This window comes from Onychomys torridus, chromosome 4 (assembly GCF_903995425.1).
Source record: "Onychomys torridus chromosome 4, mOncTor1.1, whole genome shotgun sequence".
Taxonomy (NCBI): Eukaryota; Metazoa; Chordata; class Mammalia; order Rodentia; family Cricetidae; genus Onychomys; species Onychomys torridus.
Window position 1 is genome coordinate 84,254,460 of NC_050446.1, and position 72,089 is coordinate 84,326,548.

The 72,089-nt window shown below is 40.7% G+C and overlaps 1 protein-coding gene across 1 annotated transcript; it reads left to right on the forward strand.

Annotated features, from left to right (window-relative positions):
* Window positions 1-24,605: 24,605 nt before the first annotated feature.
* Bdnf (brain derived neurotrophic factor) lies at window positions 24,606-53,425 on the forward strand. Its single transcript, XM_036184983.1, is given in 2 exon segments — window positions 24,606-24,956; window positions 52,164-53,425. Coding segments are annotated over 2 exon segments (1,086 nt in total). The 5' UTR covers window positions 24,606-24,638; the 3' UTR covers window positions 52,932-53,425.
* Window positions 53,426-72,089: the final 18,664 nt, after the last annotated feature.

Below are 72,089 nucleotides of genomic sequence, written 5' to 3' on the forward strand. Positions count from 1 at the left end.
GAGACTGTTTTCCAGGATACACATGGAAGAAAAAGTCAGAGAAATGTGGCTACTCACATTTCTGTGCTGAACTGAAGAGAAATAAGTGCCATTTTGAGATGAGGCAGAAATGTGATGTGTTATAGAAACAGAGTCCTTGAGCCTGGGGAACACTGGTAAAGTTCACCATATGCTCAAGTTAGGGTTCCCATAGAATTAATAAATGGCCATTTGAAAATTTCTTCAGTGAACAAAAAGCTAATTCCTCATTCTGTGTCTTTCTCCTACTTCCTGATCTCTGAGCAGTGGAGTTTTGCCAACAGGAACACTACTTGCTGAGGCCCTTTAGAAAAGCAACAGCCATTCTCTGGTCTTCATTTCTTTCCAGAATCCTTCTATCCTTGCTTCCATAAGACACTCTTGTCTTACCCTATTACTTCCACTGTTTTCAGGATGGTATCACCTCAGTGAGACACTGTCTTTCCTCTCCTTTCAAAGGAAAACAGACCTAGTTTCTTTAACCTTTCAGCAAATTCCCCAAGTCCCTCTGTCATTCTAGTTGGCTTCTGCTCTGCCTTCTCTAGTTCCAGAATATCCTATTTATAGAAGGAAACCCAGAATGAGCTCAGGACTCATCATATGACCTAACCAATTCTCTTTACATGACTAGAATAGCTTGCTCCAACTTCTCTTCCCTTCTGCAGTTTATTCAGTGTATCTCAAACAGAGCAGATCATTCTTCTTTCATTCCAATACATATTAAATGAAAACATTCAAATTCAAAGCCAGTGCTATTTATTACAAGAGATTGATGTTCACAACAATCAAGACAATTCTAGAATTAATAGGTTCAGGGAGGGGTTAGAGACTATAGTTTTTACAGAATTAAGGTTTAAAAATCCAAGATTTTTTCCCCTTGATTTTTTTTTTTAACTGTATGACATTCACTCCAGTTACTTAAGAGATTTCTTAGCTGTCAATCACACCATAATGTGAGTGAAACCATTGCCTGGAAGAACATGCTTTAGCACTCAGCTGGGCAAAACAATGCAACCCTGTCACTGGGAAATTTGTTGAAAATGCCAAATCTTGGTTCCCATCCCAGACTCAGAATCTGCTTTCTAACAAGCCACCAAGGAGATTTGTATGTATATTAAGTTATGAGAACCGCAGTTCAGCAGCTGTGAGATCTTCCCTCCAGGTACTACAGGCAGAAGAGAGCTCAAGTGTCTCTCTTGCTAGGCCCACCACATTCCATTCAGTCTATTTTCCTCACTGATTTTCATTTGCCTTTCCATGATCTTAACTCTGGTGATCCATCTCTTTATATTTCTTTTTATTCATCTTTGCCTGTAAGGTGGTTTAAGAAGAGTCACTGAGCTCAAGCTCCAAATTCCATGGTGGTCTTATTTCAGCTTCACTGTGAGGTTGTCTGGTTTTCTGAAACTGAGTTAAGTCATATTTAAATCTTCTATCTCAAGCTTAGTTGTCAAGCTGAGGAATACACCAGAGCTATTGAAGACTAAATCATGAGTTTCCAAAAGAGTCCCCCCCACCGTGTGTGTGTGTGTGTGTGTGTGTGTGTGTGTGTGTGTGTGTGTGTCCTCCCCCCCCCCACTTTGATGCTCTGATGGTTTCCTTTCCAGCTAAACTAGGTTTGGTAGATGGAAGATTTTGTGAGTTCTTTTTAAATATGAGCTCAACACCAGGTTCTTGGCAATCATTACCCATTCTTGTTTTCAGAAAGCTTTCCAAATTGTGCATCGTGATTCTCTGCCTCTCCTTCTATTGCCTGTGGAGAACCATTAGGGATCAGGAAGTGACTAAGAGAGCCAATCTTTCTTCCTACCTGGACAGAATCACTTCTTATGTCATAAACAGAAAATTTTTGTTACCTGTTTTCTTAGACTACAAGTCAGCAACTCTGCTACTTTCGAAAGCCTCTCTGTGGCCACTATCCAGCATTGATTATAACTAGCAATCTTGAAGTAATGAATAAGAAAAGGGAACATTGAAGGAAGGAAAGGGACACTATTAATATCTTACAGTAATTAACAAAGTGCTCAACTCTGAGATTCAAGAATGCTTTATGGAATTATTAATATATGGTTCAGTATCCCTCATCACTCTGCCTGCCACAGAGTATGTACAAGAGAAAGGATTAAAAGTAGAAGCAAGAGAGAAAGAAGAAAGTAAGACCTCAAATACAGGGTAAAATAGAGACCTCATCAACAACAACAACAAACTGATTTGGTGAAAATACTTGTGAGGAAAGAACATGAGCTCTATTCATCCACACCTACATCAACACTCTAGAGGAGTTCCTAGCCCATCACTTCATTGTAATGTTGTAAATTTCCATTTCAAATCTAACATATTTCAAAAGATATCCAAGCATCTCTTAATTTGCCAAGGAAAAAATATTTCTTTCTCACTCTGTTTTGTGTTACCCTTTCCCACTAATTCTAAGATGCCTCAACCATCTATTCAATTGTATTCTTGAACTGTCTACTTCTGTGGAGGGAGCCCTTATTCATTTTTGTGCCTATCTTTACAAAGGGACAAACATATGTAAGACAAGCTCTTTAACTTTGGCATTGATGGAAGACCCATGTGAATATAAACTCATGTGAATATAAACAAAGCAAAAAATCCTCCCTGCTAGGTTATTTTGCTTTAAATTTGGCTGCATTTTCAGATTGTGATAGTTCAGACACATTTGTTTAGCATTTACTTTGAAATGGTCCTATCATGGCTAAAAATGAATGGGGTCAGATGAACTTGGAGATGTGTGATATTCATATCACAGCTGACTAGATTTGTGTGGGAAAAATGACATGACCACAGGAACAAGTGCTCCCAAGATTAAAACTGTAGCAGGTACACTGGTTGGCATCTATTTTAACAGATAAAATGACTGCAGTCTTTGCTTGTATTACGTACTGGATTTCTACAGATAGAAAACAAGAAGGAATTATATAAGTGAGTTTGAGCAGATAAAAACCTGGAGAGCTGATAATAAACCAAGAGAAGAGAATTCTCCCCAGGTCACTGGAAAATCAAGAAAAAAAAATACACACATGTGTAGTCATTATACATAGACATATCACATATTTATGTAGGTCAAATATTTCTTCACTCTTCTCAACAACTCACTACAATAAATCTCATTATATAGCAATTTTTATAACTCATCTTGGTCTATAAGTTGTATTACTTTTAAATAATATATAAAAACAAGGAAGGTAGAAAAATACTCCTTTGGAAATATTTTCAATACAATCCTGTGCTGTCTAAATAATTCAAATCTAATCACTCATTCATATTTTGAATCCAGAAATACCTAAGCCATCATTTTAGGGTACCTCTAAAACATAGCATTAATTTTCAAAATAAACATCCGTTAGAGAAGGCTATTCCCTACAGAAGCCAGAAACCGTTGACAAAGTCAGACAGATGACAATAAGAAATAAGTATGTTCATATATAGCTCATCTTCCCACGTCATTCTAAGATTTCAGACCAGTCTGAATTCATCAATAGGCAAGAGTCCTTACTAACACCTTTGTGGATTGCATTCTCAGTAAACTGGCTTTGCCCATAGACTTGTACCCCAAGACCTCTGAGGATGGTTTGTGCCAGCTGTCCTAGTCTTAGGGCAGCATCTGCTGGTTAATTCATGGATGGACAAAAAGTGACAATTTGTGAACAATATGAACAGTTCTTTTAGTTGGAGGTAACTGTTGCCTTGGTGACTGTGATGGGTGAAAGGTCATCTCTTAATGATGATCACCCCAAGTCTCCAGGAGTCTGGCAAGTCTATGAGGTGAAGAAAATCTTTGTACAAGCATATGTTTGCTGGAGCCGAGGATGGGCTGGGTGGATTTTGGAAACATCTCTCTAGAGGTGCATATGAATACTCAACACTGGACTTATATTAATAATCCAGTACCAACGGAGGTTCCAAGAACAGAAACCCTTAGGAGTTACGAAGTAAAGCTTAGTTTCCCTAAAGAGAACATTCTTGGTGGGGCAGGGGTAGCTGAACCTTGAACCAGCCACTGCAATGCTAATCTTCTAACTCATCTTATGTTTAACTCTGATTTTATACACTAGGAAGTACGGATTCCATTCGAACACAGCACATCTGACTGGAATAAAGAAACTGGAAATTGAAAAGGACTGGGTGGTCTAAAACTTCAGAACTCCTCTCCACCATCTTCTGCAACACCCCCACCCCCTGCCCCCGGGCGCGCGCGCGCGCGCCTCTGTCTCATCCCTGCAGTCAATAGCGCCACAGCCAGGGCCAGTTACGCCGCTGGTGGGCTCCACTGGTGGGAACTCCGGAGGAAGAGTAAAATCCTGGTGTCGGTGCCAAAACGGCGAAACCTGAAAAGCGTCTGGGGACTTCCCAGTGCACTCGCGCTCCTCGGAGCTACCGGCATCTCCATAACAACTGGGTTACATTCATCCTCGGTTCCTATGCTCCGCTACGCAGGGGAAGCCGAGGCTAGGCAAAGGACTGCTCTAGGGAAAAAATAAATACCTGGAGCTAGCGCCTCCCTACGTTGGGGGATGCGGCCAACTCTGGACCTACAGCTCATTTCTAGTGATTTCCGGAGTTTTCCCAGAACCTCAGCCCAGCGCCTCGCCCTTCCTCCACACTGTGCCCCTCCCCCACCACATCCGCCTTTCTCTATTTTATCCGCGCACACTCACTGTGGGGGTGGGGGTGGGGGGGGGTGGGGGGTGGGGGGGTGTTTTATTGTGCCTCCTTCTTGAAGTTCATCTCTTTCCTTTCAACTTACTTTCCGCCAACACGTGACCTCTCTACTTCCCAGCCTGCGCAGTCACTGGTGGAAGTGTGGTGGCCAGCGCGGGGGGTTCCTGGGAGAGCCCCCCTCCTGGTACTCGCTTCCGAAGCCCACCTCCTTGAGCACGGGGCACTGGTTCTCAACCTGGCTACCGGGAAGTACCCGTGTTAAGTCAGCACCAAGCGGGGCTGGGGGGAAACACCGAGCCGACGTGCAGCCCAGAGTCTGGCACGGATCTCCCCCCCCCCCCCCCCCCCCCAGCCTATACCCTCACCCCTGGGCTCGGTGCTCCAGAGCTCGCGAGGCAGACCTAGCCGCACACAGGGGTTGTTAACTCGCATTTGAGAAGCCGTAAGCCATTAGAGCAAACGCAGTCATAACTTCATTCAACTCAAGCCGCTTGAGAGCTGGGCTTACAACACAGGTTCCTGTGGGCAACTAGTGGCTCGCCCGGGTGCCTCTCGCCTAGTCATCAGTCCCTAAGAGGAAAAGGGAAAGTTACGGAGCTGATACGCTCTTCGATGCACGCAGTTGTTCCTCAGGACAAGTCACTCCCGCTACACCACCACCCTCCCCCAATTTGATCGTCACTCACGACCACGTCCGCTGGAGACCCTTAGTCATGGTGGGGGAGGGGGAAGGGCACGAACTTTTCTAAGAAGTTTCCTTTTTACCAAGGGAGTCACAGTGTGTTGGTCACGTAACCGACTCAGAGCGGCTGCTGTTGCCCCCTCCCCTAACCCCCTCCCCGCTGCGCTTTTTTGGTATTCTTATTAAAGCGGTAGCCGGCTGGTGCAGAAAAGCAACAAGTTCCCCAGCGGTCTTCCCGCCCTAGCCTGACAAGGCGAAGGCTTTCTTACCTGGCGACTGGGAAATCTCTTGAGCCGAGCTAATCTTTGCCAGAGCCCCACGTGTGACCTGAGCAGTGGGCAAAGGAGCGGTGTGCAGACTGAATATTTTTATGGGGGTACTCTGAAACTCCCTCACTTTCTCTGGGAACTTTTTGTGCCAGGACGCAGTGACAGGCGGTGAGAAGGATGCTTCAAGAAACATCCGCTGTATAGCAGAGCGGTTGGACAGTCATTGGTAACCTCGCTCATTCATTAGAATCACGTATGAACTCAAAGGGAAACGTGTCTCTCAAAATGAGGGCGTTTGCGTAAATCTATAGGTTTTCAACATCGATGCCAATTGCTTTGTCTTCTGTAGTCGTCAAGGTGGTTGAGAGTTTAAGCTTGCGGATATTGCAAAGGGTTATTAGATTCATAAGTCACACCAAGTGGTGGGCGATCCACTGAGCAAAGCCGAACTTCTCACATGATGACTTCAAACAAGACACATTACCTTCCAGCATCTGTTGGGGAGACGAGATTTTAAGACACTGAATCTCCAGGACAGCAAAGCCACAATGGTGAGTAGCAATAAGCCCTGCATTATAATTGAAAATCTTGACATGTTGCCTAACAACAGGAATATCACGGCTCTTCCTAGCACTTCACACGCCAAAGAACAGCAGCTATTCAGGCCAGGGGAATCGGGTTTTACCCACTGCAACTTTAATTGGAATCATTTGAGATTTAACACAGCAGTGTGGAACTGCGTGGAACAAACTTGGAACTGGAGGGGGTTGTTATACTGGCTGTTCAAAGCTGATGCTTGTCTGCCAGCCGTCTTGTATTCCATTCTTTGCTTTACTGTATGGTGCATGAGCATATTGTATGATTTATATGTGGGCATGTAATTGACATCCGCAAAGGGGTTAATTTCCATCTCAAAACAATAATGTTGTTAGAGGTTGGGGTTGGGAGTGGAGGGGATAAGAATAGGGTAGAGACTAAGAGTTAAGGCGAGGATAGGGGTGGAGTTGGGGGAGAGAGGAATAAGTCAGTGCCTATCATCGATAATGAAATGGGTAATGCTCTCTCATACATGAAAAGGGTCTCATCAACATGTGATCAACTATTAACAGGATGGCTTTGGCAAAGCCATCTGCACGTGACAAAACGTAAGGAAGTGGAAGAAACCGACTAGAGCAATATCAAGTACCACTTAATTAGAGATTTTTTTAGCCTTTTCCTCCTGCTGCGCCGGGTGTGTGATCCGGGCTAGCAGAGTCCATTCAGCACCTTGGACAGAGCCAGCGGATTTGTCCGAGGTGGTAGTACTTCATCCAGGTATTCTTTTCCTCGCTGTCAAGCCAACCCAGTGTCGCCCTTAAAAAGCGTCTTTTCCGAGGTTCGGCTCACACTGAGATCGGGGCTGGAGACAGAGTCAGATTTTGGAGCGGAGCGTTTGGAGAGCGAGCCCCAGTTTGGTCCCCTCATTGAGCTCGCTGAAGTTGGCTTCCTAGCGGTGTAGGCTGGAATAGACTCTTGGCAAGCTCCGGGTTGGTATACTGGGTTAACTTTGGGAAATGCAAGTGTTTATCTCCAGGATCTAGCCACCGGGGTGGTGTAAGCCGCAAAGAAGGTAAGCACCGGGGCGGGGACCCTGCATCCCCAATTCTTGAGCTATTTTGATACTCGATCTTCCGGAAAGGACGCGTAGTGGAGCGGAGGAAGTGGAGGGAGAGCATGAGAAAGGGCTGTTTCTTGGTATTTGCCCAGTTGAAATTGCCCTAGGTGAGAACCTGAGGCAAATCGAGGAGGGGGAAGCTCAACCTTCCTGCGGATATAATGAGTTTAGTTAACTTGGAACCGCAAATATCTGATTCAAATGTAAGATCTCTCTCATTCCCCCCTTCCCCTCCCTCTTTTCCGTTCTTTTTGCTTGTGTGTGGTGTGTGTGCGTGTACAGTAGATTCATTACTAATTATGAAGCTTTTACACAACATTTGATTTCCTAAAATTTGACTTTGTACCATTTAGAATCAGACGATGGAGGGAGTGTGCAGTGGGAAAGAGGAGGTGGAGGTTGGGAAGAGGGAAGGAGGCTAGCTAAATACCCACAAAATGAATCAAGGTAATTTCAGCTCCTCTAGTGAGGAGGATTCATTCTCTCAGTATCCCTGCCTCCCTCTCTTTCCCCCTCCCTCCCTCCCTCCTTCCCGCCCCCCTTCTTCCACCCCGCCCCCTCCTCCTGCCTCCATCCCTCCCTCATTTTCTCTCTACCTCTCCTTAGCCCTCGCAATCCTCGCTGGATAGTTCTTTATGTTTTGGGTGATTTTTTTTTTTTTTTTAATTTTTACCCCTTTCTATCTCCCCTCCCCGAGAGTTCCCGGCACTGGCTTGGAGGGCTCCCGCTTTCTCAAGGGAAGGGGAGCCGCTGAGACTGCGCTCCACTCCCTGCCGGGCCGGATGCCTCACTGAGCCCAGGTCCGAGTCAGTCAGGGTAACTCAGGGAAAGGGGGGGCCTCCGCTCGGGAAGTGGAAGGTCCTTTCTGGATCCAAGAGCTCGGGAGCGGCCCGGGGAGGGGGCCTGGGCGGCTGGTGGAGGTGCAGAACACTCGTAGCTCTGTGCGGCCGCTGGACAGAGCCACCAATCAGCGGGGCGCGCAGACCTCCTAGCCTGGAGAGGTTGTGTCCACTGGCGCGGGTGGAGGGCCTGGGCTCTCCGCCGAGCTGCCGCCACCACCTGGGTGGGCTGGTAGCCTAGCAGGGAGTGGAGATGGAGGGAATGGGGGTAAGCTAGACTCGGGCTGGGAGCCGCCCAGCCTTCTCCTCCAACTCCCCTGCCCCCGCCTGCGCCCCCGGGAGACCTAGAGCGCCCAGAGCGTGCCGCTGCGCTGTCCTCCAGCTTCTCTTCCGGGAGTTCAGGGACTTGCGCGCCCCTGGGGGAGGGGGGAGGGCACCTATCCACACTCCTACAACCCTCATTCCCACCGCTTCCATGGCCCTTTGTTCAGGCCAGGAGCTTTGCCCTGCCGCAGCTTTCTATCCAGGGCTTGGTGCCTCCGGACCCCTCCCCAGATAAGGCTTGGGATGAGGGTGAGGGGCGTTATGGGGGAGAAAAACAATTTCTCAAACTCAAGACTCAAGATTATTTTAAATGAAGGAAAGAATCCCAACTCTGCGCAGGTGGAAATGAATTCATAGGCGATGCGAGGATATTGTGGAAATTGGGGGGGCGGGGGGGGACAGGCAGTTGGATCAGATGACTGCCCATAGGCTGTTCGCCACACAAAGGGAGCGTAGGGCAGGGTTTACGGATCAAGCCTGCAGCGAATGGGGCACAGACAGTTCCGGGATCCAGGCGTTTTCTCAGTCAGATCTACGTGAAGGGAGCGGAGGGGAGGGGCCGGGAGGGAAGCGTGGCGGGAGGGGCCCGGCTTGGGGGCGGGGGGATTTCGGATCAGTCTGATGCAATTCCAAGCGTGCTGCAAAGGAACTCCAAGGCGCCCGCATCACCATCGCCACCCACCCTTCCCAGATGGTGCTGTTTTAAATACGGATCTGCAGGGCTGAACGCAGAACTGGGAGATTTATTGCAAAATCCTGAGAAGGGGGGCCGGGGACAGGGAACCAAGGGACAGAATTTAAAGGTGCAAGGCCTGCTTTTTCCCCAACCCAGCGGCAACCGGTTGGAGGTTTTTGTGGTTTTTTTTTTTTTTTTTCCTTTTTCTTTCTTTCTTTTTTTCTTTATGTCTGCCTGTCTTTGAATCTAATTCACTAAGGACAAGGTGTAAATATTGTGACATTTAGAGAAGGCTTAATGGAGAGGGAAAAAATAATCATCTGTCATTCTAAATTGCAGTTCCCCTCCCGCGCCATGCCTTGCTTGCGATACTTGGGGCTGCCTAATACAGTAGCGAGGGCTTTAGACGAGCGCTTCGTTAAGGGAATAGTGTGCTTTTAGTCCACTTGCCAATTTGTCTGACAGTTGAACCGAGAAAATTGTAGGTATCATGTCTGTGGGCGGCAAGGAGGGAAAATATTACCAGTCTAATTATTTTAACCTCGATATTTTTCTTAACAACTTAAGCCTCAAAAGTGTCTCGTCATCCTCTTACACCCAAGCATCCTGGATTTGTAAGGGAGGATGATTTCGACTGTCACTTTAAGAATGGTGCCCCTGGTATTCACTATTTTTATATATTAACACAGATATCAGATATCTTTAGCATAAAAGCAAAGAATTTCAATTGCCCTTTTTGGAGTCAGAAGATTGAAGATAATAGTAAGTGGAGAGGGAGGGAGGAAAGGCAGGGAGAAAGAGAGGGAGAGAGGTTTTAACCTTATAATTTTAATAGTATCTAGGCTACTTTTGTAGCCTGGTCTTGCATATGAATATTTCTGTAGGTGAGACTTTTACCTTGGTCTGACTCCCTCAGTGGGATAAATAAATACTGAATCAGATGAAAATACATGCATCTTGCCAATATTTTTTCCAGTAACATTGATAGTAAGACCCACAGCACAGCAAAGACGACAGGAAAAAAAAAAGTCTGAATAAGCTTTGCAAACTGCCACTCCAGAAATGGACGACGTCACTATGCATGCAAAGTTTGTACTTGATTGAACCAGAGTCCTTGCTAATTAAGAAGATCGTCTCATCTGTATGGTCAAGGCAGCAACTGGAGGTTTTTAAAAGCAAGTGATTAAATGGCTTGCTAAATATTGTCAGTTATCTATCAGTGTAAATTGGAAAGAAGCTTTGAAAAGATGTTGGATCAACCTGTGTAAACAGCTGATTTCATTTGCACTTTCCCTACCAAGTCTTTAAATTCTTAATAAGAAAAGCTGGTGGATTTAGCAACTTTCCTTTTCCTGGCCTGTCCTCTAGAGGAAACTTTAATAAGAAACAATGTATCAGCACCAGAACTGGGAGAAAGAATGCAAGACACTGGGTGACCACAGAGCAGAAAATCAGCCACAAAAGTCAGCAAGTTAAATTGAGACAGTTCAAACTAAAACGTGACTTACAAAAGGTGTTTGGTTTGGGGTTTTTTTTTTCCCCCATTTATTTCTGTGATCTTGAGACCATGGTCCAAATTGCTCAGATAGCATTCATTTGGTCATATTGCTTACAATCTGTCAGTTAAAATGAAAGAGTTTTTCTTACTGAATACATCCTTCTACGTAATTTTTGCTTTTAATTAGAGCAAACTTGTCCAACCATGCAAGTGATTCTAACGAATATGAACTTATATCATATGATATAAAAACTCTGCTGAAGACTAAATTTGTTCAGAACAGCACTGACTTGCCAGAAAAATATCTATTTTTGTAGCTTTCTTTTCACTCTATGGATAATTTAATGAGTTGCCTATTTTAATTTTACAACTGCTACCTCAGAAGTATCTCAAATTATCTTTCTTTTGCTAGTGTTTTTCTCTGCTGATCTGTCAGTGGTGTGTGTGTGTGTGTGTGTGTGTGTGTGTGTGTGTATGTGTTTCTAGTGGGTTTAACAAGCAGCTAGTCTCTTAAAATTACATACCGTAATCCCCATAAAGAACACTGTGTAGTAGTTAATAATAAAATAAACATTAGCATTCAGTGAACGTTTACCACGACTGAGTGCTGTGGAAGTAGAGGGGTTGCCTTAAGTGGAGAAGATTAAATTTTTAAACAATAAAATGTTCTCTGTCCTTCTGACTTCAGAGTGAATATAATTTTCAAGGCTATAAAGTCTTACATCTTTTATTTGGAAATGTAGAGCTGTTGCTTTCACAAACGCCTCTTGAGAAAAGACACATGTTCTATACACAGTAATCACCCCCCCCCATTTGACACCATGGGTCAAAATATTGAGTTATTATTCTGCTTCCATTTCTACTTGGTGAGTTTTCTGTTTGTTTGTTTTTAATTTAGGCAAATCTTCATCTTTTCCCCTCCCTTCCCTTTTCTCTTTCATTGAAACACTGTAAAAGAATCCTGTAAGTTCTTTTCACTACTGTGCAGTACTACAAATATGTATTTCCTAGTAAGAGCAGTTCTGGGAGTATTTTGACAACTCATTACCATTTTCTTCATTTAATTTCTGTTGAGCTATATGAGGTGGGGATCAGCATGGCCTTTTACAGAGGAAACTGCAGTGCCAAGGATACTTGTTTAGTGTCCGCCATGCCCCCTCAGACACAACTAAGGCCTCTGAGGGAATTTTAGGTATCATTTCCTCCTATTTTTATTTATTTAATTTTAGAAAGAGGATCTACAAATATTCCCAAAACTTGGTCAAGCTAATGGAAACTTTTAACCAGCCCATGGCCTTGCCTTCCTAAATTCTTTCCCTCTCTGTAAGTTGGAGGCTCAAAGTAGGCAGGAATCTTCCCTTGGCTGACACACTAGCTAAGTCACAGGTCACTAATTCCCCGGAAAAACAAACACAGGAGTTAGGCCAAGCCAAGAAGTACATTACTTTTACTCATGAGTCATAGAATCTAATGGCCAGACATTTGTCAGAGGTCACTTAGCCCAGTCCATATCTGATGCATGAGTTCATGCTGGCTTGCTTTCTTTCAACCCTCTGGAATTTCATCCTGATCTTGAATTCCTGGATACTTGTTTACCTTGGTAGATAGTGTTTGCATATCTTAAGTGGATCATGATGACATTTGCTTCCAAAGTATGCCTTCTGCAGAAAATTAACAGTCGTAATTTTATTCCATACATATTAAATATCAATTAATTATGAGTCCCAAACTGTGTCAGAATTTGAAGATTCAGCCATGACCAAGACTGAATGATCCTTATCTTGCTGGAACCTGCAGGCTGGTGACAAAGACTGGTCCCTTGAAGAGTATAGACATCTAGATTTGTACCTTCTTCAAGAAAACACAGTGACTCAGATTCAAAGCCATAGTTCAAGCTTTGTCCTCAACTCATTATTAGTAGCTAAAAGGTCAATCAACTCGGTTTCTGTTTCCTTACACATAGAACAGAAAATATGTTCTCAGGATAAATTCTAAAGTACATTTCAGTACCATGTTTGATTGATATACCAGATAACAACCAGGGTTGGGTATATGGACACTCAGGAGGCTGAGGTAGAAGGATCACAAGTTCAAGGCCTGCCTGGCCTACAGAGTAAATTCAAAGTCTGTTCATGCAACTTAGTGGAACCCTGTCTCAAAACAGAAAGTAGAAAGATAGCTTTGGAAGTTAAAAGGTAGAACATTTCCCTGGTATACATGAGATCCTGGGAGTCCTTGCCATTATTATAGGAGATATGCACCATATGATTTCCCATTTCTTCATGGGAAATAGAGTTTAAGTTACCCTAACCTTTGATGATTTCTAATTTTAGGGACCATCTATTTTTTACTTTCTAAATACAGTTTTAAAAGCTTAAATGCAACTTATTTGAGACCCACAAAGGAGGAATCTGGATATTGAGTTTACCATTTTTCTCAAAAATGATGATTATGATAGAACAATGACCTTAAATTTCTTCAGATTTGTTTTTAAAGGAGTGATGTGGTAGAATCCTTACTATCAAATTTTATGAGGTTTTCTTTGTGACATTAGTGTTCTATTTTTTATGTAACTTCTTTTTAAAATTAAAGATATTGCATGCTGGAAGTGTCTTGTTCTTATAAATAATGCATTATATGTACATGATAATCGATAATTAGATGGACCAACCAGGAGAAACATGAAAGAGAACTGGTAGCTCAAGGCCTGCAGAAGGTGTGTGGGCATTTGGACATCCAGGAAATGCTATAGATATGTCCTTAGCTAACTCAGCCTGGTGGAGATAATTAAGAAAAAATGTGGGTGTAGAAAGACTGCAAGCCATTCCCTGGGATGGGCTAGATTGCTACAGTAGTTCAAAAACAATTGGCACAGCCACCCACACTGGACATGATTGCCCTTTGATGAGGCAGCTATTGACTTTTATAAAGATGCCATATTTAAAATAACTTCTGATGCACTAGGGATGACAGACATCACTCTTGAATTCTATTTTAGACAAATGGCAAAATATATTTCAAAGTACTAACTAAAAAAATAAACCTTAAGGAAAGTTTCTATAAGCTAGCCATTTAGCAATTTGTAATCCCCAAAATTAACAATTCAATCTGAAGCTGGTAGAAACATGCAACTTATATGAGATATTTTAAACCAATAAGGGCATTTCTCTGGATTGCTATGAGAAAGAGAAATGACTTTTCTAATGTTGTTAACCTCTGAGTGAAGGCATACTCTGAAAACTAGGAAGTAGGATCCAACAGCGGAAGAAAACATGTTAAGGTCTTGGTGCCAGAATATGTGGTAAGTGCTGTGATACCTAGAAATCCTCTCAGAATCTGTATCAGTACCAGTAGTTAGAGCTATGATCTCTGCAGGTTCAAGGAAACGTATTGAATACCCACAATCTTTAAGTATTAAGACCTCTGTAAAACAAAATATGCAAATTAAATGAATGTTCTCCCAAATGTGAAGCCAGTAGAGTGTGGTATGGCTAGATAGATGAATAGGGAAGAGAGAGGAAATATATAGCAAAGTGAGTAGAGAAATAATCCAGGGGCTCTCTGTGGGTATTCCTCCAGGCCATTTGCTCCCAGGGACTGATCTCTGGCTTCCATGTTCATTATTGTTCTAATTACTTTAACAGGAAACAATGATTTCCTTGACTTTCACCTTCATCCTCCTCTGAGAATGTCTTCCTCTCCAACAACTTCCATAATCAATATTCAAGAATTAAGCTCTTATTCTTTACGACATACTGGACATGAGATTTGTAGCCATTTTTATTGCATAAACTCTTGGCAGTCTGATAAACCCTTTGTAGACTCATCTCAGAATATTACTTCTAAATGAATATAATAAAAAGTCTACAGTTACAAAGGAAACCAATTGCATTTTATACAGCAATAATAATACAAAAAGTAATATTTTATATGATATAGAAATATATGTACTCATATATTGAGTAAGATCTAACAGCAAACTGATTACTATAATTTTGACACTTAGGCACTGTTACATTTTGAAATAACTAACAATTGGCAGTCAATATGAAAATGTCTAACTTCTGCTTGTAATGAAGTTTACAAATATTACTGGATAACATCCCTTGCACATGCTGGACAACAGAACATGGGGAAGGAACTTATTAACATAGCATTGATTCAGAAATGTGAATTTAGCCAATGTCAACATTAGCAATTTGGTTTTCCTTTCTGACAAAGAAAATTGGCATTAGAAGAAAAATTTTTAAGTTCACTTTTGCTCTTAGGCAAGCTACCTAGCAGGTAGAAGACCAAATGATGAGATAGCCATGGCATGGTAAGGGGCTTTTTCATTGAGCTCCCTATCACCCTAACATGGATTCTTAGTATTGGCATCACAACTCCACAGCCCTAGAAGTTGGTCTCTCCTGTGGAAAGGATAGGAAGTTCAGGAGGGTGGGTTATAGCTCAGTGATAGAGTGCTTGCTTCACATACATGAAGTCCTGGGTTTGATCACCAACACAGCCACCCCCTGAAAACAGATCATGAATGTTTAAGGCCTGGCCATTAACTTCAGGGCATATTGTCCCCAGAAAGCTAGTACAACCTCCCCAAACTCAAACAGTCTGAAATCTCTTCCATTTTTGTCATTACTACATTGTAGGAACATTTACACAAATGGTGAGGTGAGGGGACATTTGTTTCGCATTTAGCCTGCACTAAGCTCTTTGCTTTGTATTTGACATATATTATTTAACCCTCAAAGTAACTCTTGGAGACAGATTATATTCTAATTATATAAACAAGGAAACTAGAGCTCGGGGAGTTGAAGTAATTTGCCCAAACAAACACAGTAAATCTTAAGTGGAGAAGCTGAACTTCAGACTCAAAGTTTTCTGACGTATGGGTTCATTTTTGAAACCTGCCTTCTAAACTTGGTCTGGTGGTACAGGCCTTTCTGTACAACTTTTTCTGGTGGTTGAGGTTGGTTGGAGGTTGAAGTTCAAGGCCTGCCTGAGCAACATGTGGAGATTCCATATTAAAATATAAAATAAATATATAAATAAAGCTGAGGACATGACTCAGTGCTAGAATACTTGCCAAGCAAGTGTGAGGCCCTAGGTTCAATTCCCAATACAAAAGAAGGGTGAAGGGAAGGAAGGGAGGGATGGGGGGAGGAAGGTAGGGAGGGAGGGAGTGCAGATGGGAGGGAAGGAGATCCTGTATTCCAACATACTTGCTGCCATGAAAGCCTTCCTTTCATTTACAGATGTTTTGTACATGTGTTTCTTTCTTTTCTTTTCTTTCTTTCTTTTTCTCTGTTTTGATTTTTGTTTTTTGCTTTTTAAGACAGTTTTTCTGTGTAGCCTTGGCTGTCCTGAAACTAGCTCTGTAGACCAGGCTGGCCTTGAACTCACAGAGATCCACCTGCCTCTGCCTTCCCAGTGCTAGGATTAAAGGGGTGTGCCACCACCACAAGTAATAACAGTATTTGATTAAGTAGTCCTTGCCATACCTCTTTACAATAGATGATAGTCCCAATATTAGTGGCCAAAAACACAACTTTAGGATGATTTTTAATATTTGCTAACTAATGGAAGACTTTCAAGTGACTGGCTGTTACTTCTCATTTTAGAGCAATGTGGAAAAGCTGGGCTCCAACCTGTGTCTTTCTAAAGCCAAAGCTTTCTTTTAATTATTAACCTAACCTGCAAATCTTTATGCAGTTTTAGCTGTTGTAATTGTTGTCATGTCTTAGACACTATCAATACAGAATTTTTCAGAAATAAGTATCAGGACCGGCTAGAGAGCTGCAGCTCTTTACCTGCACATTCTTGCACTCACTGTGGCTTATTACCCAATGGGGGATGTCTCACTCCTTTCTTGTTTAGAACAGTTCCAAATGAGTCGACTTCTAAGAGTTATTGAGTAAGAAACGTTATAAATTGTTTAGATTGGGATTTAGTGTGTTTAGAAGCCGTTTCATAAGTTTGCCTTTTCTAACTGTTACTGGCTGTGGTACTGCAGATGCTCAGATGAGGAACACCCTCTCCAAAGACACACAGTCGATGACAAACCTCCAAAACTTACATGTTGTTTACAGATATGGAGAAGAAGAAAATGGACAAGCACAGCCTGAATCGTAATTGCAGGCTTATGGTTCCTGCTGGGGACTGAGATGTTTACTGGCTTTCCTTGTGCAATTCAGTGTTCTTCCTCTAAGGGCTCCACTCCAAACTTGAAACCTCTCTGGAACTACATCTCATTTGGGAGAATGCCAAGAACGGTATCTGGGTCCTTTGTGTCTTGTACCAACTCAGAAGTGAAAATGCCAGCCCTAGAAGGGTAGCTGCACAATAAGACAACATAGAAAAGGGAGTCATACGTCTACTTGGATGTCTTGATAAACTACATCCATCCTTCTCCTAGAAAGCAACTTACAAACATGGCGGGGTTTAAAATGGTTGATTGAAGGCATGTTGATAAATCTTAGCACAAGTCAGTGGTCTTCCCAGAGATGCTAAAGTCACATGAGGGATTAAAGATGCTGAAGTCTATAAAAAGAACTTATTCCAATTCTACCCCAATTTTGGCAAGGAAGGAGACTAAATTCATTATACATTTGGTGTGGACTGTGAAATCATGATAGAAGTATATCTGATGGATGAAATAGGCAGGAAAGTTTGATTCTAGGTATCGGAATGGTTAGTGTAATTCTTATGTGATTGCATTTATTTTATTAATGCCATTCTAATCAGGTTTTATGTCTTAACAAAATGGAAGAAAAAAAACAATGGTTTTCAAAAGTAGTGCAATATTTCATAAATCCTATTTTTTAAGATAGTGTACAAAAGTAGTAACACAAACTTGAAAATAGTATTACAATTTAATAGTTAAAAATCTACAACTTGAGATATTAACTAGAGTACAGAACATCATTTACACTTAGACAATATTGTGTACGGCTGGGTTGGGGGTGGGGGACAACATATCCTGTTCAGGATCTGTTTCTTTTGAAAAAACGCAGCATGTTTATACTAAGGATAAAGATTCAGCTTTGATACAAAGGCTTGTCCTTTTATAAACCAACCACGTCTGTCTCCAACTCACAAGGGATGATTTGTCAATCTGATTGAATCTTCTCCCTTAGTTTCCCCCCAACAGCTGTGTTCAGATAACTCAAGATTCCCATGTTTCCTGAGTCCTGGATAATTTCACACACATGTTGAGTGCAGGACTCAACATTTTCAGAAGAATATGGAGACCTTGGAGGAGGTCCAGAGTAGAGCAAGGGAAGTGATGAATGGACTGGAATTTGGAGTTTATGAAGAAGGTTGTGAGATTTGATCTGCTATAAGAAAAGTGTGAGTGGTGACTTAGCAACGCCAGGAAGTGAATACGCAGCTGTTCTTCATCTGCGGTAAGGTTGGATGAAATGAAATAAGATATTAATTGTAACAACAATGAAAATAGGCTACAAAAAGGAGGAGCTTCCAAGTGCTAGCAATGCTAGATTCTAAAAGTTCTGAGAGAGAGGCTTAATCTACTTCGCTGCTTTACAATGATAGGCCTATAAGTAGGGGGGAAAACAAGGTCACCCCATAACAGCCCTTCCAGGAGCTGTGGGATAGCTCAGTCTGTTAAGTATTTGCCAAACTTTAAGAAGACCTGAGTTTGGCCTCCAGAACTCACTTAAAATGCCAGGTATGGTGGCTTGTAGAGTTCAGACATGTAGATCTCTGGAGTTTGCTAGACAGGCATCATAGCCTACCCAGAGACCTCCAGGCCAGTGAGAGACCCTTTCTCTAAAACAACAAGGTGCATGGCACTTTAGGAAGGAAAGGTGCCTGAGGAACAACAGCCAAGGTTGACATCTGACTTCCTCATACATATACATATGTCTTTAAGCCCACATGAACACACAAACACATGTGCAAGCACACACACTCACACACACACCACTTCCAGACACCATTTTAAAAAAATCCACCTAGGAGCTGGAGTGATGGTTCTACAGTTAAGAGCACATACTGCTCTTGCAGAGGACCAGGTTTCCTTCCTAGTACCCACATCAGATAGTTCACAACTACCTAAAATTCCAGTCCCAGGCACCTGCACACATGTGGTGCACATAACCTCATGCAGGTACACATACATACAGATAAAAAGAACAAAGAATATTTTAAGAAAAAAAAATGTTACCTAATCATTTGCCAGAAAATGATTTACCTCCAATAAACATCACTGGCTCCATCTCTTTTCAAGCACTCTTTCCACTCTTGTTTGCTTGTTTCACGAAAACACAGCTAGCCATGAATAGCAGTAACTGAGGTGCCACTTAACTGTGGTGTGCCCTCCCAAACTCTTATGTACCCCTCAGCCTCAGAGGGACATTTCTCATCATCACCAATACATGGGGCATGCAGATAATCATCAGTATTACACCGTAAAACAAGCCTAAGGCAAGCAAAACAACGTAAGTTTTCATCTTTGGCAAATTCACAAATGGCCCTTGAACTACACTATAACTCATGGCCAAGATTATAGACTAAAGCATGGAGATGTGTTTTATTTGCCTGTTTGTATCATAACACACAGAATAATCACCGGTACATAGTTGATGCCCAACAAGTTATAACTAAGTGAAGGAATTTAATCATGAAGTGATGGGAACCTGAAATTGATGGAGTGGTGGCTTTTGGATGCTTCCAGATGATGTTATATGCTAGCCAGACCCAAAACTTAACCTGGCTGCATGAATGTGCTGTGGAGCCCCCAACCCCACCATGTGCCTATGTAGCACCAGGTCAAGAGAAAGATGTACAACCTGGCCAGATCTTTCAATACAAAGCTCACTTAACAAAGGTACACATGTCCAAGTTACAGGAAAAATAGATCAGGTTCTTGATGCATGCTCTTTAATATGACTTTGGGAAGCACCACAATGATTTTGTTTCTAGACTTTTCTTTCTTCATTTGTCCATGAAAAAATATGAAGTTTAATAGTAGAAAATAGCTCGCCCCAAACCATCAATCACACATTAAAAATTTATTTATCTCAAAAATAAGGTGACCTACTCTAGATAACTGATTCATTGTCGTGAAACCCAGTGATTTAAGTTTATTCTTGCTTCCCATGTCTCTACTCCCAGCACAACCAACATACACTCTGGTTAGTAACTCCAGCTTTTATTTCCCAAACCAACAGTTCCGTACCTTGGCACTATTCTCATAACCATCTTACAATGAGTAAAAAACCAATGTCTCTTTCAGTGTTAATCTCCCCACACTGTCAAGGAAGGTCTGGTGACTTAGAGGAGGGCTTACAAGTAAGAAGACCATTCTTGAATGCTTACGGGTTAGCCTTAGCAATTTTGTAATTTTTTTTTTTTTTTTTTTTAACTAGACAAGTATTTCCAGATGGGATTTTTTTTTTTCATCCTCCTTTTCAACACTCAATACTTAGGCCTTTGGAATCTTTTTTGCTGTGTCCTCTTGCTTTTATCTATCAATACCAGGATGACCAGGATACATAATTCCTGCCACAGGTGTTGGCCAATTTGGCCACATCTAAGTATGATGTAGTTATTTCTATTCTTTATAAGAATCTTACAGAGAAGTTCTACCCAATGAATCAGGAAGCTATTTTTCCCTTAAGGTGTTTTTCTCAGAAGAGGGCCTTATTCGATGATTTCAAAGACTGTGAATGACACAGTTCAAGGCCAAACTAGACCTTGGAAGTCACGCAGCATGGATCTGAGGACATCTTTGTCACTCTACTCATCAGGGAAGCTCTCTGTTTACATACTATTTTCCCTATGTTAATTACGTTCTCTAATTTTCAGCAGTGCTTGGGGTCAATTCATTTGATGCTAGACACTGTTTTCAAAGAAGAGTGGAGACAGGAGTAACCAAGAAACTTCAATAAACACAATTAAACATAAAATGCTTATGGAGAAGTAGAATTGACCTCAGCCAATTAAAATTATTAATAGAAAAATATGTCAGTATCAAATCTGATCCTGCCGCCTCTGTTCCCACTTGGGTAATGAGGATTAGTTTGTATTTCCTGACAAGAAGAAATGGGAAGTCACATTTCTGCCTCACTTCTGTCCTCTTGACACATCAACTTAGGACAGTATTAGGCAATAAGCCAAAGGAATTAAGACTTGGCCTCACCCAAAAGTAATGTTTAAACCCCAAAGCAATGGTATTTCATTTCTTCATAGTTTGTTTTTCTTCCTTTTAGTAGTAGAGAAAATGTTGGCATCAAAAACTTAGAAGGAACTTTTGCTCCCAATAACAATCTTTTATGTCAGAAGCCAATCTTTAAGAAAAATAAAAAAATACATGCTTAATTTTATTAAATATCATCTTTGAACATAATATGAAAGCACTGTTAGTGCTTTAGTACCTGTAGTACAGGGCACTCAGGAATCCATGTCCAAAGGCAGCTTGAGCTGAATAATGAGACCTGCCAAAAATAAAGAAAATGCTTTCTGTACAAAGTTTGATCTTAGGCTTCCAAAACTAGTTGAATCTACTACCAGAATACATTTTCTGAGAATGCATAATTCCCTGCAGAGTCCTGGCACTTCACCCATCTTGGCTTTGTTGTCCTTCAGTGTGAGGGGAACTTAAGGTGAATAGAGAAATGTCTGAAGTCCAGTCTCTTACTGTTCAGCTACTGCCATAATCACAAATCAGAAAACTTGAAAATACTCGAAAGTGGGAAGAAGTCTACTTTATCCAGCTTATCTGAATTGGCACTCGATCTCTCGTCCAAAATACTCCTGCCTTTCTGACTCATATGTCTTTTTCTCAGTAAAAATGCACCACCCACTGGAAAGGGAAGACACAAACATTTATTTCTATAATGTCAAGGAAGAATGGGCATAACAAGATCAGCCATGCAGTCAGAGTCTCGGAATGAGAGCATGGTTCCTTCAGCAGAAGGGCTAACAGGACAATGTGAGTTCTACAGAAGAGAGATTAGCTGTGATATCTGCAGGAGCAGCAAGGACAACGCTTGCAAGGTGTTTTTCAGAAAAGAAAGAAATCACAACAGGCTTCAGAACCTAAGGTCCGGACTCATTCCTGATAAGTGTAAAGTTGGAAAGTAGGCGTCTGTTTGAAGCTGACTTAAAGTTATTTTCCTTTTAAAATTGAGTGTATGGGCTGGAGAGATGGCTCAGCTGTTACAGGCTAGGTTCGCAACCAAAAATATAAAATTGGAGGCAGGACTACTCTAGTCTTTTCTAAAGATATACAGGTATTTTTAAAGATTATAATATAGCCACTTAAGTTATAGCAATTGAAAAAATAGTGGTTGTGTTCAGCCTATACCCTAGGAAGAAATACAGAGGATCTTGGAGGTGGCCCCAGCACAGATTCATGTTCTCTGTTGCTCTCTGTTTCTCCTGCACATTTCATATACATTAGATAGTTCACAATAAACTCTACCATCTGTGCTGTAGGATCCTTTATATTGATCATGTGCTCCATCAAATTGACAGAGGGGCAAAGCTAATAGTGAGTGACACTCTGAGGATGTGCATATATTTGAATAACTTGACTATTCAGACCAACAGTGTGCAAAGGGATTCTGAAGGACCTGGAATTCTGATGACTTTCCTTTCCTGAAGGGCAGAGAGTAGAGACCGGGGGCATTTCTAACAGTTCTTGAGGCCTTCAAGGTGTATGTCTGATATGTGCACTCGAGTAAATTGCTATGTACTTAGCTAAACTACTATGTGGTGTTGAATGTCTGGTTATTCACTTATAAAACAGAAACAGTGTCTTTCAAGAGTTTTTGGAAGCTCTCAAATAGCAAATGTTAGTAAGTTCACTTTATTAACTATCAGCCGTTGGGTAAATGAATCTCAGTATATAATAATATCTTATATTCCGTTCAGCAGCTCATTCTTGATAAGCATGAGGCATCTGGGAAAGGGAACTGTTCATATACCTCTTTTCCTCTGGCAAATTTAATGCTCAAGTGTTTAAAGACATTCATACAGCAATGTCTTAGCAATGATTAAGTCATTAAGATTCAAACAAAAATGCACATTCACACACAAGGGCCCACAGAAGTTGGGGTGCCAGAGTTTCTGATATTCATTTTTGCCTCCTCTATGAGTCACATATGAGTCTTCCATGGTATGACTTGAGATTGTCTGTAAAGAAATTGCTTATTAATATGCTAATCTCTGGGCCGTGCTTTTACCATACTAAAGGCCAACCTCAGAAGAAGGAACCTCTCTTTTAATGCACGCAGGTGATTATGTTAACCAGAGGTGGAGACTCCACACTCAGTACTGCCCTCTTGTTCTTTTTTTTTAATTAAGATCTGCCCTAGCTTTTACTAACTGGTTGGATTAAAGGAGGAACGGTTAACAAAGCAGGATTCCAGGTAGACACTTGGCAGAGTTTATCATACATCTAAATGAAAATAGTCCTTCTCAACTACAGGCAGAAGAGAAGCCCAAAGACCACTACTCCAGAGGAAGTGGGGCTTAGTGAGCCATTCAGCCCACCCCACCCATCCCTCACCCTAAACTCTGGTTAAAGATTTTTTTTTTTTTAATGTGTTGTTGCCCAGATAATGAAAGGCTTGTGTGTGTGTGTGTGTGTGTGTGTGTGTGTGTGTGTGTGTGTGTGTGAGTTCGCTAGGACTGGAAGTGAAAACATCTACAAAGCATGCAATACCCTGGAACGGAATTCTTCTAATAAAAGATGTATCATTTTAAATGCGCGGAATTCTGATTCTGGTAATTCGTGCACTAGAGTGTCTATTTCGAGGCAGAGGAGGTATCATATGACAGCTCACGTCAAGGCAGCGTGGAGCCCTCTCGTGGACTCCCACCCACTTTCCCATTCACCGAGGAGAGGACTGCTCGCACTGCCGCTCCCCCCATCCACCCCCGGAGCTAGCATGAAATCTCCCAGCCTCTGCCTAGATCAAATGGAGCTTCTCGCTGAAGGCGTGCGAGTATTACCTCCGCCATGCAATTTCCACTATCAATAATTTAACTTCTTTGCTGCAGAACAAGAGTACATACCGGCCACCAAAGACTCGTCCCCCTCCCCCTTTTAACCAAAGGGACGGGGAAAAATAGAGTAAGAGTCTAGGACCTTGGGGACCGGTCTTCCCCAGAGCAGCTGCCTTGATGTTTACTTTGACAAGTAGTGACTGAAAAAGGTGAGGTTTCTTTTCTTTCTCTTTCTCCCCCCCACCCCCCGTTTGTTCTGCTGGGAAGCATATGGCTTTGGTGAGGTCTGTTATTGCCTAGGCTTCCCGTCTAGAAGCAGTAACTTGGTGTAATGTTATCCGGGGTTATTCATTAATAAAAAATACTGTTATTATCTTGATTGAATTCTATTAGGCAAACTCCGGAGAGGTCAGGGCACGAACTCTGGTTAAGCTGATGTGTTTAAGGTAGAGGAGTAAACCATATCCCCCGCACACTCTGTGCAGTTTCATTGTGTGCTCGGGTTTTTTTGTTTGTTTGTTTGTTTTTCTTTTTCTTTTTTTCCCTTTTCCTAACTCTGTGGTGCGGAAAGGTGCGGGAAGGTGTGTCTGGGGCAGGGAAATGCACGCCCTCTCCCACAGAACTTGGGTGCTAGGATGGGAAAGATGGAAAGAGTTGCAAACCAGGAGAGAAAGATTTAGGCGCGTGGGATTCACACGCGCTTTTTCATGTTCTGGGGGCACAGTGCCAGGAGCAGGGTTCCGGAAACTGGGATTCGACCACCCCCCCTCCCCAACCCAGGGCACCCTGAGGAGGCCACAGAGGGCAGGCGCAGGGCTTTGGGCTTTAGCGGCGGTCTCCCAGGAAATGGCGAGAAGCCGGTGCAGGGCGGTCAGGGGTTCCCCGAGAGCCCCCGAGAGGAAAAGGCGCGGCGTCTCCTTTAAGCGGCCGCCCCGAATGGGTATCGGTGGCGCGGCGGAGCAGGGAGGGGATAGGGGCGGCGCTGTCTGACCAATCGAAGCTCAACCGAAGAGCTAAATAATGTCTGACCCCAGAGCCTGGCGCTGGCTGAGCTCCGGGTGCCCGCCGCTGCCGCCGCGCCAGGGCGCACCCGCTGGCTGGCAGTCGCACGGTCCCCGCCGCGCCGGGGACTCCCGGGCCTGGAGAAGGAGGCCGCCTGGGGCGACGCGCCACCTCCGCCTGGGGAAGCTTTGATGAGACCGGCTTCCTCCCTCTGCCACCGCTGCTGTGGGGCAGTCGGGAAAGCGCACGGGACCCGGGACAGGGCGCAGGGGCCAAGAGCGTGACAACGATGTGACTCCGCTGCCGGGGACCTGAGAGCTTTGTGTGGACCCCGAGGTAGGCGACGGCGGGGCGTGGGGCTAAGCGCGGGAGCCGGCGGCGCGTGCGCCCGGGAAAGTTGGCTGGAGGGGGGGGGGGGTGATGAGAAGTTGTGGGACCGCAGAACTCCAGCTTCACCTTCGTCCTGTGACAGCAGAGGGGCGGGGTTGCTCCAGAGGAGCGTTCTCCCTGGAGCCCACGGCCCGGAGGGACAGCGGGACCCCGGGAATCCCTGCAGTGCGAGAGAAAAAGGCCAAGGGGATAGGACGTCTTGCGCCATGGGAGCTAAGCCTGCGTTCAGGGGATCCCCGAAGTCCTCCCGCAGACGAGGAAGGGTGGTGAGAGAGATGTAGGGCGCCAGCTGTCGGGGGCTCAGACGGAGGGCACCGGGTCAGGGCTGGGCTGGGATCCCTCACCACCAGCTAGACACTCTCCAAGCGGATTTGGACCTCGGTGGTGTGGGGTCCGGGAGTGGATCTTTGCGCCCTCTGCCCTCATGTCCTTTCCTGGGTATCACACAGGCTGTACACTGTCACCTGCTCTCTAGGGAGTAGTACCAAGGCTTACTTACAGGTCCAAGGCCAACGTAACTGGAAAAACTTGGGGCCATTCTTGCCCCTGGGGCCTGAAAGGATCTGCGGAACTCCCAGACAGCCTGCACCCGACCCTCTGCCCATCCTGTGGGGCTCCCTTAGGGCATCCTCCCGCGGAAGTGAAAGTTTTGACTTTCGTCAGGAAATAGATTGGGTGTCTATGGAGGATGAAACAACTAGTTTTGGTTTGGGGGGGGGATGCTGAAGCAGGAAGAGGGATGGATGAGTGAGCTGGAAATCAATAGCTAAGGATGGGGGCTTGGAGTTTTGTGCTTGATGATGAGGGAGAAGGGGAAATTGCAGCCCAGGGGGGGCTCTCCCTGGGCAGCTGGGGTGGGTGAGCCACAGGCTGCGGGGGTGAACTGGTGTTTTAGTGAAAACAATTCGTGAGTTGGGGGTGGAGCCTGGACTAAGGAACTGGGTATGGGGACCCGGGTGGGGGGCGGGGGAAAGCAAGAGGTAGAGGGAGGATCCAGAAGAGGGAGAGGAGGGCCAGGAGAACTGCGCTAGAAAGGTAGAGGGTGCCCTCTGCCGGCCACGCTGCCAAGAGCAGCTGCTGGGGGCGGTCGGATGGGGGTGGGGAAGTTCTTAGGGGCAGTTTTGCTGATCTTTAGTGGGGTGTGAGGAAAAAACTTGTTGAATGGTGTTTTGGACAGCTTCCTGGGATGTGCGTCAAGGGCTGGGAATTTTGACTTGTTGCGCTTCTTTCCTTGAGTGGCTGGAGTGCTTTGGCGATCCACCATTGACGATGAGCTGTGGGACTTTCTGGATCTTACTTCAGGGTCCTCCTGGTATCCCGCAACATACTTCTAAGTATCCACAACAGCCAATGAACTTTTTTCCCCCTCACACGAATACAGGATGTTCTTGGCTAGAAGCATATTTCTCCCTATTTATTAAACCTTCTAGAAGTTGTATTTCAAAAGAAAGCGGTGTATAACGAGGAACGATCATTGTCATCTAATTGTATATAAAAGATTAAATGAGTCCCGCTTCCCAACAATTGGATCAACTTACTGAGAATAGATCACTCTTTTAATTCTTCTCCGAAATCAATTTTTAATACATTAGTTATAAGGTCAAAAGCCGTTTTGATCTTACGATTGATCTTTGTTTTTTTGTTTTGTTTTGTTTTTGTTTTTTTTTTGCATTATCTATCTATCTATCTATCTATCTATCTATTTATTTACGGGTTTGACTCCGCTAAACATCCAGGCCCCTCTAAGTTTTCCACAGGCGACACTGTTTTCAGGTCGGAGGTAGCTGACTTTAGAACAGGAGTGCTTCAAGCTGTTACACAGAATAGACTTAATCCTTTGCACAGGGGCTGAAACAACACTAGGGAGTTTTTCAAATAATTACTGCAGTTCCCTGTTTTTGCATAAGGTTTGGAGTTTTTGTTTTGTTTTGTCTTTTTCAAGTTTATCTCTGAAGGTAAGAAAAAGGAAACAGACACTTGTTGAAATGTAATCTTCACTGGAATTTGAAATATGGTAGTTACCATGATTGGAGTTCCAGAACCATAAAGTTGTTTTCTGTTTTTCTTCTACGTTATTTTGTCAAATGGGACACATATTGGTAAACATTAATAGTAAATACTATGATACAGAATGCATGTTATTTAGCTAACTGTTCTAAGTAATTTAAAATGTTCCTGTTTATGAGTGATTTAGGAAGAAAGGAATGATTTCCAGATAAATAAGACTGGTGTACATGACGTACACATATTGAAGCAATAGACCATTGCAGATACACTTAGACATAACATTTTTTCAAAGTAGAGTAACAGTAATTTTTCACATACTTCTAGAATCTCTCACAGCCCATTCAGAGCTAAGTTGGTAATTAGAAATCATGTTTATTTTAGGGTGCTACTTAAGGTCGTTTGAAAGGATTGTCAACTTGTATGTATCTAGAAATTAAGACATTTAGGAAATCTATTTTAGGATGCCCTGGAAACATGTAACTTTTAATTGCAAACAAGAAGAATCTAGAAAGTGATCATCTGCCCAGAATGCCGCCATCCTCACTTTTATGCTATGTAAATTAGTTCCTTAAATCTCCTAAAGGTCCCAAGAGGGAAAAGAGCTGGGTTATTTCTAAGTTCATTTTGACTTGCTGGGAAGAAAAAATCATATTAAATGTAAAGGCAAATTTCTAAAATCCTAGCTCAAAGTCCTTGGATTTTCTGGGGGCAACATTAGAATGTAAGCTGTTCCCCGCTTCCTGAAATGTTTTGAGAGTCCCAACTTTTTAGTAGTTAAAACGTAAATGATGGATAATCTCATTTCTTCCAAATATAAATAGCTCTGGATTGTAGCTTGGCACCGAGAACAGGCTGAGCACGCCCACCTGATAGTATAGCAACCAGCTTGTTTTCATTCTTTCTTGCATTCATCTTTAAAGCCTTCCGTAAAACCCCTCCCCCCCCCCCCCCCTCCCCCCCCCCCCCCCCCACACAACTCTAAGGCCCTATACGTTGTAAAATGTAGCACAGCCAGCAGGTTTGGGTTCCCTAAGTTTATCTTCTAAGCATCAAGACACTCTAAGATGTATGTATGCCTTGGAAGGAAAGGTCACACACAAGTAGTTCATTAAGAATTTAAGATGTAGGAATCTAGTCCTAGAGGAGACCGAAGAGCAGTTGTAGATTTCCTGAATGAAAACAGAACACGGGAAGGGGCCACCAGCCACACCGCTGACTGTCTTTTATGAAAGGCACTCCTGCTGCAGCAGTTGTCTTGTTCTGATGTCATTCTAACGATTAAAACAGAATGTTCAGCCTGCGTTTGTCTCCTTATGGAGAAGGTTTCGGTTTATGTAAGGGGGCTCTTTTAGTCCCGTGAAAGTGAATATATCTCTTTAATAGGGTAATTGCTCACTTGTCCTAACTTGTTTTCAAACAATTGTTATGGAGCACTCCGTTTCCACTAATTGCAAAATTGCTGCTTAATTGGAGGACTCTCAGCCGCCTAGTGCAGCCATTCAGCCACTGGCAGGCTCTGTGAGCTCAAGCTGTGAATTGCATTTTAAAGAGGAATCAGAAGAGAGTTTTGCAGAATTCGAGGTTGAAAATGCTGGCTGTTGTTCAATGGAGGCAGAAGCCATTTGAAGGATAATCACATTAAGTTGCATTATGATAAATTTTCTTTATTAGGATGGATAACATGCACAGATGGGCATCAGAAGTGAATGAGCAGGCGTACTGGTTACACTATGCCTCTATTTATTCTGTCTAGTACGAAGTAATGCTAAGCAATAAATGATGTTGGCAAATGAAATCCTTCTGTCACTAGCATGAGTGAGTTAGCCCTTGGAAACATTAGTAAGGCTTTAGTATTTTTAAATTTAGGGATGTGCATTCTTAAAGTTCCTCCAATTTCCACTTAGGGCATGAGATTATCCTAAATAGTTTTATATTTCAATGAATCACTGGACTCCCATCACTCCATTACAGGAATACTGAAATCTTTGGAAAGTTATGGACCCAATTATTGAATGTATGGAGTCATTGTTGACAGATTAAAAAAATAATGAAACTCAGTAGCTGCATTGATATTTGGAAATTGTGTAGGGGAAGGGAATGCTCTCATATATATTTTTATGATGATATATATGATATATACTTATGTATCACATATCATATCATATATACTTATATCACATATTACAAGATATATACATATATTCATATATATCATATATATACATATATATACACACAGAGTGAGATTATCACAAGCAGTATGGCAATTTTCATTTATGTAACTACTCAAGTGCAAATCGAACTATGAGACACACTGTTGGTGAGGCAAATCTGACCAAATATAGTGGCTAGCTATAAAGTAGCTCATCGCCCTGTGGTTTCATTTATAGATGGGCTGAAGTTCAAGGATGAGTTGCAGTAGATGAGTGAGGGGATGGGAGAGTGACTGAGGGGAGTAACATAATTTACAAGCTTCAGTGGCAGGCATAATAAAGTAAAAGTTTATTTCTAAAGAGCCCAGAGAGTAATGAATGTTACATAGTTTTCCCCAAAGGTTCACTTGAAAGAACTTTTCATTGGTTGTCATGGTAGTAATGTCCTGCTTTTGAAAGCTTACAGAACCTTAGAGCTTTTAAATGTGCTTTCATCTTGGTTGCTTTGGTTTGGCTGGGTTTTTATGACAACCTTCTCTGTTTTTTATATGCCTCTGCGTTTTTGGAAGAAAGCGAGCAGGAGGATATCTTAATTTCAATGTAACCAGGAAATACATAAAAAATTACAATTTTTTTTTAAATCACTGTACTTCTGTTCAGATTGTCTTTTTAAAAAAACACAGCAGTCTGTTTTTAAATTGCAACTCATCTATATGAAATCTGATAAGTATGTAATAGAAAGTCAGAAAAACATTTCAAATTAATTTAAGAAATTCATCCAACATTGAAGTGCCTACTAAAGCATTTCCCCAGCCTCACGAGGAAGTCAGCTTGTTGCCATACAAATTGCTTTCCAAGGCTCTACTGACTAACTTTCCATCTACTCTGTGCAGGCTTGGGAAGTGTGTGTGAAGGGGTGAGGAAGAAGAGAGGGAAAAGTAAGATTTATCATTACAGGTGACTTTTAAAGTAAACAACTCCGTACCTCAGCTTAAACACTAAGTAGGTTTAAAAGTTTTAATATGCCAGTCAATGTAAAATTGGGTACCAGGAATCAAGGGCTGGTCTCCCCCACGCTGCCATTTACTTACTGTTTTCAAGTGTTTGTACCATAGTACTGAATACAAAGGTTTTGATTTTGCCATTGCCAAAGGCAATTTATTCTACTTTCTGAGATAGAATAACACCAAATAAGTGAAATGTAAAGATCTTAAGGAATGTCTTTCATCTCTGATCTAATTTTAATTTTCATGATTTGAGAAGATTTAAGAATAAAATGGGGGGTAATAAGTAGGGCAGTATTTTTAAACACCACTTCACCTACTGCACACCCCTATCCTCAAAAGTAAGGAAAATAAAAGAAGTAGAAAGAAATGTTAAAGATAACATCAACCTGGGAGTAAATAGCATCGAAAAGTGATGAAAACAGGAATCAGTAATTATAAGTTGACTCAAACGTCTCCCCAGTTATATAATAAACTTACATTTAGTTAGTGTACCTCTGCACGATCCCACATCGGCATCTAGAACAGCAGTAGTCTGAGGAGGCAGGCACACTGGTAAAAGCTGCTAAAGGAACAGATAGATTCATTAGTAGTTGCCCAAGATTTTGCATTTGTTGATGAAAGAACTTAATGGTTTTGGGGGTGGGGAAAGGTGTTTATTGTTTTGCTGGCAAGGAGAAAGAAACTGGAAGAAATATTTAATAATGCTTATTTTTCCCTAGTACCTATTATAAAAATCATTTACTTAACTGAGCTCTAAAATTTTTTATGCATAATTTACCTCACTTATGAAATTATGTTCAGAATATTTGGCATGTTAAAGTTGATTGAGACAGAAACTGCAAACTTACCGGTGAAATTTTTTTAAAGTCTTCAAGTTTAGAGTGTGAGCAGAGATGCTGGTTCCCGTGTGTTTCGGGGACTGAAGACAGTCCTTATTAAATGTGTGCCAGTGTCTGGTAAGAAAGAACAGACAGCATGGTAACCAAAGAAAGAAATTAGTCTATGTGCTTTGTATCATCCATGGGAGCAATCGGAAAACATTCTTATTCAGGAAAAGCAAGCAAGCAAGCAAGCACCTCCCTCTACTCCCACCCCCCCCCCAAGAGATAGAGAGAAGTATGTGTGAAGATGAAGGGGGCGCTCATTTAGTAAAGCTTCTGTCACCTGGCAATGAGTCCAAGGACTCTTGGATTTGGAGCTTGTGCCTCAACACTACATTTTCTGTGGACTCCTCTGCCTTTGAAACCTGAACCGGGGCCCAAATTCAAACAACTCTCTCTGTGTTTTCACATGTGCACTTATGTATTGGATGTGTTTTTAAACATGGACTACCTTCTCTTACAGTACGTAGAATCTAAAGGTGGAGAAATCTAGAGTCATGATGCTGGAAGGAGATGCTTGGCAGACTCCCAGGCCACATTCCTAGACCAAAGGCTCCAAGGTGTTCTCTCTTATGCAACACTGGGAAAGTACACCCAGCACGGAGTGTTGGCTGATGATGTGTCTGAAGGCACAGACGATATGCTTATCACATCAAAACATAAAGCCAACAGGCACTGCAGGCATTCTGCTGCTAGATAGAAGTTGGATCATTTACATTTATTTAATGTGAAATACTGTGATTACTTGTATATGTGTGAATTATATGTTTATGTGTGTTCATGTGTGGATGTATGTGCATATATTTCTGTGTAGACACCAGAGGAAAACTTGGGCTGCCATTCCTTAGTGATGTCATTTACCTTGTTATTTGAGACAGGGTTTCTCCTTGACCTGGAGCCCACCAAGTACCTTAGGCTTGCTGGCCACTGGACTCCAGTTATTTCCAGCCTTCGCTGCCCCAATTCTAGAATCACAAATACATGCCACTGCACTTTTTGTGTAGGGTGTGATTTTTGGGGCAAGTGCTTTACAACTGAGCTATTGCCCCAGCCCTTGTGGAATTTTAAAAAAATTCAGCAGAACAAAATAGGGAGCTAAGGGTGTGGACTTGGAGGCTGAGTTATCAACATATGACAGGAAGGGAAAACTTGGGTGTTTTAAGTAATTGCTGATTCAGTGTAAGCCCATGTTATAACAGGAGCTGTTTATGGAGCTACTGCAAGTTTGGGCCAGGCTTATAGAAGTATAATGCACAAATGAAGAAACAAATCATTTGTTTGCTTAATTTTGAAGTCAGAAGGTGATTTTTCTCAAATATCCGGTGATTATATAAAATATGTATGTTATGTTCCTGGGCCATGCCTTTATAGTCACTTAAGTACAGCACATTTGGCATCACCAACTCAAAAATAGTTAACTTCCTAATATGCAAGGAAGCACTTTCACGTAATTGTTTTGTGAATCTCAAAAAGAAGAAAGGAGGAAGAGGTGGGGTACCCATAGGACTAGTAAATGGCAAATGGACTGGCCTTCTATGTAGTACCAAAACTATTGTCTAGTGGTAGAAGTTACTTCTTAATCTGCTCTTTGGAACAAAATTGGAAAGACAAACATGTGTCTATTAGCCTCTAAGTTCATGTTATAAAACCTAGAAAGCATAATACTGTACCATACACCATTTTTTCTTAATAAAACCATACACAGAGCACATATGTGTATGTGCATGCATGCATGCATGCCTCTGTGTGTGTGTGTGTGTGTGTGTGTGTGTGTGTGTGTGTGTGTGTGTAAAATAAGCAACTCTGGTCTAGTTAGAGAATAGGCAAGCAGCATGCTATCTCTGCCCCTCAATCTCAACTACACCCTTCCTAGAGATCCTTTGACACGCCACTCCAAAAACCTCCTCGGTAAGCAAATTGCTCTCAATCAGAAGTCAGTAGGTAGAGGTCCATAGCAGAGTAATGCTGGAATAATGCTTGTTTCTTGTGAAGGCATCAGTCCTCTAACATGTTTCTGTGCCAATTTTTTGTGTTGAGACTTGCTTCTGCCTCCCAGTTCAGAGTATTCTGAAAACAGTAACTAGAATGGTAGATTTCCTTTTTTAAAAAAATGTGCAAAGCTTCTCATTTTAGAACTTTGGAAATCATAGTTTATAATGGAAGAAAAGCAGCAACTAAGCATTTATTCATTATTAAAATGTATAATTAGCATTAATATTTGTTTCAAAATGTTCTCCCTGAATTTACTGAATATTTCATTTTCTTTGCCTTTCCTTTTTTCTACTACAGATTAAACCCAGAGTCTTGCACACACTAAGTAAATGTCCCCACTTGGTTACACATCTAGCCTACCTCATTCTTTATGGTCTTCACATTCATTTTCTTATAGTACAATAGTATTGTAAACAAAAACAAAGTAGGGATAGATATAGGATTTGGGGCACGTATTTCATAAAACTGAAGGTCGAGGTAAGTGAACTATTGGAGGTGTAAGTAAATTAGAACATAAAGAGCACAAATTCCCAAAGCAAGTGATTATCATAAATGCCTTGTAAACTTTTAAGAATATAGACGTGAGGTCCTAGAATCTAAGGCTGAGCCTGGGTGTGTGCTTTGTTTAGCAGTTTGCACAGTTGTCTCATCCATACAGAACGTCTGAGATCTCCTGAACTAGAAGCCACATAAACCTAATAGCCTACGATTTATAGGTACTAGTCATTTACTTCATTGCCCAATTACTTGAATTAGAACATGACTAGAAGAGATTTGCAGCTTTCCAAATAACCAGACGTTCAGAGACTCTGAATGGTAGGTCTATTAAATGTTGTTCGGACTTGGAAGGGATTTCTTATCAGAGACTTCCAAAGAAGAGCAAAAGACCAAAGTCCATATTCCTGAACCTGAGGATGAAGTTCGTCTAATGTCTACCAAGTCTGTGATCCCAGCTAGTCACTTACTCTGTGCTTCAAACTCTTGACAGGGTAGTGGGGGATTAAATGTGTTAATATGTGTAAAGTTTAGACTGGCACTTGCCATTACCATTGAGCTATATTCTTATCACTTCCCAATTCCAGAAGAAGATGTTTTAATACCTTATCATCAAAACAGCAAATGCCTCCCTAGCACACTTCACACCTAAATGAGCTTTAACAAGAAAAGACAAGACCAGAAATCTTCTACAATTCTCTGAGTCTATTGTTTACACAATTATACTAATTCTTCAAGACCCAGCAGGAATTCTGTTTCCACTAAAAAGACTCCTGTCCATGATAAGCCTGCTCTATCTGAGTTGTTTTCTGCATCTCTGAGCATAGTGATTAATTGTATAACCATTAAATCATTGTTGTGTATCGTGTCTCTGTCAGATTAGATGTTAGGAGCTTTGGAAACGATGCTCTAATCTGAAAATATGATTTAGAGCATCTAAGGGCAGTCCGTTTTCTTCATATCACAGAAAGATTTCTGAAATAGAACTTGCATGAGGTTGCCCATGCCTGGTACCTTTCCTGAGTCTAATGATTAAATTCGATCCCAACATACTTCTTACTTGCTCTTTGATCTTAAGAAAGTTGTGTAAGTTCTGAGGTCTACAAGTATGTTTAGGGAAATCATTTCCCCATCCCTATGTTGCTCAAAAGGGCACTGTCTAAGGACATATCGCCATCAGCATCATTTTGATTTATATGACTGGTGGGTCCCACTGTATCTGTCTTCCAGGTTGTGTGGTGTGTGCAACTCCCTCATTTCATTAGTGGGAGATCCCCAAGTATGTTGTACAAGTTAGCCAGCTTAAATACAGCTGGAAGCAGAATTAGACCCTGCTGGAACCAGAAACCGGGAACATCACATAGAGGCCCCGACTAATCAAAATAAAAGGGAGGGCTCTACTTACTTTTACTGGGTTCCAAGTAGCTGGTTTCCTGTCCCAGCATCTGGATGTTGGTGGAGAGCGAGAGCACTGCCAGTGAACCCCAGGTTACAGCACCAACATGTGGTTACTTCCAGCCTCTTGGAATATTTCACTCCAGGAAGGTGAGGAAAGCAATGCTTCGATTTCCTTGATTAGTTTAACATTGTGGGGCAGTTTTGACCATCCATTTCATGGTAAATCTGCTCTCCAGATGACTGTACATATGGAGATGAGAAGGGTTTTTTGGAGGAGAGGTGCCTTTTTAAAGAATGGTTTTTCATTCAGTCTCTAATTTTGGGTAAATGGTCCTCTGGGGAACATTTTCAGAAATGTTTGAAGTTTCCATCTGACTTTGGAAGTAAGTTGGAAGCCACCTGTGTGAAGCAGGCACTTACTTGCTCCAATAACTATACTGTTCACAGAATAAGGGCCATCCTACTAGGTCTTACACTCAACATAGGTCTCATGTTTATATTCAAATCTGTGTCCTTAGAGTTTTTTTAATAGCTGCTTGCCTAGTTCCCCTGCTAGACATTTCAGAATGCAAAACACTGAGGATAACCACACATGGAGTCCTTTAACCACACACCTTACTCTTCAAGTTGCTCTCTGTCAGCTTGTTCTTGTGTTCTATTTGTATTCTTATTCTTTCTTTGGGAAGCTCACTTTCTTCTTCACTATTTCAGTGTCTTAGATGCTTTGGGAAGTAGGTTATATCCCCTCCTTTGTTTGCCCATGGTTGCCTCTCAGTCTTGTGCTGTGTGTCACAACAGTTATCACAAATCCCTTGCCCATATACCAGTTCCTTTTCAAAGGTGCACTGAACCCAGAAGGGTTAGTATTCTGACTCTCGGTGTGTCACAGAGGTGAGGCACGGGTCCTTAAGTTTGTCCACCTATGTGTTTGTTCAATTCGCTGGTAAGAAAAAAAAATGGCCAAATGGCTACTTAATGGGGCTAGCATGATATGAAGTGCAAGGAAAAGGATCCAAACTCATGTCTTTAGTTCCCAGGTTCCAGCCCTGCTCTTTTACTCATTTCTTCCAGGGAAATGTACCGAAAGACGAAACAGAAAACTCAAACTTCTGGGTACCATACCACATCAGTGGGGATGTGGGTCTTAAAAAATGAAACCCCTGGGTTAAAAATTTAAAAAACTTCCTTATTTAATGAGTTAATTGATTATTTAGTTAATTTTTTGAGGCAGAGCCCCATTTAGCTTAGACTGGACTTGAACTCACTGTGTAGTTACAACATCTTGTTGTAACTGATAACCATATATGTTATATGTATGCATACACGAGAATGTGTATATATATATTTATATATATATTCATATTTGTACCTGTGCACCTGTCTCTACATTTTTCTTGGGAGTGGCATGGCTGTATTGTAGTAAAGTTCATTTACAGTTTTGATCGTGATTCCCTAAACTTTTCTAACCCAGGATGCAACAGCTTATACTACCACTAACAGTGTATGAGAACACCCATCTCTCCACAGAGTCACCTATGGTGTGTTGGGGTCAGATGAGAAATAGAAATTTCCAAGTGAATACTCAGTCTTTTATTTTGCCCCTGATTTTCAGTGAGACTATGATACAGTGGGCATAATGTCTCACTGTGGACATGGGCTTATGACAACTCCGGTGCCACACACAGAACGGGCCCATGTTGCCACTTGTAGCATTCCCTGTAATGGAAAGTTAGGCATACATTCATTATTCACCTAACTAGCAAGATTGGCTCTGAAGAGCTCAAGTGATTATTGGAACAAAAAAGGAAATTTTTCCACCATGGTGCTTTATATCCCAGGCTTCCAATACTCTTTTTTCTGTTAACAACATCATTTCCAGGACTGACTTCAAGATAGACACCTCAAGGCACAGAGAAATCTTGCTAAGAATATTCATATCCAAGGAATGCTCTTTTGAGGAATGATTCTGTGTTTCCCCCAAAGTTTGTAATTAACTAATTAGCACCTTATATGATAAATCAAAATTCCAGAGCACATATACACTGAACTGTGGTTCACTATCAGTACACTTTGTCCTCGCTGTTGCCAGGCAGCCTCCTGCATTATGCAAATAGGGGATCATATGAAAGCAGGATGATTTATGACCTAGATAACATCTCCACCTTGTGAATGGTGTGGATTCCAGGTCATCCTCCCATAACTCTTACCATTCTTGTTAGACTGATTCTTAGTCTCATTTTTCTCTGACGATGCCTTCTTTAGAAAAAAGAAATTCTGTCATTCCCATTGCCTAGGAGAATGTGGCATTCTTGTATTTATTTTCATATTTGTTTGCTTGCTCATGAAAAGGGGTCTCACTCCATCCCTGGCTGGCCTGAACTCACTATGTAGCCCAGACTGACTTTGAACTTGGAGTAATCCTTCTGCCTCTGCCTCCTCACTGCTTGGGTTGTAGGTGAGCCAACATGCCTGGCCAAACAAGGTTTTCTAAAGTAGAGTTTTGACAGGGCCATGTTAAAATCACTTTCTTCCCCTCTACAGAACAGTTGAACTTGGAGAGTTGCACTGATGAGTGTATTTGTTCTACACAAGAGATCATTCATGGGTGTGTAAGTAGACTTCCAAAAGCTAGCTGAAGCACAGGGACAAAGACACACTTGGTTTTGTTAATGATACTTGCAAAGGCTTTCACCACAGGCATTTCCAGTTCTGTTCTCAGGCTCCTTGAAGCTGCTTCTCTCAAAGTGTCCTCTCTCCCAAGGGCTGATGATGGTCAGAAGCAAGGTGTTCTATTTGTCATCTAACTCAACACATGAATTAAGAATGCTAGTTCTCCCACATCCCAGTCCTAAGAGTGCTGCATGCTCGAGGCTGGACCATTTCTCCTGCCGTCTTTGTGGTTTTCACTCCTTGAGAATACATTGGAGACTGTCCTGCCATAATGTTCCTTCTGCAAATATCTTAGCCCCTAAGCTACAGTCTTAAAAAGCAGGACAAAGGTCACAAATAAGGTGCCATATAGCATTAGACATTCAGACATGGGAAGTATTAAGGTAGGGTGTTACAAAGATGTTATGTCATAATTATATTGTTAAAAGGCGCTTAGCATTTGAGTCTTGATTGAAATCATTCTTACTCCAGCAGAGTTGGCAGATAAGCATCTGGTAGCAGTGTTAGTGGTCTATAAAGTACATAGTTATGTTCCAATGTCCAAAGAATTAACTAGGGAAAAATGTCTGACACCTCTAATGAATTACCTTCGTGCATTACTTTGACACTCTGGAGTTATGCATGTGTTAAATGTTTGGTACCTTAAGGGAACAACCCCATGTTAGGGACAGGCAGTAACAAAAAAACTTTAGGGTTATATTCGAGTCCCATGGAATTAGACTTTAAACAAACTCTACATGAGAAACTCTCATATAGGATTCTGCTGAAGTAAATAAAGAACCTGGAATATACAGACTACAGAATGTCCTCACCATGTAGGCTTTCAAAATTGAAGACACTATATCTACAACTGATCTGTACAGAAAAGCCAAAAAAAAAAAAAAAGTTGTGAATTGATCTGATTATATGGCTAATAGTTAATGAGAGTTAACTGTTCACTGGTCACTTTTAATACAAAAGCAGCTTAGTAATACTTAGTATTTATACAGCTTCCCAGAGCATCTTCTAAAGTCCATCCTCCACCTACATGACTGCTGCAAACAATGGCTTTTATTTAGAGGGTATAGGTAGAAATATAGTCCCCATCCCATTATTTAGATGAAATATATTGTTATGAGTTTTCATGCCATCTCTACAAATTTATATTTAGTGAAAAGAGGGAAGGCTGGAGCTCTCACTGCCCTGCTACTCATGGCACTACAGGTTTGAATATTCCCTTAGCAGTGCTTAAGTGGTGGTAGTACTTTTTGACCGGCTACCCAGACCACTTTTCATCTGAGATGTTACTATTTTCATTATATTTTTAAGTAGTTCAGAACACAGTCAGTATCCTGAATACGGTCCATGTGGATCATTATGCACAGTGGACAGAAACTTCCTTAGAAGAATTGAGAGCTGGAGTAAGACAGTGGGCAGGGAAATATATTTTATTTTTCCTCCAACATTAAGCTGCAAATAATGAGCACTTTCCTGTGCATTGCAGTAAGCAATTAAAAGAAATTATAGAGTTGGATGCAAGCATAACCCGAAGGACAACTGGATGTGTGGAATCACCAGTTTTCTCCATGTGCCCAGGCTAATCCTCGTTAAGACTCAGAACACTGAGTTTCTACCGAATGGGTTGCATGTCCATACATGTTTTGGCATCTACCCACACACTTTTGCATGGTATGACTGTGCATCCCAGGAGAAAGGCTGTGGTGTGTGCCTCTGTGTAGTAGAACGAACTTATTGCTGAAAATGGTGTCATAAAGGTGAGCAGCAAAGAACTAGTAACCTTCTCTTGCTAATTTTATCTTTCCCTCAGGATATAGTGATAGTAATTTGGAAAGGAATGTTGTTCTTCTGTTGCCAGGGGCAACTTATCTTCCCAGTTTCTTCCTCCACATATTCTTTACCTCACTTTTTAAGTTTGCCGTTCTGTTTTCAGAAGATAGGGTCAAATTGAGAGTGGTCCTTTGTTTAGACAAAACTTAGCCATCTTCCTGGAGTGATGATATTAAATCTACAAGCTTGTTCCTAAGATGGGTTTACAGGTTGCTATTGTATACATATTCTTTCTGTAGTGAAAATTGTGCTGATAGCCACAGGAATATGTTGGCTATGGAAAATTTCAGGAGTATCATCTGTAGAAAAGCTGGCTTTTCCATGTCTTTACCATGCTCCAGGCTCCATTAGGTGTATGTGGCTGTATGGTTGTGGGGCAGTGGGGCTGTGGTCTCTGCTGAGATGTCGGCTTTCAGCAGTAAAATCCTGATAGCATATAATGGCAGGAACACAGGGGTGTTCAACAGTACTCTATAGATAGAATTTGATTAAAGTAGCTAATTGTATAAAAGAGATTGAAATAAGACAGACTGTTTTCACTCTCTCTTTCTCTGTCTCTGGTTTTGAATTGTGATGGTCCTGGAATGTTTTCAATCAACACATAATGGCAAACAACACTGCTTAAAGGGATTCCCTTTATTCTCAGAGCTAAGAGTTACCACATGCTCTCCCCTTAGGGACAAAGAATGCAACTGTGTCCATCTTGCATTCTGCTTTTGGTGCCATGCACACTTACTCTTGGAGGCAGGAAGACAGTGCCATGCTTTGCTTTCACATTATTCTCTGCCTGTAGGTGTGCCTGCGTATGACCTGGAGAAGGCAGTCCTTTAGCATGTTGACATTTGTGGCTTTCAACCCCCTATTCAAGATAGAACTCAACAATATCTAAGACATCCCCTGAGAAAGTAAGACCCCATATCACATCAGCCCCACAAGTTTGTACATGGTTTGCCACACTGGCAGGATTCCCAGTGCGTGGCATTTATATGTGGACTGGTGAAACTGATGAGTTCTTGGTGTTTGGAATCTAGCAGTCCTCACAATGTTTTGTCAAGAGTTCAACAGTAGACCAGACTCCAGTTCTACTTTAAAAAATTGCTTCGACAACTCCCTCATATTTTTGTTCAATTCCAAAAATTTTAAGCATTTCTTTCATTTTTTTTTTAACTTTTCAAAATCCATTTAAGGTACTTGTCTTGAAGCAACTGATTTCAAATATTAGATGCTTACTGAGAAATTGTGCTACCTACTGGCCATTTGTTGTAGTGATAGACTGAAGTTGGAGGACTGATTCTGGTCCTTGATACTATGTATATTATGGTTTTTTGCCAGCACTGTTCAATTTAGTGAGGCTTAATTGTATTTTGAATTTCATGGTACGTGAAATGTCCACATGGTAGGAAAGAGCTGGAGATCTGTTGGTTTCAGGACCAACTCTAAAAATAAGAAATCTGCCTGAGGGGGTGAGTTCTCTCTGCCTCTGCCTCTGCCTCTCCTTTACCACTTCAGAACACAAAGGACCAGAGACATCTGGCTGAAAGCAACTTGACATCTGGCTGAATGCTTGGCAGTCTACTCTCAGATCTAGTTAGTCATGTCATCTCTAGCATGGTTCTCATTGAGTGGGTGATATCAGACTGTGTGAAGTGATTAGGAGAGTTAACTATGTTTGCATCTGCCTCATAGCACTTGGGAAAATTAGTAATTGAACAGCAGTCCAGATTTATATCAGTGGTACCCTATAAATGCTTATTTAAGCATTCTCATTTTAGGTACTCCATATATCTCATGCCACACCTCTAGCATAGACAGAGTAGAAAAGCCAGTTGGCAAAAAAAGAGAGCCAAGGTTTTACTTTGTACCATTACAAAAGCAACAATACTTTCCCATGTAATGAGTGTGGTGCCAAAGAGGAAATATGGCCAATAGCCTCATGGCCTACTAAGAAAGTTCCATAGTGCTCAATTTGATGTTGCCCATTTCCTTCCTTATCTTCCTCAGCTACTTTTCTTGGTATTATTTGGTCTATTGTATCTCAGCTTTGATGAGTTTTTGAATCTACTTCAAATATCTGAATCTAGTTGTGGAGTACATTGAATTTTGTCCCATACCTGCATTTCCTAAAACTCTAATATCATGTCCCACAAATCTCTTATTTTGTTGCAGTATTTTTCTTAACAAGTTTGTATTAATTATATGTTATTGTTTGAATGTACAATGTGTGTGCATGCCTTCCCAAATATGTGTGTGAATGAGCATACATGGACAGATGTGGAGGTCATATTCTTCAAATGTTGGTCCTCTATCTTATTTTTGATGAGGTCTTATCATAGCTGCATATACCAAGCTAGCAAGTTCAAACACTTCTGTGGGTTTTCCTGTTTCTGCCTTCCATCTCCCCATAGGAGATGCTGAAATTACCAATGCTCACACAGTGCATCTGGCTTTTACATGGGTTTTGAAAATTCAAACTCAGATCCTCCAGTTTATTCAACAGTTGTTTTATTCACTGATGTATCTTCTCAGCCCATTACTGACAATTTTGAATTGCATTAATAAGCAATGTTCATTGAAAATGTTACCTGATATTTGAGACTTTAGGCTACAAAAAGTTAATTTTAGCCTTGACATTTTTCTGTAAATTCAAGTACATATTTAAATACAATTTAGTTGTAGTTCACTTGCACCAGTGTGATGCTGAAGTTGTTTTCACGCCCCTCTTCGACATTTCAAAGGTATTATCCCCTTCCATAAAAATCCCATCTATGGGGCTGTAGAGATGGCTCAGCAGTTAAAAGCACTAAATATTTTTCCAGAGAGCCAGGTTTCAATTCTCAGCCCCCAAATGGTGCCTCACAACCTTGAAACTTCCCAGTTCCAAGGGAATTGGTTTTCCTGTTCTGACCTCTGTGGGTACGAGGCATATATGCAGGCAGAACACCCATACATACAACAAAATAATTTAAAAAATAATATCCACGATTCCATAGTAATTGATGAAGTCTGTCATTAAATATGATATTCATATGGTAAGGTTATATGTTGTGCATTACAGAGTGAGTTGATAAAACTTAATGATACTAATTGAAATATTAATAGTATTTATCTGCCACATATGAAAATTTGGTAAATAATATACTGATAAATCTTACTTTGGTGAATGGTAACAAATCTCACCTGGAATTCTGAAAAAAAATAGAATCCTATTTTTAAAAGATTTTACTTTTTGACTGTCAGCTGCCAGTTGGGCCTTATAACTAAAAATAGCTGTTCTAAGGATATTTAGAAATGCATATTTGATAAGCAAGTGAATTAGGAATGCTTGTTTATTAGAGTCATGTGCTGTTTAAGCAAAAGAGAAGGGCAAATATGAACAGGATTGGTATCTCTGAGGGGGCTCTGGCATTCAGAAACATCCATTGGTTGTGAGGAACATTATACTGCCTGAGGCAGTGTTAATGGCAGCACTTAGGACCTCTGGAAGGGTGGCAGCTATGCCCTAGGTTAGGATGTAAGGGGAGAAAGTTCTCTGCCCAGATCTAGTCTTTGTATAAGATAATTTTTTATTCCTTCTTTCCAAATTCAAGTCATCATTTCAGCTGATGTCTGGTACTTCAACGAGACCTACTCCCAAATACTGTGTCAATCGCACCAACATAAAGAGATTTGGATCATTCACTATCCAGAGAATCTAGTTGATAGAGTGTATTATACAACTTTTTTTGGGTAATAATTCCAGGGAGAATGCTCAGTCTCTGTCCTTAGTAGATGGTCTAGTTTTTCTCCAAAAGAAAGGTAAGTCTTCAGACAATAGAAAACCATTGTTTATGTTAGGGGAGGGGAGTAGATGATGGTAATAGGAGACTGGCATTCTATCAAAGATGCATGTAAATTATCTGTCAAATCAATGATTCAGTACAATATACATTTTCTAATGGTATTTACCTGTATTTTTTACTACAGGAATATACTAAAACTCATCAAATTCTTCAGTTCTTATATTATCATTAAATAAAGTTTGTGTTGTTCAATGCCATGGAAAAGCCATGGGGTTAAAGTACTCTGATATGAAAGACTATATTTTATAGAAAGTTGTATTAGGGTTTTCAGCAAGACTGAACCAATGTAGCTATAGACAGATGTCTGAACACAGGCAACGTACAGAAGTTGGCACATATGATTGTGATGATATAAGGCCCATGAGGGATGGTTTGCAAGCTGCAGACCCTGTTGCTCTGTAATATGTCTTGGTCCAAATCTGAAGGTCTGAGAGTCTGAGGATCCAAGTACAAGTCCAGAGAGCTGCTAGTTCTGATGTCTAATGTTAGAACTTGTGTCTATGTGACAATGAACCTTGGAAAAGAAGAGTGTGAAACACTTTTATATATATATATATATATATATATATATATATATATATATATATATATATATATATATATATATATGATCAAATCACTTTCTCCTCTTGTGTTGTGCTGTCTGGGCACCAGTCAATGATATGGATTGTGTCCACCCTCAATTGAGAACAGACTTTTCCATTCAGTCCTCCAATTTATCTGACAATCTCCTTTGGAAATACAGCCACATCTCAAAACAACATTCCTTCATACAGTCAAATTAACACATAAATTTAACCTTCACTTGTGGATATCTGAATATCTTAAGACACAAATGGTTTAAAAATAATATTATAGAGGTATTTCTAAAAGATTTGAAACATTTGCATTAACTGATATTATTTTCAAAATTGTTCATCAGCTTCAATCAAATGGACAGCCAGCTAAATAGGTAACTATCTGTAGGGTTGTTGTTGTTGTTTTTTTTTTTTAACACTTTTACACTATATTTTTTCCATTTTAATTATGAATTTCAACTTTGATTATTTTCTTTGAGGAATGTGTTGGTGTCTTTGGTGTTGTCTTATTTTGTGTTTGTTGATTCTTGGTTTAGCAATACTTGAGAAAATAACACAGGAATGATATAGATACATGAAACAAACTCATACCTTTAGTGTAAGGCCACACTTCTTTTGGAATCTAGGTTCTGACCTCGTTCTGCCGAGGGAACCACACTGAGTGGATGAGTTGATTAAAAACTCTGCTCCTCTTACCTCCAGCACAAAATGGGGATAATTATAGTTACCTGCACCTCTAGGGTCCTATGAGTCTTAATTACTTAATATTTGCAAAGCACTCAGAGAGCTTTGAATTAAAAGTGCTGAGCCATAGAACCAAAGTTCAGAATAATTATAATTGGAATGGAAGTCTGTAGTTTTTCCTTATCTCCATCTCTTTATGTCCTGTTCTTTTGCCAACCCAGACATTACTGATGGTTGCTACTTAACTCTGTCTACTTCTGTAACCACTTTCCTTTTTAAAACATGTTTCAGTAAATAGATTGATCCAGATCCATAATTATACATGTAAACAACTACTTAGTATTTATTTCTAAAGCTCACTATTCAAAAATAATGCGATTCTTGAACTCATTTATTTCTTCTAATCTACCACTTTTTTAAGTCTTGTGTGGGCAGTGTTAAACAGCCCCTCTGCTCAGAATAAAGTGCCCATAAAATAGCATCCAATCTGTTTATCATCATCCCTAGGACGTTATGAAGTTGGTCAGTTGTTTGGCCTTGATTCTTACTATTTCCATTCCAGAGCTCTTCTCTTTATATTCTAATTCCATTCTTTCTCGCCCCTAACCCATTCATCAAGCAATCATCATCTCCTAGTGTCTTATTTGGAGATCTCTGAATCCTTTGAAATCTTTACAAAGTATTTCTTCATTTCTTACTTAGAAATTCTCTCATTCTAGAATTTCATCTACTCCTTCCCTGGATCATTTGTCTTTTTTAAAAAAAATTACACATTGGTCTTATTGCCTTGCTAGACTATGGAACTAGAAGATAGATCCCTTGTCTTATAATTGAGCAAACAGAAGTAAGATTGACATATGGATGTGGAAAAGTCAGTTGTGAGTTAAATATCTTAATGCTATTTTGTAGATTTTTATTAATATGGTTTTAATAGGTTTGTATCCTGTATGACAGAATTAAATATTAACCAATCTTTTTTAAACATTATCATTATGGTAGTTATGGGACTGTCTAAAATGAGACACCCTATCATAAACTGTATTTTCTTTGGCTATATGCTTGCATACAAAAACCAAAGAGATTAGGAGCAGTTACAGCTTTTATGGTCCTCTCATCCCCAATTTTCTGATTTTCTTGTATGACAAAAACTAAAAACAGTTCTAGTAGTATCTTTATGATGCTGGATGTAGAAAGTTGGCCTCTGTGATACATATAACTATAGAATTTGGTGCCCAAGTTTTATAAGCTCCCTCTTTGTCATAGCCTTTCTCTTCCCTGTGATTAGTATTCTAAAATTGGCATTGTATTCTGGTAGTAAGAGCTTGGGTGAGGAGACAGTGATCTATTAGCTTTATGACATTTGACAGAGTACTTCTATGAAGTGTAATTGCTGTCCCTGTGTGATCATGGTATTAACTGTCCTCTCTCTGTGATAATCAAGTTTGATGAAGACTATGAATGTTCTGTAATCTTTTATACAACACAGTTATTATAGTACTGCAGTAGAGGAGCAAGCCATCATGCATATTCTTCTGGTCAGATGTTTATGTCTTGTGAGTCATGCTTCTAAATAAACTTTCCTATCACCTTGTTGATTTTTTTAAAAATGTGGCATACACTACATTAACTTTACTGAGATGAGGCTAAGAAAGTCTTCCTAGAATTTTATAGGTATGGTAAAGTTGATTGTTCTTAAGCCTTTGAAAAAAGCATCAATGAATTCATTAAATATAACCAGACATAGACTAATCATCTACTTAGCAGCACTGTACAGCCCCTTTATCTTTGGATGATGAGATTTATCTCGAGTTGTATTGGATTTTGTTGCCATCAGAGAAAAGGTTGAAAGGAGGAAAGATTTTCTAGAGGTTTCAACCAATGGCGGGCATCGAAGGGGTGGACATGGTGGAGGGAATGGCTAGCAAGGAGGGGATGGGAATAGTGGAGGGAAGCTTTTTACCTATGACAACCAGAGAACAAGGAGAAAGGAGCCAGGGACAAAGTATGCTTCTCCAGTGTCCCCACTGACTGCTTTCTGTACTAAGATCCTACTTCCTAAAGTTCACATCACTTCCCAAAATAGCACCATCTGAGGACTGAGTCTTAAACGTAAGAGTCTATGGGGATCATTTCATATTCAAAGCACAACAGGAACCCTTATTAGTCTTTTATGACTTACTAATATAGTGTATAAAATTACTCACTGAAGAATTTATAAGAATATGAAAAAGAAAGCCAGAAGATAAAAATTCCAAATTTTGCTATCATTGTTATTGCTATTAGCACCGACTACTACCCAAACCTCCTACTCACTGATCCCTGGAAACAGCTATATGTAGCACAGTGTGTTTTTTGCTTTTTAATCACTCAATGTTTAGATCCATTAAAATTCAAGAATTTTTTCATGAATGATAAATTTTTTCAGCTGTTGATATTGGTAAATATCAACCTAAGAGTTTAAAATTTGTGATTATATACATATATTATATACTAAAGTTTATCAATAATTTAACTAAAGCTTTCAGTGCATTCAAATTGTAAGTTTTCTTGTGAAAAATGACATCAGAACCCTTCTTTCTCTTGGCTTAATAAATGAGTGTTTATAGATTATTACTTTTAATTTTTCTATGTGAGCATTATGATAGATATAACATGATCCCTTTCCTTGGAGAACTTATTTTATTACAAAAGACAGGCCATAACTAGTAAGTACTGTCAATGACAGATATTGGGGACATGAAGTACCAAATACAATAATAATATAGAATTAAAGAGAAGAAAGAAGACAGTGTTTGCTGGAGTAATTAGAGAAGGTGCCAGGCTTTTAATGGCAAATTTTAATGCTTAAACCAGGTCATAAAGGATGACCAAGATTAGTTTCCTAGAGGTATAGAGGAGAGAGGTCTGTTTGCAGAGAAAAATCAAATCATTTCCAGTGATGACCAAGGACCTCAAGTCCTGGCCTGATTAGAACAGAAGCGGAGCCATTGCAAGTTTTTGTCTAAGAGAATAACACAGGAGTGTTTTATCAGGAGGTTTATAGGGCAGAAAGGGCATCCTACACAGTGAGAGGACATTAGAGTTTTAAAAAATTAGATAATAAAGACTGGGCTAGTATAGTGGCAGTGTACTTGGAGAAAGAGGTGATGGTGGGATAAGTTTGAATGGAATCATCGGCAAAATGCCTTTACTGACTAGATTTGAAGGCTATATAGGAAATGTCATTAAACTTTATATAAAACTTTATTCTGAACATTTCAGTCAACTCCAAAATTACTGAAAATATCAGGAAACCAAAACAAAGTAGACCTGGGCATGGTGGCGAATGTCTACATTCTCAACACTTCAGAAGCTGGGGCAAGAGGATTGAGATTGGATCCAAGGTCATCCTGGGGTACATAGGAAGAAACATACAATAAACAGGCAAAGAAGGTCATGCTGTTGTGCTCACAAAAAGTACTGAGTTACTTTTCGAGGCATTTTCTAAGTTTTTTCAGCAAATAGGCTGAAAGAATTGCTGAAGTACCATTCAGAGGTGTCAGAGGAGTAGGGCTGAATATGTTAGCATCTAGTTAGTTACTGAATCTATTTAGATGCTCAGTTTGGAGCAAGATCTATGTGTAAACTTAGAGTGAAATCCAAGCCATATTCAGATGTCAATTGTTTGCTTGGAATTTGCTTATGTAATTGATGAGAGAACAATGCAGAAAGCATTAATTACTTTTCTTAAAGATAAATAAAACCCATGAAAGGCTGAGGGAAAACATAACATTAAAAGACTAATTAGTGGCTAGGTGGTATTAGCACATACCTTTAATCCCAGCACATGAAAGGCAGAGACAGATAGATGGATCTCTGTGAGTTTGAGGCCAGCCTGGTCTACAGAGCTAGTTCCAGGACAGCCAAGGCTACACAGAGAAACCCTGTCTCAACCTGCCCCCCCCCCAAAGACTCATTTGTGTAATAGTAATAAACAAATGTCTAACTCTGTAAATAAGATGCCTCAGTACCTCCAGCCATTTAAAATTATACAGCTATTTAGTAACTGCTTATTAAATATGCATCTCATTACTTCTAAAATTCACCTTTTCTTTTTTTTTAAAATTTCAACATTTTAAGTTGAATTGTATCTGCCTGTGGATATCATCTTATTATTCTTGACTAGCCAATCATTACATACCTCCATTGCCTTCATCCATTTCCTTTTTTTTTTTCTATTTGTGTATGCACCAACGCTATATAGGATAAGTTATATCCAAGTTAAGTCTAAAAGAACTCTGTTAGTAAAAAATAACCAATGTCAGAAGTGAAAAAGCAAAGTCTGAGAGCACGGTTTTCTTCCTCAATAGAACATAAATTGACAGGCTTTTAAAGTTATTTATTTTTATTTTGTATATATGGGTGTTTTTTCTGTATATATGTATGTGTACCATATGTGTGCAGTGCCCATGGAAGCCAGAAGAGGGCATTGGATCCCCTGGAACTGGAGTTATAGTTATGAACTGCCATGTGGGTACTAGGAATGGAACTGGTGTCTTCTACAAGAGTAGCAAGTGTTTTTAACTGCTGGGCTATCTCTCCAGCCCTAAATTTGTGTGTTTTCAAATGAAATTATTTTTGATTTGATGAAATGTAGTATAAAAATGGCTGATAATGGCAAATCTTCACCAATGAGATACAGATAACTAAAATATTTATTTATTTACTTATTTTTGAGATAAGGTCTCACTGTATGTATATCCCTGGTTGGCCTGGAACTCACTTTGTAGAATAGGCTGGCCTCAAAAATCACAAAGATCCATTTGTCTCTGTCTCCTGAGTGCTGGGATTAAAGGCATGCACCAACATAAAATAGTTTAAATGCGTCCTTCCATTGGCCTAAATTGTAAGTGCCCTTGAGTTCCTTAAATGTGGACTTGGGCTATGAGGAAAAAAGTTTCTCTCAGTGGTATAAGTACAACCTGCCCAGATCAAAAACCTCCATGCAGGATCCATTTCTGCAATAGTACTGGATAAAAACACTACTAAAACTTGAGTTGTTAGCAGTATTATCAGACAGGTGCATTTTCCTCAAACCAGTTTGCCTTTTAACCTTAAATCACCATGTGGTCCAAGCAGCGATAGATAGATAGATAGATAGATAGATAGATAGATAGATAGATAGATAGATGTGGTTACAGATATAATAGATAGATAGATAGATAGATTATATATAAATAAAAATATATAAATTTATAGATTTTATTAATAATGACAACCTAATTATTCATATTGAACTTCTACTAGTCAGTCGTACAAAACATACAAGCAAACAAAGATAAATAGTCCTTACTCTATTCTGAGTAACATAAAATCGGATACTGGCTCACCATACCTAGCCTAAGGGCTGCAAAAATAGTCTTATAGAAAACAGCAACAACAAAATGTTCTGGGACACAGAGGGGCAAGTGGCTCAATATGCCTGGCTAAGGGTGATGTGGTTACCAAGTAGTGGAGCTGCTGTGCAGAACAGGGGAGAAGGCTTTAGGCAGAATGTCCAGTCTCCTCAGGAAGGAAGACATGAACCTCCTTCAGAAGGATGCTGTGCTAGTCTCAAGTCATTGCCTGGATTGTGAGTATGAGATGTTGTCTCACTCACTTTCCTACTTGTCTGACTGCACTTGAGTAGCTGGCTCTATGCAGAGCATCCTCTTGCTGTGGTTGGTGTGTGGAGGCCATACACAAATATGAAGTCTGCAACTGTTGTGTGCATTGCCCTCCCAAGGAAAAGCAGCCTCAAGATAATGTTCATGCCACTGAAGATTTGGGGATAGCCTTAATGTCCCATTTTGGTGAGAATTCCCACAGCATATGCAGCTTAAGCTCTCTCTGCTCCCTGCTCAGGATACCACCTATAATAGCTGCCATCTTCTCACTGCTCAGCTGTCCCTCCAGTCCAAGCAGTTCAGAGTATGTTTACCATTTATGCAAATTGAAGGGGAATATTTAAGGAAATTTGTATTGGGGATGATATAAAGCCTCTTGATTTAGAATACGCTATCTCTTTCAAAAGTGGACAATAGAAACTTTGGTTTTCAGTACTAGAATTTTTGGGCATTTCTGCACTGTACCTTATTGACTGGAGGTAGGTTGTTTTTGTGTTCATCATTGGCAGAAACGTACTTCCCATGGAGTTACCCAGCATAATGATTGGTGTATGTGCATGTCCTTACAAGTCCATGTTCCAGAGCTGATAAGTAGAAATAAAGTTAGCATGTTAAGTTAGAGGGATACTACTCTTTACTACTAAGGGACACAGTGCTTCAGGTAAGTAATTCTGAAGTCTTCCACCACCTGATGTAACCTTGGTTTGGTCTATAGGTATGTTTTAATTTTGCTTGTTATTTGTTTTTAATTGGGTTTGTAGAGCATGCTTACAGATGCAAAGTCAAAATTATGGCAAACAAGATATTTAACTGGGTGGTGTGCTGTTAAGAGATTGTAGGAAACTTCAAATGTACAGAAAGAAGCTCTGGCTGCCTATTCCAAAGTGTAAAACACTACTCAGCTTTGTAAAGGTATGACAATAACATTTTACACACACACACACACACACACACACACACACACACACACACACACACTATACATACCCAGGGGCGTGAGGTGTTCTGATAAAGATAAGTTGAGCTCACTCAGTTAGATCTGTATATTAGCCAAAACAAGCCATTAGGCTAAGAGCCTTCAGAGGGTTGGGAGAGCTGAGTTTGTGTTAAGTGTAGAGTCTGCATGTGAGAGGCACTGATACTGATGTACATGCTGTCAGTGCTTACTCTTCAGCTTTCTCTAAAAAGATACCTTGTTTTCATACCTGTCTCAGGTCCAGCATTAGAACCAACCTATTGAAAATGAATTGTTTGGAAATAAACAAAACTCTTTCAGATGTAGTAGATCTTTGGAGATGGTATCTCTAGTTCCTAATCAAGTTTCATCACGACACCAGGCAAGTCCTATGTGGCCTTTTACTTTCTTATCAGCAAAACATGGTGGTCCAAACATGCCATGACATTGTCTCTGGGAGAAAAAGGCCCCTCCCTTTTCCCTCTCTGGCTGCAGTTTTGTACTGCTCCTGCTCAGACTCCTTCCTCAGAGCTATAGAGATCCACCGGGCCCTCACACCACTACTGTTTCTGTCGCACATTCCTACTGAGGACTGTGTTGCTGACTTGAAAGGAAGGTTACAATTCCACTTGCAGTTGTTGCTTAGTAACATTTGTGATTGTGTTTCTGGTGACAGCATGAGCAGAGATCATTAAAAATTAAACTCCCAAAGCTGCTAAAGTGGGAGGAAGTGGGAGCAGTGAAGCCACCATTGTGTTCACTTGCTTAGAAACCGTTTACTCTCAGGCTTACATGTAAATCTTGGGGAAAACATTGCATGTCTTTGGTTTATATTAAGCCACATACAGCACACTAACTGACATTGATTTGTGTCCTCTGCAGCTGGAGTGGATCACTAAGACATAAAAAACAAAACTCGACCCTGCAGAATGGCCTGGAATTGCAATCAGATGGGCCACGCGGTGTCCCTGGGAAAGCAAGCTCTAACCTGTTCTGTGTCTGTCTCTGCTTCCTTCCCACAGTTCCACCAGGTGAGAAGAGTGATGACCATCCTTTTCCTTACTATGGTTATTTCATACTTCGGTTGCATGAAGGCTGCACCCATGAAAGAAGCAAACGTCCATGGACAAGGCAGCTTGGCCTACCCAGGTGTGCGGACCCATGGGACTCTGGAGAGCGTGAATGGGCCCAGGGCAGGTTCGAGAGGTCTGACAACATCACTGGCTGACACTTTTGAACATGTGATCGAAGAGCTGCTGGATGAAGACCAGAAGGTTCGGCCCAACGAAGAAAACCATAAGGACGCGGACTTGTATACTTCCCGGGTGATGCTCAGCAGTCAAGTGCCTTTGGAGCCTCCTCTGCTCTTTCTGCTGGAGGAATACAAAAATTACCTGGATGCTGCAAACATGTCTATGAGGGTCCGGCGCCACTCTGACCCAGCCCGCCGTGGGGAGCTGAGCGTGTGTGACAGTATTAGTGAGTGGGTCACAGCGGCAGATAAAAAGACTGCAGTGGACATGTCGGGTGGGACGGTCACGGTCCTGGAGAAAGTCCCGGTATCAAAAGGCCAACTGAAGCAATATTTCTACGAAACCAAGTGTAATCCCATGGGTTACACGAAGGAAGGCTGCAGGGGTATAGACAAAAGGCACTGGAACTCGCAATGCCGAACTACCCAGTCGTATGTTCGGGCACTTACTATGGATAGCAAAAAGAGAATTGGCTGGCGATTCATAAGGATAGACACTTCCTGTGTATGTACACTGACCATTAAAAGGGGAAGATAGTGGATTTATGTTGTATAGATTATATTGAGACAAAAATTATCTATTTGTATATATACATAACAGGGTAAATTATTCAGTTAAGAAAAAATAATTTTATGAACTGCATGTATAAATGAAGTTTATACAGTACAGTGGTTCTACAATCTATTTATTGGACATATCCATGACCAGAAAGGAAACAGTCATTTGCGCACAACTTTAAAAGTCTGCATTACATTCCTCGATAATGTTGTGGTTTGTTGCCGTTGCCAAGAATTGAAAACAAAAAGTTTAAAAAAAAATAATAAATTGCATGCTGCTTTAATTGTGAATTGATAATAAACTGTCCCTCTTTCAGAAAACAGACAAAACAAAAAAACAACAAAAAAAATACAAAAATCTGAACCAAAACATTCCGTTTACATTTTAGACACTAAGTATCTTCGTTCTTGTTAGTACTCTGTTTTCCTGCTTTCGACTTCTGATAGCGTTGGAATTAAAACAATGTCAAGGTGCTGTTGTCGTTGCTTTACTGGCTTAGGGGATGGGGGATGGGAGGGGAATATTTCTGTTTGTTTTGTGTTTTATTTTGTTTGTTTGTTTGTTTTGTTTTTTAGTTCTACCAGGAGTAGGGATGGAGAAAATTTCTTCAGTATCCATTCTGGTTGATAAAAACGTTACGTTTGTATGTTGTAAAGATGTTTGCAAAATCCAATCAGATGACTGGAAAGTGAATAAAAATTAAGGCAAATGAATAAAATGCTCACACTCCACTGCCCATGATGTATCTCCCTGGTCCCCAGATCCCTTTTCTGGCATGGGTCAGGGAAAGCTGCTTTTATTGGAAAACCGCATTTGTTCAAAGTACACTCTTCCTACCCCTTGGGTCCCTTCTTTTTGTTTTGTTTATCTTAAGAAAGAAAATTTAGTCGCGCGATTTGAAATATTTTATCACCACTGTGAATAGATAAATGAAGTGTGTCATATCATGGCACTCATGGAAAAGAGTGATTTTGTTTTTGTTTTTTTCCCCCAAAGAGAAAGAGAACAAGAATAAACCCAAAGTATTTTTTTTAGTAGGTGGTAAGCGTTGGGTAAATCATAAAAAGGCCTAACAATGTTTTTGCAGGTAAAGGTTACTAAATACAGCCAGACACTTAGATCAGAGCAAGAATCCACACTGCCATTGAAATTCGACTGAATGGCCCTATGGAAGCTAAGTGGAGCTGACATACCATTTCCTGGCAATGTAGGAGGAATTTCTGAGTGGCCATCCTTAGGTCTAGGTGGAGGTGGGGAATGGTACTTGAGACATTCCTAAAGGAAGGCAAAGAAGCACCCTTCAGAGTAGGCTCTGGAATGATGTGTCGAGTTGCTTAGATCTCCTGCTTTAAGTGCCTACGTTACCTAACAGTGCTCAAGAGGTTCTCAATTTCAGAACCTCATCCCGTTCCTAAATAATTGTGTATAAAGTTGGATTAACCTGGAGCAGGTTTAGATCCAAATGTGGCATTTGTGATGATGAGATTAATGAAATGTGATAGAAAATGTTTGCTATGAGGATACTTATTTGCTTTGAACCTGGACTTCAGGAAGCCTAGGTTTTATTTTTTGAGTCTTTTGAGACTTTTTGGTAGAAGGAAAAGGAAAAGGCACCAAAACTCAGACGGAATGATCAAGGCTGTAAAGGCTAGAAATTCTGTGCAGAGACAAGACTGAAGATGCTTTGCACTATGGAAGAGGCAAGAACACAGGAGAAAATTTTGCTCCTGGGAAGAGCACAGAAACCTCCTGCAATTTTGTCTATTTATGGTGAGGGTCCCTTCTGTACTTTGCCCTTTGGAGTTAGAATTCAAGTTGTGAGCCTGAATGAATGGACCCAGTGAGAGGTAGTATTAAACCCATTTCCCTATTCAGCCTGCTTCCAAGCATGAATGTGTTTGTGGTTACTTACCTGGGTTCCTGAGCATCAGAAAAAGGCAAACAATTCCTTTATCTTAGGAGGGGAAAGGATGAACAAGTGAATGTCCACTGTGACTCAGGGAATGAAGATTCCATCAGCAAACAGTTTCTTTTTGTCCAGTCTTTCCTTTAGAATTAGCCTGTCTTTTGGAGTACCACTGAATACCTGTCTTTGAAAGAAAGACTTTATGTAGCATAGATTGTTTTGTGCCGTTTGACAACATTAATCTTTGTCATTGTTTTTTAACCTATTAAGGAATGCTTGGAATATCTGCTATATGTTAACTTTTCACAGCTTCATTCTGAGAGACATCAGTCAAACAAACAAAAGAATCCCCATCACAGTCTTAACAGTATTCCAAAGCCAGGTCTGTTAAGTGGCTTCATAGGAGACACTCAGCAACTGTGTGGTCAGTGGCTCACTCTCTTACCCACTAAGATACATCATAGTTACATGTTTGGTGGTTTATGTTGACTTGAGATTTATTTTTAAAATCTCTTCTTCGTTTCTGTTCGTTCTGGTTCTGGTTCTGTTCTGTTCTGTTTTGTTTTTAAAGTCTTGCTGTGGTCTCTTTTTGGCAGAAATGTTTTCATGCATGGCAGCAGACCTGTTGCTTTTTTATAGTGATTCCATTGAAACTGTAAGTAAATGTCTGTGGCCTTGTTCTCTCTATGGTAAAGATATTATTCACCATGTAAAACAAGAAAAATATTTATTGTATTTTAGTATATTTATATAATTATGTTATTGAAAAAATTGGCATTAAAACTTAACCACATCAGAAGCATATTGTAAATACAGGTTCTATTTAAGTGTACCAATTAACATATAATATATGTTTTAAATATAGAATTTTTAATGTTTTTAAATATATTTTCAAAGTACATAAAATCTGGGGGTTCTGGGTTTTTTCTCTTTACTGTTAAATATGAAAATGTGTTTTATTATAAATACATGTGTTCCTTGCTTTAAAACCAACTTGACTAGTGGTAGCAACTGAACAGTCCCCACACAGGATGCTTATTTCAAAGCATGGGGAGACCAATCCTGCAGTCTGTAAGCCTCAGAAAAGCTCCAGGATTGGGCCTGTCTTCTGTAGTAGAAGACAGGAGTGTCATTTTCTAGGTCATTTGAAACTTTTCCCCTTTGAAGTGATATACTTTCATCAGATACCAAACCGTGTATCCTAGCAACATCAGGATCCATGAACCAGGGCTGGCAGGCTCTATTTGATTATAAAATAACTGCTTAAAAAAATCAAAGTAGGTTTACTTAGGGATAATGAGAATAAATTGGCTCAAATTTAGAAAGTCAATGACTGAAAATCTTGCAGAAATTCAATATTTGGAGACAGGTCGTGTCCCCTCGGTTTGGAAGTGATGCCGTTTGCAGCATGTGCTTGTATCCATTGCACTGATTTAATTTTTGTATGTGGAGCATGCAGATTTCACATCATAGTACCCATGATCTAACAGATTGCTACAATCTCTAAAAAGATTTGCCTCCATGATGGCTGCCAAGCCGCTGGGTAATTTAGTTAAAGTGTTTAAAGTTATCACTAAATCTTAGGGAAATAAATGGAAGGGTTTTAAATTAGAGAAAGGGCCATTAAGGAAAAGAGCATCTGTTCTGACTCCTCAGGCTCCCTGTTTGAGCACTGACAGCCCATCCCAGAAAGTGGTGAACTATATCTGTGCAATGTATCATTTCTATTTCAAACGTACACACATGGTTTCCCCGTGTATTGTCTTATAAATAAGGATCAGGAAAGTCATAACAAACACTGACTTGTGTTGTGTATATGCAAGAGCAAATCGAATGAGATGAATGACTCTAATCTATCCCGTGCATTTGCAGAACACTCTAACCTCTGAGAATCCCCCTCCCCAACACACATGCACACACACACACACACACACACACACACACACACACACACACCAGCCAGGCAGCCCTGAAAGTCCAGTCATGCAGTTAGAACTTTGCCATACTTCAGGCTTACCCAATTTTCATAGTTGACAAAAGACCAAAATGTTTTTGAAACAATTGAGGAACAAGAGGTGGAAATAAATAGGACGTCCATGCTTGTGAAGTAAAAGGAGTTTGGCAAATAGGGTGAAGTTTCTATTAGTGCCGGAAGGTCAGATCAAAATGTAAAACTTACTTAGCCTACATAAAAGGTCACCTATATCCATACTGTAGCTATGACCCAAAAAATGAGAGAAGATATGAGGTCAGAGAAATAACAAAACGGAAAAATTACTAAATTACCCAAGTGGAGTGTAACAGGAGTAACCAGTTTGCACTGGATGAAACTTGTTTAATCAAGAAGCTTGGAAATAAGTTGCATGGTTTGAGCTATCGTTTTCATGACATTAGTGAGCTTCTGTGGCCAATCAATGTGTCTATGAGGTTGTTTTACCATCTATCCTGATTTTATCAATAATATCCCAACTCTGAAAATTTCAAGTAGGTCTTGGAATGAAAGAGTGAGATTGTCCCATGTTCATTGAAATGACTCGCGAAAACAGGTCAGACACCTTTGCATTGCACCAGTAGACTTCAGGCCTTGCCTCAAGGCAGCCAGCACTCCTGGCAACATTATTAGTTTCTCCCATTTTGATAGCAAGTGTGTTCTATAAGTCAGTCAAGATGAAATGTCCATGTTTTTAGTAAGCTATTGTTAACATAGCTAACAGATTTAAGAGAAAAACACATACATACATACATACATATGTACCTACTCACATACATGCATAGGTAAACAGATGAGGGAAATATTTAACATGGAAATGACCATCATAGATGCAGTTCAAATTTAACACACTGACTGGAAAAAATTAATATTTGGTGGGACCTGGACCGTTCTTTTAGCTGTGTGTTAACTGTTGCCTTAAAGGTTGGTTGCTTGGTTTGGGAGGTCAAAGGAGAGTAGCTGTGACTCTGAGTCCCTTTAGTTGCACTGACTTTTCTATAGCTGACGAACTTCTACCTAAGAGCTAAGGACAGTGACCTGAGTGAGTCGCAGTCACAATAAAGTATCCAGCATGCCTAGACAGTCCAGCTAATGAACACCCCAGTAGTACCTCTACCACCAGTATTTTGAACATCATCTACTCTTTTAATTTTAGCAAGTCCTCTTTCTAGGAAAAACTGCAAGTGCCTTACATTTTAATATATGACTAAATACAGTATATTATGAACATTACACAGGAACATACACACCAATGACAAAAATACTATGGTGTTTTACACACCCAACCTTCATTAACAAAAATCTATTTATGTGGCATGTTGTAGAATTGCCATAATCCTTTACCTCTGTTCTTTTTATAACTTGGTAAGCAACCACGTGAAAAGCTCCTAACCTGGCATTTGCCTTTGGAAAAATAACAATTCTGAATGCTTGGTAATGGCTGTAGAATCAAACTGTAAAAGCTAGTCTTACAATTAATAAATCAAACCAAAACACACACACACACACACACACACACACACACACACACACACACACACACACACACACACAAACACTCAACTGCCTTTGCATTTGTTCTGTATTTAAATGTGAGCTGCTATTTGTTTTTAATACCTGGAAATATTAAGACAGTAGTTTCCTTCAGAAAAGTATTATTTCCTTTATCCTGAAAACAATCTCACACCAACTGTTGTAGTTAATGACAGAATGTGTCTGAAGCATGTAAATAACCAAAGAGTGAGCTGAAACAGCTTGAGGTGTTCACATTTCAAAAGGACACAGGGTTGCTTCTGCAGCCCTGCACTTTACTTATGTGTATCCTTTCAAATCATTCCTTAGATACAAGAAGCTACTTTGTGTGTAATGTCTGAACTAAGGGGGAAATATTTTGGTTTAGCTTATGTGCTCACAGTTTGTAAAAATCTTTAAATTTTTATTAAGTACCATTAAGATGTATCTATTCAGTCAGTCCCCAATGTTTAAGAAATGGTTTCTGAATTGGAATTTAGTGCAGATCAGAAGGGGGAAATGGTAAAGATATAAAATAGACATATTTAAACAGCAGAGCCCCTCTCTAAAACCTATTCAACAGCTTTCATTAGGAGGTCACAGTGTCTATATTCTTCTCCTACACTAATACAATGAGTCTCAGAGTGATCTCCAACCAACACCAGCAGCAGCAACATCTCTAGGGACTCTTTAGAAATGTGCCTTTTCAGGCCCCACTCTAGACTTGAAGACTGGGAGGAGGCTCTGGGGCTAGAGCCCCACAATCTGGTCAGCAAGCACTCTGGGTGAATCCTAAGTATCACTAGAAAGGGAATCCAACACCAGCCTTATATGTTTTTATCTGGGGAACAGAGCGTTGGTTGGCATAGCCCAAGGATTCGGAACTGTGGTCTCTGATCCTTCCAGAACACTATCTCTTTCCAAGACTCCCCCACCTTCAAACCATCTAGATTTCCACTTCCTAAAATTCAAGAACAGTGGGTGCCTAGATGTGGGACAATGCTCAGGGTTGCACTGATGCTTTAAGCCAGCATGGAAACGTATGTCAGAAAAGCTCACTCCAGTTCATAGTTGACATTTTGTTTTCTTTCTTTTCAAAATAATGGTAATAATGGAGTCAGGACCTAGAGCATGTGATCATTTATAACACATTGGAAATGACTGCGAGAAATGAGAGGCAACATGCCCCAAATTAATAAGGAAACAGTCCACCTGGGGAGGTGGGCTGTGCACATGCCAATAGCCCTGTCTCCAGGAAATAGTTTATGAATTTAAAAAATACCCTGGCTGAATTAGCCATTAACAGGATGAGGAGTCCTAGGTTGACCCTCCAGAATGACCAAAGACTTCCCCAGTCTTTGCAGCTTACCTTTTCCTTGTAGGAATTGGCTTGTGGAAATGAGGGCCTATTATTCCCTTGCCCATGTCATCACTCTGTGTGTATATGTGTTTCTCTGTGTACGCATAATCCTGCATATTCTAGATTTCAAGATGCCTTTGAAGACTTTTTTGTTCATTGGAAGGAGGGGAGGTTGCCTAAAATTATTTCCCATTTGACAATATGGAAAACTGAATTATGGCAAACTTGGCTTCAAAGCCAGGAGTTTGGTTAATTCTGCCATAACTAGACTAGCCAAGCAATTTTGAGTCTCTGAGCCTCTGTTAAGCCATAGAAGGCCAAACTGGACTAGGCAATGCTCCTTTACCTGTATTTTATTTCTTTCCTACTCTCATGCCCTATTGTGTGATGCTTCGAAAAGAAATCCAGCATGTGGCTAACATTGTGGTGAGGTGATGCTAAGTTAAACTGCTGGATTTACATCCCATTGTCACTGTTACAAAATGGGCTTTCATTTTCTTTCTGGTGAGCATTACATCTTTGCCAAGGACGTGCACATCTCAGCTGGCTTTGCTGCCACTTCTGAACACTGAGTGTTTCCACCGGAGAGGAAAGCCCTGAGAACAAGGTGTCTCATAATTAGCCATGTGATACCATTCTGAGTAAAGCTTTGGTCAGAGTAGGGAACCAAATTCACATGGCCTAGAATCCTCATTTCAGTCTCCAAGCTCTGGATTATTCCTAGTCCAGAGTCCTTCAGGCCTGGATCTGTCAGAAATCTGTTTCGACTGTCTTTTTCTATGCTATTTTGGGCCTGCTTCCCTCTTGATTACCTCCAGGCTCTGTTTCCTCTGAGTCCCATCCTCTCACCTGTCAGAAGGCACATACTATGGCCATGAAGGATTCAGATTTTGGAGGCTGGCCCATGTGTCTGAATTCCAGCCTGCTACTACAGCTCTGTGGCTAAGAGAAAGTCACTCACCTTTTCTGTGTCTGTTTCTTCACCTAGAAATAACACTGGAAAAAATACTGCATATCTTAGGATTTTGTGAGAACCAAATGAGGCAATACACATAAAACTTTTTTTTTTTTTTAAAGTGAGGCACTCACAGAAAAGCCTCAAAAAGCATTGCAAACTCTTAAGAGGGAAATTCTGGTAAGTGGAGCTTGCCCAGCATAGCTTTCAGAGATCCTTCTATGATGTTCTCTGGTTCCTGTGAAGGATCCCATGTTGTCTATACAGCATGAAAGTCTTCTTTGTCTTTTCTAGAAAATTCAGAGGGGCAAATCCTGTTTATCTACTAGCAATACTCCTTGTCGGTTAGACAGTGACCAGTCCACATTCACAGGCAAATGGAACAAAAACTACAACCAACAGGTGTTTCTCTAGAATACATGTTTCAAATGGTGTCCATCATCCCTAAGTGTCTGTGCCAGCCAAATAGTAATAGCTGAGGCATGGTAGATGGCTGAATTCATGAAGTCTGAAAGAGAAAGAGAGGCACAGTCACATCCCTGAAAGTGACCATAGAACATGAAAAGAACCTGCCTCAATCTCCTGCCTCTTAAACAAGCATCCATCTCATCCCATGATGTTAGGAAACTAGTGACTACCACAATTAGGCAGCATTCCTAGCACCTGCGCAGAGTGACCCACTTTACAACAATCTATGAAGAATTGGTGGTACCAGTACCCCTGCTTTAGAGACAAAGAAACTAATACAGAACGGTAGTTTCTACCAAGGTTCTTAGTGCCAGTGAGTAGAGCATGGTGGTTTGACTTCATGTAGCCTGCATCTGCACTCACTGTTCCAACCACCACCAAAATTAAAAGAACATTAAAGAAACTGGGAAAATACAGGGAGAGGGAGAGGGAAAAGAAGGAGGGAGAGTGAGAAGGAGAAGCGGAGGGACGAAAGGAGAAAGGGAGGCTGAGGGACGAAGGGAGGGAGGGAAGGAGGGAGGGAGGGAGGGAGGGAGGGAGGGAGGGAGGAAAGTAAGGAGGGAGGGATTTGGGCTTCCATTAGAAAAGAACACTGGCCATGTTTTCTTATTAACTTTCAAGAGAGAGAGCACTGGCTGGTTCTTCTAAGGGTTAACATGCAAATATACTCATATTGCATGAAGGCCCCTCCCAAAGTGGATGTAATGAACTGTCTCTGGTTCCCTTTACTTTGGGCCAGCTGTTTTCAATACCTAGAAATGGGACAGCTGTCATCCCTTCAACTTTGTAACAGAGCTGAAAGGCTTCCTATGAGTTGCTGGGATTGGATAGATGAGTGTTTCCAACTACTTGCTAAACTCAGGAGTGCTCAGTACTGCCTAGGTCAGAGTTCTTTGAGTGGTACTGAGGATTGACATCATGCATGATAGCCAAGTACTCTACTACTTAGCTACGCCTCCAGCCCACCCGAGTCAATACTTTACAAAGTTATTCTGTATTCATGGTTGGTGGAGAAGAAAAAGGAGTCTTGGACATCATCACCTACCATCTTTTCTCCCACACCTCCATATATGCCATACATCACTGGAAAGTTCTAGCTGAGCTCAGATTTAGCCTCAGGATGTTTCACACTGTATGTTCTGTGTGATCACTGCCAAACTAGAACTGACCCAAAAGATGAACTTGATTTGCTTTTCTCATTTCCCAGCTTTTTAAGAACAAGTCCTCCAGGTGGTGGAGCAGTTCTGACCCCAAAGTCAAGGTGCTGAGGACTGTATATTTCTCTGAGGTTTAGTAGACATCAAGCCTGACAGGGAGATGCATGTTCTACAGACATTTACTTAAGAGTAACATCTATGGACTTCAGATAGACAAGCCAGTGAGAAGCCATTAAAGGATGGCTAGCCTAAGGATTAGTTGAACACCTCCAAGGAGAAGAGTTGGGCAACAGACTCTAATAGATTATCTTTAATTTGTATGAGATATCATGTTAACTGCTTTCCACACTCTGTAAAATACTTAACAACTACATGGCAGAGTAATTTTACAGACAAAGAAAGTGACAGCAAAGGGGCCTAAATAAGTTGTCTGAGGTATAATAGTTAATAAATAATATAGTCAGGATTGAAGTTACATTTCTACTGTGCCAAGGCTTCAATCTTAACTTAACTATGGCTCTCAATTTTGGCCTGTCTGTACAAATCACACAGATTAAAAGTTCTTACGCCAACCTCAAATTCAGGGAAGTTAAATTAGAATCCCTTGTAGCAGAATTGTTAGAAGTTCTTATTAATAAAATCAAACCCGAGGCCAGTTATTGGAGTGAATGCTGGAAGATCAGAGAAGCAGAACAAGCCAGTTTCCTCACCTCACCTGTTCTTCAGCTGGTCTTGTTTCCTCAGACTGCAAGCTTCTGTGTCCTCATCCCAATGGCTCTCAACTGAACTGCTGCTCCAAAGCCTAAAAGCTTAACCAGCCAAATGCTTAACTAGCCAAATGCTGCTAGTTTCTGGTCTTCACGCCTTATATATCTTTCTACTTTTTGCTGTCACTCCCTGGGATTAAAGGCTGGATTTCTGGGATTAAAGGCCTGTGTCATCATGCCTGGCTGTTTCTAATGTGGCCTTGAACTCAGAGATCCAGAAGTATTTCTGTCTCTGAAATGCTAGGATTAAAGGCGTGTGCTACCACTACCTATCCTCATGTTTAATATTGTGGCTACCCTGTTCTCTGACCCCAGATAAGTTTATTAGCCTGCACAATATTTTTGAGAACATAATACCACAATCCCTGGCAGTAGAGCCCAGGCAACTTGTTTTAAAGCCTTCCCAATTGGTTAAGTTCCTCTTCCTCTAGGTCAGAACATAACAAGGATTATGGGATTCTAATGACAAGAATTAGCCAAGCAGGACCCCAGTCCTAGAGTAAACTAAATGCAAATGGATGTACAACCACAGCAACAAGAACTAGCCATCATTCTACAAGCTAAAGTCAACCTCTGGAGTCATAACTGGGCACTAGACAGTTCAGCCTAACACTGTACTTTTGGGCCAAAGTCTACCAATTCCTACAGGCTCCCTGAACATAAACAATGCAGGCACAAAGGCTACAGGAAGGCCAAATCTACAAATGAGGTTTCCCCTGGCCTAGGGCTAGAGAGAATGGAGCTTCATGGGTTTCCCACAGGCAGGCCATCAGCTGCTTTCAGCCAGCAACACACCCCAGTGTCATTCACTAATGCCTGGCTTATTCTGCTGGACACTGAAGGGCTTTAAAAAGTTCAGTTGAAAGGACAACGAACAGTCTATCATGACTATTTTGAGGATTTTCTGTGTTTTCAAAAGTGACCATTAAAATAATATTTGACTTTGTCTTCTGTCCCCCAACCTCTACCATAAACTTCCAAACAGGCAGTAGTGATTGACACTTAGAAGAAAACAGTCTTTGAATCCTATAACCTCTTCCTGGAGGGCTTCTTTTAGCAGCATTGCAGGGCATGCCTGGCTTAGGGAGGCCACGGGACTAATCGAATTTGGCAGATGCACTGTGTCAGCAGGCACCAGGGTGCTAATGCCCCAGGGCAGGTGCTTGAGAGGGTAAGTGGGCAAATGCCTGGCTTCTTCTCCATGTTTTCAGAATAGGAATCTGAGTCTCAGTAATCACCCGACTGTAGGACCAGAGGCTATTTTGGGCCATCTCTTATCCAATGGAAAGTTAGGGGCGGTGTCATTTGAAACTGCCAAGGAGCATCTGATTTCACCCTTATCCGGGACATGTCCCCAGAGGAAATGGGGGCAATGTCAAGGAGATCAAAATGCAGGTGTCAGAATTTCCCTTTGTTTGTATTTCTGGGTTCCTTTTCTTCTCTTCCTTCCATTTCAGCCCTCCTTTCCATTGCTTCAGCTAAGGTGTGCATTACACCTCACCTGGAACACAGCAGCCTTCCAGCAGTCTCCTTCTCCCCAACCTGTTGTCTATGACTTCCATCTTGCCTTTTATGATATGATCTCTCTGAAGGTTCAATGGCAATGAGTGTGAAAATCCTTTGGATCACAACACCCACTTCAACACAAATGGACTCGTTTGGAATAAGACATAGTGATGCACTCCTTGCTTGAGGGAGTATGCAGGAGTAAAGTCCAGTGCTTGTGCAAGGGATGAAATAGAGCAAGAGTGATGTTTTAAGGCTCTCTCTGTCTCTGTCTCTGACTCTGTCTCTGACTCTGTCTCTCTCTGTCTCTCTGTCTCTCTGTCTCTCTCTCTCTCTGTCTCTCTCTCTCTCTCTCTCTGTGTGTGTGTGTGTGTGTGTGTGTGTGTGTGTGTACCCTCAAATGAGTACCCCACGAGCATTCACGGTGGCCTTGTCTGCTTCGTGATTAAAAGTCAAAAAGAAATGTAGAATGTAGCTCTAATTATGATCATTTCTCATGGAACTAAGGCTGAGAGAGGCTGTGAGTTGGAGGTAATTACTGGTATAACCAGGAGATAAATTCAGAGGACATATGCTCTTTAATATATCTTACTGATGGATGGATGGCTTATATAATCTCTCCCCATTTAACACATGGAATGGCTTATAATTACTGACAGAGCACACATCAGTCATAGTGGCATTCAAGACTTTTATGGTGTGTCTTCAGGTTATTTTCCCCATCGGATACTCAGCTCATAACACACCTTGCACTGCCCTCCCACTCCACCTCTTCCTCCCTATGTGGATCCTGTTTAATCTGTGCCTTTTTTCATTTTATGTGCCCTTCATTGATCATAAAAACCTTAGCCAACCATAATCCACAGCAGGAATGCCAGGTAAAATACAGGATGTTCAATAAAGTGGGAGTCCAAATTGAATACGTGTTTCATATAAGTAGGTCAAAACAGTGACTGTAACATGCTGTGAATAAGTGTTCATACAAAGGTTCATATGTTGAGAGGGGTGGTATCCAGGGTGGCATATTGGCAGATCATATAGCCTTTAAGAAATGGAGCTGAGCGGAAGGTCCTAAAAGCAACTGTGGTCATATCCTTGAAATCAGAGACAAAGTAGTTTTCATACTGTTTGGACATTCAGCTTCTAAAGCCGTGAGCCAATGAAACTGCTTACAGTTAGCCTTTGCTGGACATGGTGGTTGATACTGACTGACGAATTTGCAGGTCCTATAATCACCTAGACAGACAAGCCTTTGGGCATGTCTTTGAAGAAGTTTCTTGATAGGGTTAATTAAAGCAGAAAGACATCATGGCATGGGCAGAGTCCTGGGCTGATTAAAACAGAGTGAAGTGCCAGTGTTCATCTGCCTTTACTTCCTGACTGTGGATGCAATGGGATCGACTGCCTCACATTCCTGCTGCCAAGCCTTCCTTGCCAATAACAACCTGTATGCCCTCAAATCGTAAGTGAAATGAACCCACCCTCCTTTCAGTCATTGTTGTCAGGTATCTGACCTCAACAATGAGAACAGTAACTAATATACCAGGTACAGAGCATAGTTATAAGACACTGACTAATAGGGAACACTTATTGTCATGTTCATTTAAATTCAAATTCCACTTGGTGTCCTGAACTTCTTCCTTTTTTATTTTAATTTTTGAGAATTTATACATGTCATATCCACCTCCATTTCCCTCCTCCAATTCCTCCGTGTCCCCTCAAACATGTCCCCTTCCCAACTTCATGTCTTTTTAGTTTTCTATAACCCACAAAGTACAATTAATATTGCACAATGTTCATTGAATATGTGACCATCCACTGGAGCATGGAAAATCTAACCATGGGAACCCTCTCGTAGTAAAGGACTGACTCTCCTTCCCCCAGCAGCTATCAACTCCCAATAGCTCCTCAGTAAGAAATGGGACCAGGAGAGCACCTCCCCATCCATGTAGTAATTCTGGCTGGCTTTAACTTATTCCAACAACCACAGCCTCTGTGAGTTAATGGCTACAATAGCTGTGTCATGCCTAGAAGACAGCACTCCTCCACATGCCCTGAGATTTTAATTCCTCTTTCAGACGGCCCAGCCTGTAAGATGGTAATCCCATGTGCATCCTCTCAAAGTGAAGCTTGGTGTTTCTGTTTGTTTTCCACCCTCACCAAACTGCCCATGAGCAATGCATAACATTTCTTAGTAAACCCAAATAATGGGTTTGCTCTTCAAAGTGCCCAGCATTTCATTTTTAGCAGTTTCAGAATAGCTTGACAAGCCACTGCTCTGGATCAGAAAAAAATATCACTGTTTGCCATAGTTAGGGTTTTCTATTGCTGTGAAGAGACACCATGGCTGTGGCAACTCTTGTACAGGAAAATATTTAGTTGGGATTAGCTTACAGTTTCATCCGTTTAGTCCATTATCATCATGGTGACACATTAGACATGGTACTGAAGAAAGAGTTGAGAGTTGTGTACATCTTGAGCCATAGGGAGCAGAAGTAGTCTGTCCACACTGGATATAGCTTGAGCACAGGAGACCTTAAAACCCACTTCCATAGTGACACACATCCTCCAACAGGGCCACACCAACTCCAATAAACCACACCTTCTAATAGTGCCACTCTGTATAAGGGGCCATTTCCTTTCAAACCACCACAGTGCTCTTTTGACTCTTTTCTGTTATAGCACTCAACTTTGCTCTCTGCCTCCATTACAACAGAAGATGCTTCCATCTTGCAAACTCAGACATTGTCCAAGGCATATTCATGCACCTCTGTGAACTTATCAAACCAATTTTTCAATTAATCATGTCTCTCTTCACAAAGTAATCTCGCCCACCTTATTTTTTAAATGTTGCTACATGTTACAGAATCTTTGAAGATTTCCATGAGGCTTCTAGAATTTCTCCCCTGAAACACTTACACTACTTACTAAGCAAAAATTATTTGTACTGCTGGTCAACCCCCTTGTTTTACCCTTGGCTTTTCTTAAGTACTAGATATTTCCTTTTATCTGTTTTCCCACCACAATCCATCTATCCACCTGCCAGAAAGCTCTCAGCATGTATGTTTTAAATTGGATGCTCACAGGATAATTGAATGGACACTATATTTTAAGTATATCTAGCCCTAAATGGCTATAAAATAACGGTAGATCTCAGCAATAAGGAAAATCTAAGTCTAAGTGAGTAATTCTCTACTCTGGTTTTATGTTGGGCATCTGAGTGTTTAAAAGAACACAAAAACATGATTTCAGGACCTTACTCCAAGTCAAATGAAGCAGAGCCCCTGGGAGTGAAGTTTGGGTATCAATATTATTTTGAAAGCTCCCAAGTAATTTTACCAAACAAGCAAGATTGACAATTTTCCAAAGATTTGGATTAATATTATTCTTTGAATCTAAGCTGTGACAGATGAGAAAGAGCAGGGTAATAGGGAGAAACACTGTGGGTGTGTTTTTGTTTTGTTTTGTTTGTTTGTTTTATGATAATGTGCACCATACTTTCACATACATGAATATACCATGCTTCACCAAGGTTCCAACCCTGCATTCACTATTTGGGATTCTGGTTTCACCAGAATAATGATAGTACTTTGTGAAAATTTTTTAAAAAATTAAGAACTTGCTGATGCTGAATTGTCACATTTTGCACATCCTACCCCTACTAACCAACCTGAGGAGAAGAAAACTAAGCAATTGGTTTCTTCTTGGTTTGGATACATTCCACTTGATGTTCTTCCAGGCATTGTGAAGTAGAATTCCTTTCAGTATATGTGACTGTAAAGAGATGGATTCTTGAAATGAAGACTTTCAGAAAGAAGGATAAACATGTGCAGGGAGAAAACATGGTCCCAGGAGTCAGCTGACTGGAATCCTTGACCTTGCTCTGACCTTTCCCAACCATATAAACTGGGCAAGTCCCCGTACTTCTTTCAGCCTTAGTCTCTGCACAAGGAATATTGTAGCACATTTGTGCTGTCATAACAGAAGACCCAAGACAAAAATTTATAAACTTCAGAAATTTATTTTGGGCAGTTCTGGAGATGGGAAACTCTAAGATCAAGCATCAGGAGCTTCATCTCCCTGGTGAGGGCTGTTGTCTGGCTCTAAGATGGTGTATTGGAGTTTCATATCCCATTGTGTTTTCACGTGACAAAGAAACAGGTTAAAAAGAACCCAAACACCACTTATCAAATCCCTTTATGGCAACATTAATCCATTCATTAATACAGAACTCCCAGGACCCAAACACTCCCAAAAGGCCTACCTTCCAACACTGTTGTATTAGAGCTTAAATTTTAACACATTGATTTTGGGGAGAGACATTCATGCCACAGCAAGAGAGTTGCTAGATTTCAACATCTCAATGTTCCCTTTGGCATCTAAATGCTTCATGGATTTGAGGTCTTGAAATAGTGCGTGAGTGTTGTGTTGAGGATCTATAAGATATTTCTTAGAAGTAGATGCTAAGCTCTCCTCCAAAGCATCGATGGATTATTTATGTATTCAGATAACGCCTTAAAAGTCCAGTCACATGTTTCTGCCTTTAACTGGTACTACAGTCTCAAAAGCAATCTCATTTCTTCTGAGCTTCGGCATTCTCAACCATAAAGTGAATGTTACGTTATGTCATCTCTACTACCTTTCTTAACCCTGCTGAAAGGACATTAGATGCTTGAGTGGCTGAATGTGAGCTATAAACATCAGTCAAATTTTAAAACAGGAAGTCAGAATTAAAGAACCGTAAACATCAGTTACCTAGTAAAGATGAGTGAACCAATGAAGAAAAGGAGAAGGTCGCACAGAAAGAATTCACAGGTAAAGTTCAAATTCTGAACCTATTTTATTCAATCAAAAAATGTCTATAATTCCACTTTAATTTAAATGTGTAAAGTGTATCAATCACATTTCATAAACAATGCTTAAACTCTTTAAATAAGCACAGTGCTTTCAAAATCAACCACCATGATGATTTTAAACAAAAAGCCCCCCCTTTTTCTGTTTACTGATGTATATTGTCAAAAGAAAACTAAGCAGGTAAATAAAGCCACTATTTTACTAGTTCTTAATGAAAAATAATCACCATATCTCAAAGTCTCAAAACTTAAGTTTTACTCCATTTCTTTTGCCATTGGACCATTTTATGAGCCATTCTGGGTCTTGACCTCTGTTGTGCACAGTCTGCCTTGTACAAGACCAATCTGAGCTGTTCACCTAGGGCTTTGTACTTCAGCAGCCATTGAGTCTTGCACGTGTTCCAGGGGCCACAGCTACTGAGCCAATCCCTGCCTGCTTCTTACCAACAGATGGCCTTTCACACTACTACATAAACAAACCCTTCAAGACTCAGACCCATTTCCATCTCCTCCTTGGATATCTTTGGTTTCCTAAGCTAGAAACAATCTTTCATTTCTGACCTTCGGTTTAGAAAGGTATCTATGTCATGGGAGTAGGGAGGGTCTGACCTGGTAAGGTTACAAGTAAAATGGCAGTTAGCATAGTCTTGACTGCAGGGCAGACACTATCAAAGCCTGATATATATTAAACTCCTGGCCTTCACTACAACTATTAGTAAGCCCCCACTTGATCTATAAGGAAACAAAACATGAAGAGCTTAAGAGCCTTGCTCAAGAGGCTGAAAGGCTGAGCAGTTAAGAGCAACAACATTTAGGCAGCTCACAATTGCCTATGACTCTAGTTCCAGGGAATTGGATGATCACTTTTGGCCTCGACAGGTGCCTGCATACACAAGATGCATGTACATGCACTCAGGTCTATACACTGACCATAAAGTAAACAAATAAATCTTTCTTTTTAAAAAGAGACTTGCTTAAAACTTTACCAATAGAAAGTAGTTACCCTGACTCCACAGTGCATGTTCTTAACCACTGTGCTATGCTCTCCTTGTTGTATAAATTATTACTTGTGTTAATCATTTTTATCTGTAAATTAATTTCACCACAGAACTGGGCACATTGTTATCATGAAGTAGAGCCTTGAGAAATAATTATTGAATAAAATGACCTGATAATTTCCTTTGAAGGAATCCACCTGCCTCAGTGTGTCTTTTTTTTTTTTTTTTCTAAAGGGTGCATTTGTACTGAACTATCAAGGCATCACTGCATAGGAAGGTTTTCTCTAGTACACCACACTGCTGGCTTATTTCTACAAGCCCCATCCATCCTCAAGCTCATGATCCACTGTATTGGCTCCTGGGAGAAAAATAATTCATTTCGAAAATTGTTCTCTTTCCAAGGAAATGTCAACAACACTGAAGACATCAAAATATTTAAGAGGGAACGTTCTCATTAGAAAAAGATTACTGTTCTGCTGTGTGACCTTAGGCAAGCCATCTCATGTCCCTTAGACATCTCCTCATCCGTAACATGACAGGGCTGAATATAATGATCTCTAAGCTCTAACAGTTCGTGATTCCTTGTTGTTATATGGTTTTTTCTTCTTCTTTGATATCTCAAGATTTGCCTTGAGGCCCACAGGATATAGAAATGTAGTAATATGATCTATAGAGGATATGGTTGCCAAAATGTAAAGAACAAAACAGAAATAAAAGGATATTTGCTTAAACTGTTCTTATTTACATTTGTACTTGTGAATTTTCATGGCGTTAGTAGTTGGGCACCTACAGAGGGTTTTTCAAGATTTTTCAAAGGCTTTACCACTATTGTTAGGAAGTTTCCAGAATACTGAAATAAAAGCAGCAACAAAAACACTGAAAGACAGATGCATAGAAAAGCTAACTTTATCTGTACATCTAGCATTTAGTCGGCATTCATCATCTTTTAGTTCTGTGAAGGAGCTTAAAAAAACACACCCTAAGCTCAGAACTCCTGCCACCTAAAATGTAGGAAAGTAAACACTTTCTGCTACAAACTAAGAGTATGAAAATACTGAGCAAACAGACTCTTCTGAGAGACTCTGAGAGCCAGACACAGGCCAAGAGTTCATCCTAGGACTTTCTGCCACACTATTAATCTTTTCCAAGTTTATGGTGCCTTCAAGTTTCTAGAACACTAAATAGGTATTAATTTTAATCTTTAGAACACACATACTTCACCACCAACACAGATGGGGAAACTGATCTAGAATTGTAAAAACAGTTGTTTTATTTTCAAGGAATTGGTTTAATACAGATACGATATTTAAATCCAGGTTAGCTGACTTCAAACCCTGCTTCCTGTCACTCTTTCAAAACTATTTATCTGAGCTCAGTATTGTGTGGAAACCAGAGGAGCTCTGGAAGTTTTTGTTAGAGCTGGGAGGAGTAAGAATAGCAAAATAGCTCGGATAAGGTAGGGAAGCCCAGCTACATGTTCTAACCGTTAACATTTTAAGTAGGATAGATACTTCCATTTCCAGTAACAGATAAGGAAATTGAGGCTTAGCATGATGTGTTCAAAAGCACATAGCCAGTGGCAACCTCAAGTCTGAAATCAGGTTGTGCCTGGCTCTAGTGATTAAAAGAATTCGTTTTGACTAGAGCTCTCGTCTCTACATTAAT